The sequence below is a fragment of the Euleptes europaea genome, chromosome 4 (assembly GCF_029931775.1).
Source record: "Euleptes europaea isolate rEulEur1 chromosome 4, rEulEur1.hap1, whole genome shotgun sequence".
NCBI classification, from domain to species: domain Eukaryota; kingdom Metazoa; phylum Chordata; class Lepidosauria; order Squamata; family Sphaerodactylidae; genus Euleptes; species Euleptes europaea.
Window position 1 is genome coordinate 114,094,164 of NC_079315.1, and position 67,385 is coordinate 114,161,548.

At 48.3% G+C, this 67,385-nt stretch overlaps 1 protein-coding gene across 1 annotated transcript; it reads left to right on the top strand.

Moving 5' to 3' along the window:
- The first annotated feature begins 25,267 nt into the window (after positions 1 to 25,267).
- ZBTB7C (zinc finger and BTB domain containing 7C) lies at positions 25,268 to 40,796 on the top strand. Its single transcript, XM_056848630.1, has 2 exons — positions 25,268 to 26,433; positions 40,160 to 40,796. The coding sequence occupies exons 1-2, from the start codon at positions 25,280 to 25,282 to the stop codon at positions 40,794 to 40,796; spliced, it is 1,791 nt and encodes a 596-aa protein (XP_056704608.1). The 5' UTR covers positions 25,268 to 25,279.
- The last annotated feature ends 26,589 nt before the right edge of the window (positions 40,797 to 67,385 follow it).

The following is a 67,385-nucleotide window of genomic DNA, read 5'->3' on the forward strand; positions in this document are numbered from 1 at the left end:
GGCAACCTCTGATGGGGGTGACTGCGGGGAAACGTGTCTGCATAAAAGGCCTTGATGTTGTTCGATTTTGTTTTACTCCTCTTGGTCAGGCAGTACAGTTTGTCACTTCAGCCATTTTGCCGTCCCTCCCAAGCGTCCGTCTGACACCACTGACGTTGGTGCTGGTTGACAAGAGACAGGGAGACACTCCCAGGTGTGTGTCTCAGGCAGGGACCTTGGGCTCAGGCGAGGCACTCGTTCTGGTTTTTATAGAGCTTAGCAATTGCCACAGTCAGGTGGGAGCAGAGCTGAGGACGTTGGCTCAGGGAGGTGCAGAACTCTCCCTGGGAAAAGTTCACTAGCTTTGTCAAGACCAAACTGGCCTGCTTTGTAATTCCTTGAATAGGGGTCTCCTGAGCAGGAATCTCCAAAAACACTGTGAAATTTTGCTGATGGAGAAATTCAGTGGCAGCCCCCAGCTCTCGATAGGATACCTGCTACCTGGGCGAGAAGCAGTGTAGCTCCACAGAACAGCTCAACTAATATGTGGCATTCATGTAAATATTAATGCAGAAGTACTGTGGCTCAGTGGCAGAATCATAGAATCATAGAGTTGGAAGGAACCACCAGGTTAGACTGTTGGAGTGGGTTGCCAACCTCCAGGTACTAGCTGGAGATGTCCCGCTATTACAACTGATTTCCAGTCGCCAGAGACCAGTTCACCTGGAGAAAATGGCCGCTTTGGCAATTGGACACTATGGCATTGAAGTCCCTCCCCTCCCTAAACCCCACCCTCCTCAGGCTCTGCCCTAAAAACCTCCCGCCGGTGGCAAAGAGGGAACTGGCAACTCTGCAGAGGACGGACCATTTGTAATGCAAATGAGCATTCCTGGCCTATGTTGCTTTAACATTCACATAATCACCTGACTGAAACAAGCACTGCTTTTAACCTAGTGCGCATGAACACATGAAGCTGCCTTCTACTGAGTCAGACCCTTGGTCCATCGAAGTCAGTGCTGTCTACTCAGACCAGCAGCGGCTCTCCAGGGTCTCAGGCAGGGGTCTTTCACATCACCTACTTGCCTAGTCCCTTTAACTGGAGATGCCGGGGACTGAGCCTGGGACCTTCTGCATGCCAAGCAGATGCTCTACCACTGAGCCACACCCCTTCCCATAACTTTAATAGTCAACCATAAGGAAAAGTTACCACAAGAAGTATGATACAGTGATTCCCCAACTGTCTGCCCGCTGATCCTGACACCCTGCTCCTTTCCTTCCAAAGCAGATTTACAACCTATAGCTATACCACTAAACCAGGGGTCCCTAACCTTTATGAGCCTGTAGGTAGATTTGGAATTCTGACACAGCATGGTGGGCGCAGCGACAATATGGAGCGACATAGGAGGTGGAGCGAGCTGTAAAATTATTGCCAGCTTAACTTCAGTAACACAGTGTAAGATCCTTGTGCTGTGGTGGCAGCTGCTGCCAAAGAAACATTTTTTAAAATCTGCACAGCCCATCACATCTCCAATCGTCAACCAGAGAAGCCTTGCTGGGCAAAACATCCTCCGCCTGTGTCCGGGAGGACAGTGTTTTAGAAGAGCACAGGCTAGGAGTAATAATAATAATAAAAAAAACACCAGTGTGTGTGGGGGGAGGTAGTTGTAAATTTCCTGCGTTGTGCAGGGGGTTGGACTAGATGACCCTGGTGGTCCCTTCCAACTCTATGACTCTATGGGAACAGTCCAGGCCGGCCCACCGGATCTGAAGGCACAGAGTGGTACATAAAGGGGGGTGGCGTACTGAGAGAGGGAGTGCAGGAGGAAAGGGGGGCGGGACCTCTGGAAACTTCTCGCCCATGGTATGGGCAATAAAAAGTTCCCTTTCAAGGGAAGTGCTATGTTCACTGCAGCTGGCCTGGATCAACCCATCCTTGGAAAAACATTGGGGAAATAAGATCCGTGGGGAACGGTTCTCCGCAGAGGATGTGTTAAGAGGCCTGTTTAAATAATTTTCCTCTTTTTTTTTCTTTTTGCATCATTCAAAATCCCATAATTAAAGAACCCACTTTTGCTCTCTCGCCCGGCCGGGGCTTGCCCGCGCCTGCTTTCCATCCAGCCGCAAACCTGCTCAGACACTCCGTGGCTTTGCTGTTTGCATTGTTTTCTGCGCCCCACGCCCAGCGCCGATCGAAAGATAACTCCCCCCACACACACACATACACACGCGTGCAAGGATACACACCCCACCTTCCTCTGGGTGACTCAGTCGGGCAGACCGGGAACAGCAGCTGACCGCGTGGGCACATCTGCTTCTGATTTAATTCTGCCAGCCCTTCTCGCTCCCCGAGGGTTTTTGTGTAGTGATTTTTTCCCCTGTTTATATTTTTGGGGGGTTTGGAAAACACGCCGACACGCCCCTCCCCGCCCGCTTTCTCTCCACCTCTCCCCCCTATCCCACCCCCGTTTTCCTGTGGTGAGCGGCTTATTTTAGACTTTTCTTGACAAATCCTGACAGATTCTAAAACCGGAACGCTGTCCTGATACCTCCAGCCGGGTGCACTCTGGGCTGAGTTGAGCCAAACCAGCTTTCCATGGTTAAGGCAAGCGCATCTTACACAGCGCTTTCGATCAGGAAGGAAATCCACCCATTCAGACTGCTCTCAAATAGGATCTTAAAAGAAATATTTTCCTGCTCTGAACAAGGAAAAGAGAGAGAACTCTCTCGATAGGTAAGTTAAAACTGGACCTGGGCACAATTCCCTCGGGATCCTGGTCCACATAAACTAGCAAATGTCAAATATGTTCTTGCACAACAGTCCTGTGAGGTAGGTTCCACACAATGTTTTACAGGCAGGGCCAATGAGGGCAGCTCATAGGATGGGCTACTTCCCTATTCATATGCATAGGGTTGTCAGCCTCCAGGTACTAGCTGGAGATCTCCCGCTATTACAACTGACCTCCAGCCTATAGAGATCCATTCACCTGGAGAAAATGGGCGCTTTGGCAATTGGACTCTATGGCATTGAAGTCCCTCCCCTCCCCAAAGCCCACCCTCCTCAGGCTCCGCCCCCAAACCTCCCACCGGTTGCAAAGAGGGTCCTGGCAACCCTATCTGCTTCCCTATTCATATGCAGAAGGGCCTAATAGCGGCTGGAATTTTCTGAGGACCCCAATTTAGATATCTCTAATTCATGCCTCCTCCAGGCCTCCAGAAGTTAGGAGGCACACACATATCTTTTAGGGGGTCCCCATATCAGGCCAACTTGGTGGGCTTCAGGAATGTATGCAGGTGATGGTCTTCATGTATGGCTTGTGAACTTCCCAGAAAATCACCTGGATGCTGGACTAGATAGACCTGTGGTCTAATCCAGCATGTCTCTTCTTATGTTCTTACTTCCTGGATGGAACCAGGATCCATTCTGGACTTGCCAGCAAGCATGGAGTTTGCTGGCAGCTGTATTACTAGGGTTACCAGGTCCCTCTTCGCCAACAGCAGGAGGTTTTTGGGGTGGATCCTGAGGAGGGCGGGGTTTGGGGAGGGACTTCAGTGACATAGAGTCCAATTGCCAAAGTGGCCATTTTCTCCAGGTGAACTGACCTCTTTTGGCTGGAGATCAGTTGTAATAGCAGGAGATCTCCAGCTTGTACCTGGAGGTTACACAATCACAATAGAACTACTGGCAATCAACTCCCAACACTCATGCAATATATGCCAAGTGAGTATATTTCAATGGTAACAACAAAAGCATTCCATTAGTTATCACACAAGTGCAAATTACAATATATCATGACAAAGTCAGTTCCTATGTATCATTTGATAGCAAAAAGTGCAAAGTTCATAGTTGCCAATGTAATGGGCTTCCGGTATGTTCTCCCATTTCACAGCAGCTTCTTCAATATAGGCAATTCTATGACAATATTTCATGGAACATATGTTCCACTCAAAGGTGTATAACCTCCTATGTAATGGCTTGCTTGCTGAGTCACCTGGTGTTGTTCCATGAAATATTGTCATAGAATTGCCTATATTGAAGAAGCTGCTGTGAAATGGGAGAACATACCGGAAGCCCATTACATTGGCAACTATGAACTTTGCACTTTTTGCTATCAAATGATACATAGGAACTGACTTTGTCATGATATATTGTAATTTGCACTTGTGTGACAACTAATGGAATGCTTTTGTTGTTACCATTGAAATATACTCACTTGGCATATATTGCATGAGTGTTGGGAGTTGATTGGCAGTAGTGCTATTGTGATTGTGTAACTAAATATTGAGCACTCGATAATTGTTTGATTGCTGTACCTGGAGGTTGGCAACCCTATCTATTACTTCTGGCTGGTATATGGTTTCCTCTGATGTAATGACCTGCTAAGGGGAAATTGGGGAAATTGAGGTTGGACGCCCTTTTCCAAGCCTAGCCCTTGAGCTTCGAAACTGTATCACTGGAAAGCAAATCCTCTCGTGCATCTCCTCCCAGTTTTATTCCCAGTGTTTCGACCTGAATGTCAGCTTCCTACTGTTCAGCTTTAAGGTTAATGCTGCTTTCCAAAGGCCCTTGGCATCCCGAAGCCACCGGGACCAGGTTTTTTCCACTGAGGTCTTCCTTCCATCCTCGGATTTCACCTGGAAAACATGTCCTCGGCACCGTTTTCCAGTTTTCATAGACTCAGCGCGGTGCGTGGGAGTCGAACTGCCCGTTTCCACCTTCCTGGCTGTGACTCCCGGGAATCCGGCTGCGGCTCTCTCTGGCGTGGCGAACTGCCCAGTGTCTCCCCTTTTGGCAAACTAAGACCACAGCTGGGATTTCAGGCTCTTTTTGGACGGGAGGATGCCAGGGTCCTGCGTTTTTGTGGCTCTCTGGGTTTCCCAAGCTAACTGCTCTACCCATGGCAGGATGCGGGAAGGAAAGGTTACAAAATGCGAGGCCTGTTCCATTCATTACGTGGCAGCAAACCTAGGTTAAATGCCGCACATACACTCAACAGAAGAAGAACACCCTTTGAGGTAGGTGGGGCTGAGAGAGCTCTAAGAGAACTGTGACTATCCCAAGTTTCCCACTGGTTTAATGTGTAGGAGTGGGGAAACCAAACCCAGTTCTCCAGATTAGCGTCTGCCGCTCCAAACCACCGCTCTTAACCACTATACCACACTGGCAGGTAGCTGCAACCTGTCCTGCCTCTCTAGTAAATGAACTGTATGATATATTTATCTTGTAATTTAGGTGAGTACTTTTTAAAATCTTAGGAATTGGATACCACCTAAACGGCGTCCCCGACCTTTTTGAGCCTGCAGTCACCCTTGGAATTCTGACACAGCGTGGTGGGTGCAACCACAAAATGCTTTTTTTATGCAGCAGTTGGGTTGGGGGGGGGGGACTTTTCTCTCACAGTAAGCACTACAAGTAAGCCAGTTTCAAAGCAGCATTTCAAAGGGCGGGGACTTGATTTGAGCTTGGAGGCTGCTGGTGCAGAGATTCCCAACAGGAAGGCGTGGGTCCAGCCACTGACGAACCTCAGATAAAACTCCCATGCATAAATGACCTTTCTTTGTTTTTTCAGTGCCTGCCCGCACCAATCCTTTTTAGTTCTCACGGATGGAGCCTAGAAATGGGCTTTGCCTCCTCACAGGAATACATGGAACTGCCTTAAACTGAATCAGACCATCAGTCCATCATGGTCAATATTATCTACCCAAACTAGCAGCAAGCGGCTCTCCAGGGTCTCTGGCAGAGGAAGAGGCAGCTGTCTCTAGGTTTCTCAGATAGCCTGGAGCACAGTTGTGAAGAGAGGTGCTTGATTGATGCCTTCTTGAGCTGCTTTTGTTCTGAAGCCACCTTGTTCTGAGTAGGAATTACCCTTACCTGTCAGGATGAGGTTCCAGCTACGTTTGGATGGGAAGAATATTTTTTGTAACCGGAGCTGTTTTTCCAAAGGACTCAACCAGTATTATCATAAGAACATAAGAAAAGCCATGCTAGATCAGACCAAGGTCCATCAAGTCCAGCAGTCTGTTCACACAATGGCCAACCAGGTGCCTCTAGGAAGCCACTAACAAGACGACCGCAGCAGCATTATCCTGCCTGTGTTCCACAGGACCTAATATAATAGGCCTGATCCTGGAGAGAATAGGCATGCATCATGACTAGTATACATTTTAACTAGTAGCCATGAATACCCCTCTCCTCCATGAACATGTCCACCCCCCTCTTAAAGCCTTCTAAGTTGTCAGCCATCACCACATCCTGGGGCAGGGAGTTCCACAATTTAACTATGCGTTGTGTGAAGAAATACTTCCTTTTATCAGTTTTGAATCTCTCACCCTCCAGCTTCAGCAGATGACTCCATGTTCTAGTAGGGACGCTGGCTCAGGGGAAGAGTGTGCAGAAAGCTGAACACATGAAGCTGCCTTATACTGAATCAGACCCTTGGCTGGCAGCGGCTCTCCAGGGTTTCAGGAGCTAAGGAACGAGCTCTCAGAAGCTAAGCAGGGTCAGCCCTGGTTAGTACACATGAACACATGAATCTGCCTTCTACTGAATCAGACCCTGGGTCCATCAAAGTCAGTATTGTCTACTCTGATCAGCAGCGACTCTCCAGGGTCTCAGGTACAGGTCTTTCACATCACCTACTTGCCTGGTCCCTTTAACTGGAGATGCCAGGGATTGAACCTGGGACCTTCTGCATGCCAAGCAGATACTCTACCACTGAGCCACAGCCCCTGCCCAACTTGGGATAGGTTTGTTGCAAATATAGCTGCCTCGTGTGCTTCCTTCCGTGCATCCTTCTTGCCTGCTTAATTTGTACACTTGTCAATAACTAGATTATTAGAAACACACCCTGTGTTTCTGCTTCTCCCTGCTCTGGAGGAAACAAATCCTGTACAGGAAACAGGGAGCATGAATCAATATATGAGACATGGGTGCAACCTGGTCCTTAAACATTTGAAGCAATTCGTGTATGCAAAGCGTAACCGGGGCTGGGTGGAGGGGGGGATATACTGAAACATTCTAGTAGCGCTCCCAGTTTCACCAGCGTGGTGTAGTGGTTAAGAGCAGCGGACTCTAGTTTGGAGGACTGGGTTGGTTTTCCCACTCCTCCACATGAAGCCTGTAGGGTGACCTTGGACTAGTCACAGTTCTCTTCGAGCTCTCTCAGCCTCACCTACCTCACAAGGTGTCAGTTGTGGGGAGAGGAAGGGAGGAAGATTGTAAGCCAGTTTGATTCTCCTTAAAAAGGTACAGAAAGTCGGCATATGAAACCCAACTCTTCTCCTCCTCCTCCTCCTCCTCCTCCTTCTTGAGAGCCAGCGTGGTGTAGTGGTTAAGAGCAGTGGTTTGGAGCGGTGGACTCTGATCTGGAGAACCGGGTTTGATTCCCCACTCCTCCACATGAGCAGCGGAGGCTAATCTGGTGAACTGGATTTGTTTCCCTGCTCCTCCACATGAAGCCAGCTGAGTGACCTTGGGCTAGTCACACTCTCTCAGCCCCACCTACCTCACAGGGTGTCTGTTGTGGGGAGGGGGAAGGTGATTGTAAGCCGGTTTGTTTCTTCCTTAAGTGGTAGAGAAAGCCAGCATATAAAAACCAACTCTCCTCCTCCTCCTCCTCCTTCTACCTGGCTGAGAGACACACCCTTCCAAAGTCGGGATTAAATCCATGTTCCTTTTCCACGTTCTTGCAATAATTTCTGTTTATTTGCACGCTGGGCAATCAGATTGAGCTGCTCAGGCTCTTTCTTGTTGAGTACATCTTGGACTTCGGCCACCGAACAGGAAAGGGGAATTTAGAGTCACTGAAATTTCGAAAGCAGGGAATTGTATGTGTGGTATAATTAAAGGAAACCAGAGACCGGGGGTGGGGGGGGGGGAGAGAGAATACAGGCCTTCAATTATGGAAGGCCGCTGAGCTCTGCCAGCGTAACGCCGCATTTCCGGTCTGCATTTATGTGGCATTTGTGTTCTTGTATTAGAATTTGGGGATATAATTCCCGCAGCCGAGGGTCTGAAGCCCCAATCCTGGTAGCTCAGGGTTCCGCCGTATTTATTGCTTTGTGCATTTGAATCGTTTTTTGCCCTGCCTGCTTATATGCCGTGTTTCGAATCCAATAAGCAAGCTATTAAAAAACATTACAATCTCATCAATCAACAACTGCCATCAATAATTATTTTAAAGACAACTCCCACAGTAAAAAGCAGCCGATGGAAGAAAGGGAAGACTTCCTTGCGATTCCCAGATGCCTGTTTAAACAGGCGGCCCTTAGAGGGTTGGCTGCCCTCCAGCAAGGGAGCGGGGTCTCTTACTGTGATCTTTTCAGACAGCAGGATCACACCTTGGGGGGTACTGTTAGATCGGTGCCAGTAGATGCAAACATAGGTCTCACCTGGGGCACGTAGCCAAACTTAACCTTCTTTGGTTGGCACGCCAGTTCTGCCTGTCCTCGGGGAAGCAACACCTGGCCACAGTTTTCCATGCTGTGATCCCGTCCCAGTTAGATTGCTGCAATGTGTCTTCTATGGGGCAGGCCTGGAAGACTGTTCAAAACTGTCTGTTGGTCCAGAATACTAGAACGCAGGGTCATCTGCTGAAGCTGGAGGGTGAGAGATTCAAAACTGATAAAAGGGAGTATTTCTTCACGCAACGCATAGTTAAATTGTGGAACTCCCTGCCCCAGGATGTGGTGATGGCTGCCAACTTGGAAGGCTTGAAGAGGGGAGTGGACATGTTCAGGGAGGAGAGGGCTATTCGTGGCTACTAGTCAGAATGGATACTAGTCATGATGCATACTACTTATTCTCTCTAGGATCAGAGGAGCATGCCTAATAGATTAGGTGCTGTGGAACACAGGCGGGATGGTGCTGCTGCAGTCGTCTTGTTTGTGGGCTTCCTAGAGGCACCTGGTTGGCCACTGTATGAACAGATTGCTGGACTTGATTGTCCTTGGTCTGATCCAGCATGGCTTTTCTTATGTTCTTATGTTCTTATATTAATACAGTGGTGAGGCTGGGAATGGGAGTAAGATTTGAAGAGTAGTATCTCGCCAGTTCTGAAAAAGCCGTTCTGGCATCCAGGTTATTTTAGACACATTTGAAAGGGCTGCTTCTTACAGCCCCAAGTGGTCTGGGAATTGAGTATCTAAAGGACTGTTGGCTCCCCCGTGCACCTGGCCCAGCTGTTAATGGAGACTATGCTCTGTTTTTCCATCGGGGTACTTCACCTGTCGAACTCCCTCCTTCCATGGGCTCACCTGTGGCTTACACTTAAAAGGGCTCTGTGAACACATAAAGCTGCCTTATACTGAATCAGCCCCTTGGTCCATCAAAGTCAGTCTTGTCTACTCAGACTGACAGTAGCTCTCCAGGGTCTCAGGCGGGGGTCTTTCACATCACCTACTTGCCTAGTCCCTTTAACTGGAGAGGCCAGGGATTGAACCTGGGACCTTCTGCATGCCAAGCAGATGCTCTACCACTGAGCCACAGCCCCTCCCCTCCCCCTTTAACTGCCAGGTGAAGGAATTCCCCCCTCTCATGCTTTTGGGAAAAGGCAAGCTGCTTTGGCTGTTTTTGTAGCTTATTTTGTTGTACTCTTTTAATGCTGCATACTGCTGCTTTTACTAATTTTACATTGTGGGTTTTGGTGAATGCTTTTGAAGTTGTTTGATTTTGTTATATGATGCTTCTCAGTCAGAAATTTCCATGGCAGCATAGAGCGAAAGAGGTCAGTCAATATTATATCCCCATATAATACAGCCAGTGTGCTGTAGTGTTGGACTAGGATCTGGGAGACCCATGTTCAAATCTAGGGTTGCCATGTCCCCCTTTGTCACCGGTGGGAGAGAAAATCGGGGTATAAAAACCAACTCCTCTTCTTCCTCTTTTTCTTCTTCTTCTTCCTCTTTTTCTCCTCCTTCTCCTTCTCCTCCTCCTCCTCCTTCTTCCTCTCCTTCTCCTCCTTTAGTATAGCCCAAGCTTATCCAAAGACAACCCCCCCCCTCCCATACTGTTCTGGCCGAAGGAGAGCCTCTTTCTCTCTGTGATGTGACCGGCTGCAGGATTGCTTCCCCGACCACATACAGTTGTTTTCTGCAACAGCTTTCCCTTTTGCTGACACAGCATTTCTGATCGCAGCTGTTGGCCGAGCGAAGTGGTTTGCGGTGAAGGGGAGTGACTCAGCAGGGAAGACACAGGGAGCATTGTCTCAGCTGGAGAGAGTTTTTCCCTCCGCTCTTTTCAATGAGAGGGTAAAAGGGAATCTAATAACCGGCAAAGAGTAGGATGGGTGCTTTGGTTAGGGCCAGATAAAATTACTATTTTCACCAGCATGGAAAAGGCCAGAGCCTAGATTATAAATGTACTTTTAAAAAAATGAACTCAATTTCACATAGATCAAAGATTTATTATTAATGTTTTTTTTTGCAGAGGGTGAATGAATGTTCTTCATTTCATTTCTTGTTTTTTTTTTTTTTACTCATTTATGTTTTTCTCAGTGCATTTAGTTTTCTGCTTTTTGCTTCAGATGCTGTTGATTTCTTGCTAGATGCTTGTTGGACAGTTTTTATACACAATTAAGGCATTTATATGCACTAACCTGGATGGCCCAGGCTAGCCTGATCTCATCAGATCTTGGAAGCTAAGCAGGGTCAGCCCTGGTTAGCACTTGGATGGGAGACCACCAAGGAATTCCAGTGTAGCTATACAAAGGCAGCCAATGGCAAACCCCCTCTGTTAGCCTCTTGCCTTGGAAAACCCTACAGGGTCACTATAACTTAACTGCAACTTGACAGCACTTTCCACCACCACATGTCACCTCTATGTATAACAGAGAACCAGTTTGCTTAGAGCAGGGGAGTCGAACTCAATTGGTACAAGGGCCAGATATGACATAAATGTCACTTTTTCAGGTCAGGCCATGCCTCGCCAGCCCAGGTCGGGAGCGGAGGGTGGGGCGGCTGCCTTGGCTGGCTCACAGGTCAAATTGAAGCTCTCAAGCAGCCGGATCCAGCCTTATGTTTGACGCCCCTGGGTTAGAGTCTCAGGTTAGAATTGAGAATACTCAGGTGATTGTAAGCCGGTTTGATTCTTCCTTAAGTGGTAGAGAAAGTCAGCATATAAAAACCAACTCTTCTTCTTCTCCTCCTCCTCCTCCTCCTCCTCCTCCTCTCTGTTCCATTTCCCCCCCTCACAATCAGCCTGTGAAATAGGGTGAAATTAGAGAGTGACTAGCCCAAGATCACCCGGCACACTTTGTGGCCAAGTGGAGATTTGAACTCGGGCCCGCCGGCTCCTAGTCCAGAGCTCCAACCACCACACCGCACTACCTCTCATATCCTGCTCCAGCTGAGACCGCTGCTGCCCCCTCAAACCTATCAGGTGTTCTTTTTTACTCCATCGATGCTGTGGCTGTGTGGAACAAGCCCGCCAGCATGGCAGGATTGTGTGCTTTTTAAATTTTCGTCTAGCATTCTTTGTCCACGACTGAAGCTTTCTGGAGGTGGGAAGAAAGATATTAATCACACCATAATGGCTGTTATTAACTGGCAAGATTCCCATCATCGTTCTGAAGGGTGGGATCTGTATGCTTTAGTGAAACCGATGAGTGCTTTTTACGTGCATCCTTATTCTTGGATTTCTTTCCCCTTTGACATCTGTGCGCGTGTAAGCCAACTCCAACGAAAAGCTTTCTGCACAATGGAAGATTCCTATTGTTGGTGTTAAAGATCGCAGCCCTCCTGGGTCACGTCTAGTTTGGACAGTTCTCTTGCACACTTCTGTTTGTTTGCTTTAAATAAAAAAATCTATCCTACTTTTTTGCCCCCGTCACAAAAATTACAGTATGAGAAAACAAACATGTACATAAAACGCTACTGGCCAAACCCCAGATGAAAATCAAGGCTGAGCCAAATCAAGGAAACATCTTCTGAAACACAGAGGAGACACCAAAAACAACTGAAGGCAGCCAGGCAGAGATAAAATCCAAAGGTGCCGAAAGCCAGCCAAGAAAGGATTTAATTCCAGAGGTCCAGAGTCGAGGCACTGTTCCAGAGAATGCCTTCTTCTGTGCATTCCCCATTATTCCTCCAATGGTGGGAGAACATACAGCAGTGTATCTGCAGATCTTAATGTATGGGTAGGACATTGATGGGAGGGAAGGCAGCATGGTATAGCCCGATCTGTTCAGGTCTCAGAAGCGAAGCAAGGTCAGTACTTGGAAGGGAGACCGGCAAGGAAGGCTCTGCAGAGGAAGGCAATGGCAGACCACCTCTGCTTTCTCACTTGCCTTGAAAGCCCCTTGCTGGGGTCACCATAAGTCAGTTGTGATGTGACAGCACAAAGGTAGGTAGTTGATCTCCCTGCCGTGACCTGGACACCCCAGGCTCACCTGATCTCATCAGCTCTTGGAAGCTGAGCACATAGATGGAAGACCACCAAGGAAGGCTTTGCAGAGGAAGGCAATGGCAAACCACCCTCTGCTTCTCACTTGCCTTGAAAGCCCCTTGCCGGGGTCATCAGAAGTCAGCTGTGACTTGACAGAACTTTACACACACTCACACAGTACGTTGACAGGGAGGGAAAGCGACATGGTATAGCCCGATCTCATCAGATCTCAGAAGGTAAGCAGGCTTGGTACTTGCAAGGGAGACCACCAAGGAACACTCTGCAGAGGAAGGCAATGGCAAACCACCACCTGCCTTGAAAGCCCCATGCTAGGGCCATCGTAAGTCAGCTGCAACTTGACTTCACTTTACACACGCTGACATAGGAGCAGGGAGTCGTCGGAGAACCCAGTCCCCGCTCATTAAGGACCTCAGAGGCCAAGATCAGCACCTTGAATAGGGCCTAGAAGGTAGCCAGTACAGTTCTTTGAAAATCGTTGCAACGTAATTGTGAGGTTGTTCCAAAGGTGAGTATTTTGAGGTTACAAGAGTAAAGCATGCCTTCGGTTTTAACACAGTTCTGACTCGGCCTTCAGAAGTTTGCAAAACTTGGCCTTAGGCTGTTCAACAGAGCCGGCATAGCGTAGTGGATAAGAGCGGTGGTTAGGAGTGGTGGACTCTCATCTGGAGAACCGGGTTTGATTCCCCACTCCTCCACATGAGCAGCGAACGCTTATTTGGAGAACCAGGTTTGATTCCCCACTCCTCCACATGAGCGGCGGAGGCTAATCTGGAGAACCGGGTTTGATTCCCCACTCCTCCATACGAGCGGCGGAGGCTAATCTGCTGAACTGGATTTGTTTCCCCACTCCTATACAAGAAACCAGCTGGGTGACATTGGGCTAGTCACAGTTCTCTTAGAACTCTCTCAGCCCCACCTACCTCACAGGGTGTCTGTTGTGGGGAGGGGAAGGGAAGGCGATTGTAAGCTGGTTTGATTCTTCCTTAAGTGGTAGAGAAAGTCAGCATATAAAAACAAACTCTTCTTCTTCTTCTTCTTCTTCTTCTTCTTCTTCTTCTGAAATTGGCAATGAGCTTTGGGGAATTCAACAAAGGCAGGCAAGAAGTACTGTGGAGCATTAACTGGTTGGCCTTTTCACTTTAGAGGGAGAAATGTGTTCTGTCCCAGTAGGCCTCTTGGAAGGGGTCGGGGAGAAGGCCCTGTCCCCACCCGCGAAAATGGCCCCCACTGATTTGTATTTAATTGCCCAGAACGCAGCGCCCAGAACGCAGCAGATGCTAGCACTCAGCAAAAACACAAGAGTGAAAATTATGGGCGAGGAGAAAGGCCAGGATGTATAAATATGGAAGAGGGATGACTTGGACAAATTTCTGCGCAAATGAAACCTGCTTGTTTTGATCATGCTATGACATGGAAGCGTGCAATTAAGTCCGAAAATTGCATGCTTCTGCTGGAGGATCAGGCGGTTACCGTTTTACTCATTTCCTGCTTAAAGGGTAGTAGGGGAAGCTCCAGATGCTGCCTGTTGCGGGGAGGCTGAACCCTGCTTCCAATCAGCTTTGACGCTCTGTCGCAGCCAGGATTGTGGATTCCCAGCCTCCAGGTTGCCCAGGCGCCTATCATTTTTACTCTTGCATGGGGCTTGTGCAGCTCCTTCCTGGCCTCCTGAGGACTTTCATCCTCAGAAGTCAGGAATGCGCTGTTAGTATGCCTGTTTGTTAATATTAAACTTCTCTCTCTCTCATCATTTGCCTTTTTTAAAAAAGTGGTTTTCCAAGTTTTTGACCTGGAAGGAAGCTTTGTATCATGAGTATGTTTCTTCCAGGGAATCCATGTGTCTTGCAGAGGACCCTGGGGCTTATTTTCCCATGCACGATTAGTTGAAACAGTCCAGACCTGAAACCACCTCACACTGGCACTGTGGAAATTGCAAAAATATGGTTTGGAGCGAGTGAACAGAGAGAACGTTTTCTCCCTCCCCCATTACTCTCAAACACGAAAGGACCTATGGAAGTTGACTCAGGGCCGTAGATGTAGAACAGACAACAGGAAATACTTCTGCGTTATGGAACTGAAGTCCATAAGATATAGTGAGAGCCAGCGTGGTGTAGTGGCTAAGAGTGGTGGACTCTAATCTGGTGAACTGGATTTGTTTCCCCACTCCTCCACATGAAGCCAGCTGGGTGACCTTGGGCTAGTCACAGTTCTCTCAGAACTCTCTCGGCCTCACCTACCTCGCAGGGTGTCTGTTGTGGGGAGGGGAAGGGAAGGCGATTGTAAGCCGCTTTGAGACTCCTTAAAGGTAGAGAAAAGTGGGGTATAAAAACCAACTACTATTACTATTACTATTACTATTACTATTTCTTCTTCTTCTTCTTCTTCTTCTTCTTCTTCTTCTTCTTCTTCTTCTTCTTTGTTTTATCATTTTAGCTTCTAGGGAGAGTTGAGGCTTGATCTGATCTACAACAGGGGTGTCGAAGTCATTTGTTACGAGGGCCGAATATGACACAAATGTCCCTTTGTTGGGCCAGGCCATGTGTGCCGTAAAATTTAATTCCAGGTATCGGAGATACAAACTTTATAGAAGACACAGGCAAAGCCAATTAATGATATTATTTTTTACTTTATTTTGTACTTAAAATACAAACATGCTTAAAACAATAATGCTCTTACAGTATTTTCTTTTATTTAACAGTCATTGATTATTGACACCCGGGATTGGAGGGGGGGGGCTGGCTCGGGGGCGGGATAAGACCTCTCAAAAGGCTAAATCCAGCCCCCAGGCTGCATGTTTGACACCCCTGATCTAGAACCCACTGATCGATCTTTTGCGCAGTCCGCGGTACCATAAAACTCTCCTCCAACACCGCGTTTCAAATGAATCAATAGTTTAAATACCTAATGAAAATCCTTTCGGAAAAGAAGCATCCCAAAATACTTTTTCTCCCTTTCTCTTGGGCCTTAAAAAAAAACAACCTGCTGGCTTAAAGCATTGTTTGTACTCGGTGTCTAATTTTTCACAGCGGGAGAAGCCAGAAGTTGAAAGGAGGAGTGGGTGGGAACAAAATCAACCCTGAGATAAATCTCAAAAACTGCAGATTGCAAAGCCGAAGTGGGCCCGGGGTGGATTTGGCTGTGGTTTTTGCAAATATAGCCTCTCGGGTGTGTCCGGAGAAGGTTTCAATAACAAGCTGGGCCTGAATGCCACATGCTGAAAGAAGAGACAAAGGCCAGCTCCCTCTCCCTGTTTCCCCCACCCACCCATCTTGTGGTGCGGCGTGTTGTGTGTGTGTGTGTGTGTTGACTTCTGGAGCTCACAAGGTGGTGCGAGAGATTTATGAGCCAAAGCCCGCCTCGGCTGGAATGCTTTGCGACTCGGGGGAGTGGGCCTCTCGGAGGATTAATGGATTCTGGGCTTTACCTCTGCGAGCTTGAATTGCAAACCAAGCCCTGTTTGCAAGGCTGGCCTGGAGTTATTTTCAGCGTGCGACGGCTGTGGATTTGCAAGCAGACCAGATACTCTCCCCGCACACACACACACACACACACCCAAAGCCACTGAGATCATATACTCCATGCATTTTGACTTCTGCCCGCAAACCACTGCAGACACCGCTTCTCATTCTTGGGCTCTGCCCATGCAGGGGGTTTCCTCAAGCCCCGTGTGGGCAGATGAGTCCTCCGAGTCCCCTGTCTGGGTCGGGCAGCAGGTGCATCCTGGATTTGGGCAGGGCTAAAATTCCCCGTTTCGTTTCCTTTTCTGTTCGTTTCTGGTAGGGCCGGGTGCTTTGGATGCCCACTTTTCGCTGCTGGGTTTTGTTGATTCCCTTATGTCGCGTACACGCAGTGTATGGATTTATTTATGCCACCGTGTCCTCCTTTAATGACTCGGGTGGGGTCGCCGTTTTGGTCTGCAATGGGAGAGCCTGATTCGAGTCCAGCAGCAGCTTAGGCCATTTATGCATGGGAGGTTTTGCCTTGGATTTGCCTCTCTTTAGATGCACATTTCCCCCATCCCAATGCTCAAAACTCTGCATAGGGGCTTACAGAATCATAGAATCATAGACTTGGAAGGGACCACCAGGGTCCTCTAGTCCAACCCCTGCCCAATGCACGAAATTCACAACTACCTCCCCTCCACACCCCCAGTGACCAGAAGATGGCCAAGATGCCCTCCCTCTCATCATCTACCTAAGGTCACAGAATCAGCATTGCTGACAGATGGCCATCTAACCTCTTCTTAAAAACCTCCATGGAAGGAGAGCTTACCACCTCTGGAGGATGCCTGTTCCACTGAGGAACTGCTCTAACATTTAGATAGTTCTTCCTAATGCCTAGATGGAAACTCTTTTGATTTAATTTCAACCCGTTGGTTCTGGTCCGACCTTCAAGTACTTGAAGATGGTTATCATATCCCCTCTCATAATCCCTTATTTTTGAGTTTTGAGAATTGGGATGGGGGAAATGTGCATCTAGAGAGAGGCAAATCCAAGGCAAAACCTCCCATGCATAAACGGCTGTAAGAGGCCCTTACCAAGATAGTCCAGGCTAGCCTAATCTTGTCATATCTCAGAAGTTGAGCATGGTTGGCCCCCTTCCTACTTGTATCTGACAAAGGGAGCTTTGGCTCTCAAAGCCTGCACTCTGGAAATGATTGGTCTTTAAGGTGCTACTGGGTTCAGCTGACTTGTGTCTTGCTCTTTTATGTGTATTGTATATACACAGTGTATAATCCCAATTTATTGACAGCCAAATAAAGCGGAGGAAGAATGTGGTGCAGTGAAAGAGAAAAAATAAAGAATCCCCAGTTTGATTTGTATAAGGAGGAAAGGAAACAGAAACGGGGCTTTTCAGGAAGACGCAGCAGGGATTAGAATTTCAAAATCATTTGTAGTTTGGAGAGGCTAAGACTAAAATCACACATACATTGTAAAGGAAGAGGATCATAACTTAACCTTCATGTGTGGTCTTCGCTCAAGTCAGAAATTTGGAATAATCACATTTTAAAAAGCAGACATGTTTTTTGCACATGAGAAACCTGACAGGGAGGGGCCATGGCTTATAGACAGAGCGTCTGCTTGGCATGCAGAAGGTCCCAGGTTCAATCCCCAGCATCTCCAGTTAAAGGGACTGGGCAAGTAGGTGATGTGAAAGACCCCTGCCTGGGACCCTGGAGAGCTGCTGCCGGTCTGATCAGACAATACTGACTTTAATGGACCAAGGGTCTGATTCAGTATAAGGCAGCTTCATGTGTTCATGTGTGATACTTGCATGTTTCGAACAGCCTTTTTGTTTACACCAGGAGTGTCAAACATCTGGCCAACTGAACTGGCCCCTTGAGAGCTCTTATCTGATCTGCAAGCCACCACTCCCAGTTCCCAATTTGAGCTGGCAAGCCTGCTGTGGACTCGCCAGTCGAGGCAGCCACCCCCCCCCCATTGGGCTGGCGATAGGGTTGCCAGGTCCCCCTTCACCACCGGTGGGAGATTTTGGGGGCAGAGCCTGAGGTGGGCAGGGTTTGGGGAGGGGAGGGACTTCAATGCCATAGAGTCCAATTGCCAAAGCGGCCATTTTCTCCAGGCGAACTAATCTCTATCGGCTGGAGATCAGTCATAATAGCAGGAGATCTCCAGCCAGTACCTGGTGGTTGGCAACCCTAGCCGGCGAGGTATGTCCTGGCCCGACCAAGTGACATTTATGTCATATCCGGCCCTCGTAACAAATGAGTTCGACACCCCTGGTTTACACGCATGCCGACCAACAGCAGGAGAAGGGCCGAAAGCCCATGTGCGTGTGAATTCAGCATAAGCTCACAGCCCCAGAAAAATCAAACCAAGTCGAAACCCAGAACTTGTAGCCGTGGGTTGCATCTGGTCTTGAATCTCTTCCAGTTTGGGAGTGGGGTAATGAGTGTAATTTAGCATAAGCGCTGTATCCTTTGGGGCCTATTTTTGGGATTTGTTATCATTGGGAACAGAAACGACCCTGCCCTCTGATGGGACAGGGTGGGTGTCGAAGGAGGGGGTAGAAAGGGAAGCGTTTGCCCGGCTGTGCTGCGTCACCTTCCGATCTCTCTCAGCTGTGCCAGCTCCCTCCACCCCTTCTGCAGGGCATGAGACTTTGAAGGTCGTTGTAGAGTCGGCTGCTGCCTCTCATTCAGCACCACAGGCTGGAAAAGAACACAGACACACAAACACCACCACCAAATGCCCCTTTCTATACACGTTATGGTTGCCAACCTCCAGGAGGGGGCTGGAGATCCCTTGGGATTACAGCTGATCTCCAGATGACAGAGATCAGTTCCTCTGAAGAAAGTGGCTGCTGTGGAGGTTGGGCACTTTGTCATTATACTTGGCTGACTCCTTAAAGGTAGAGAAAGTCTGGGTATAAAAACTTCTTCTTCTTCTTCTTCTTCTCCTTCTCCTTCTCCTTCTCTCAGATCTGGAGAACAGAGTTTGATTCCCAACTCCTCCACAGTTTCCCCAGTCCTACACACGAAGCCAGCTGGATGACCTTGGGCAAGTCTCTTAGAGCTCTCTCAGCCTCACCTACCTCACAGGGTGTCTGTTGTGGGGAAGGGAAGAGAGGGTGATTGTAAGCCAGTTTGATTCTGCCTTAAGTGGTAGAGAAAGTCGGCATATAAAAACCAGCTCTTCTTCTTCTTCTTCTTCTTCTTCTTCTTCTTCTTCTTCTTCTTCTTCTTCTTCTTCTTCTTCTTCTTCTACCTCACTGAGAACAGAACCTTATGAGTGAGCAAGGACTTGAGGGGGGGAGATCCTTAAAATAGGTTGGTGCCCATAAACAATGTTGGTTTGCAAATGCAGCTGTTCCCAGTGCCATCTGCCTGCTGTTTCCCAGGGCCTTGGCGGCCGGCTCCCACATAATGAGCATCAGGCAAAGGCTACTTGGTCGTGGGGGTGGGCCAGAGATAACTCCAAGGCCTCGGCTGCTCCTTGATCTCCCATGGGTGGGGGAGAGCGAGGAGTGGCCTCTTCCCACGCTGCCAAGCTCCCTTCCCTTCTTCCCTCCATTTCCTTAAATAATTCCCAAGCCTGGAGCCTAACTTCCCTTTACATAAGAACATATGAAAAGCCCTGCTGGATCAGACCAAGGCCCATCAAGTCCAGCAGTCTGTTCACACAGTGGCCAACCAGGTGCCTCTAGGAAGCCACAAGCAAGACGACTGCAGCAGCATTTATCCTGCCTGTGTTCCACAGCACCTAATATATTCGGCATGCTCCTCTGATTCTGGAGATAATAGGTATGCATCATGACTAGTATCCATTTTTACTCATAGCCGTGAATATTCCTCTCCTCCATGGACATGTCCACTCCCCTCTTAAAACCTTCCAAGTTGGCAGCCATCACCACATCCTGGGGCAGGGAGTTCCACATTTTAACTATGTGTTGCGTGAAGAAATACTTCCTTTTATCAGTTTTGAATCTCTCACCCTCCAGCTTCAGCAGATGACCCTGCCTTCTAGCATTCTAGTATTTCTGGAGCTTGGGGAGGACAAGGACCTCAGTGGGGTACAATGTCATAGAGTGGGGTACAATGTCAACCTCGAGGCAACCCATTTCCTCCAGGGGAACTGATGTATGTAGTCTGAAGATGAGCTGTAATTCCAGGGGATTTCCAGGTGCCACTTGGAGGCTGGCCTCCCTAAATAATACAATTAAAACCATCTCCAGTTAAAGGGACTAGGCAGGTAGGGGATGTGAAAGACATCTGAGACCCTGGAGAGCCGCTGCCGGACTGATGGACTAACGACCTGGTTCAGGATAAAGCAGCTTCATGTGTTCATGTGAGATCTGTTGGCAGCAGAGGATAGGACTTGCAATAATGGGTTTAAATTGTAGGCGGAGAGGTACTGGCTGGATATTAGGAAAAGGTTTTTTACAGATTGAACCTGGGACCTTCTGCATGTCAAGCAGATGCTCTACCACTGAGCCACGGCCCTTCTCCAGATCCCACCTAAAGATTGGCAACCCTAGTTCTGACCGTGCCTAATTTCCCTCTTTCTCCAGCTTCAGAAACTATGGAAATCTCCTCTAAAGTAGATAAACTGTATTTGTTAAATGTATATTTTGCAGCGCACTTTCTCAGGGACTAAATGTGCATCCACGTGCATCCTTCTGTCCAATAAATTGATGCAATTAAAGTGATTTTATTATCGTTCTGAAAGAGAGGCCGGGACCCAGCCTGAGACTGAAATATTGTAGGCGAAGTCGCTGGAAGGAAATGTCTTTCTTTCTCTGGACTGTCTCAAGCATGGACTCAGCTGGAACGTTTTTAACAGCTCAGCGATAAAAGTCAGAGGAACTGGCCTCTATCAGGCATCCCTTTGGGGCGGAGGCCCGTAACCCGTTTTCAACTCTCCCCCCATTCTCCCACACGTTATCGAGAGGTGAGGCCTTTCCAGTGTTTATTTAACAAGGCTTTGGGAAAAACTATAGAGCCCTTGCAAGAGAGGAAACCCCTACTCTCAAAATTCTGAGCTTCTAAAAAGGTTTTCACGCCAATTTGTTTTAAAGTTGAGTGCTAACTCTGACAAGCTGCAAAAACTCTCCTTTACCTAGGTAAAAGGTAAAGGTAGTCCCCTGTGCAAGCACTGACCCATGGGGTGACGTCACATCCCGACGTTTACTAGGCAGACTATGTTTACGGGGTGGTTTGCCAATGCCTTCCCCAGTCGTCTACACTTTACCCCCAGCAAGCTGGGTACGCCTTTTACCGACCTTGGAAGGATCCATAGCAAGGCCAGGTTTCCCACTATCAAACTCCATCTTTCACACCCCTGCATAGTAATGGGACCTACTATGGCATGAATTAACTTGATCTTGGTAGTAAGCAACACATCCTTAAGGATCTTTTCTAGCTCCTTCGTGGCTGCCCTTCCCATTCTCAATCTCCTTCTGATTTCTCGTTTGCAGTCTCCCTTTTGGTTGGCGATGGAGCCGAGGAATAGAAAGTCTTTAAAGCTGAGCTATTACACCTCCAAAATTACCTGGGGAAAGGAGGTATTTTTCCCTGGGATACAGACAGCAAAGCATACACGGTTCCCAACATGTGGCACAACATGATTTTTGGTTGGTACATTGAACTAGTTGAATTGTGGAACTCCCTGCCCCAGGATGTGGTGATGGCTGCCAACTTGGAAGGCTTTAAGAGGGGACATGTTCATGGAGGAGTGGGCTATTCATGGCTACTAGTAAAAATGGATGCTCGTCAGGATCAGAGGAGCATGCCTATTATATTAGGTGCTTTGGAACGCAGGCAGGACAATGCTGCTGCAGTCGTCTTGTTTGTGGGCTTCCTAGAGGCCCCTGGTTGGCCACTGTGTGAACAGACTGCTGGACTTGATGGACCTTGGTCTGATCCAGCAGGGCTTTTCTTATGTTCTTATGAACTGTCCCTACTTGACTTTCTGTGCCAGGGTTTAGGGCTGCCATCTCAAGAGCTTTGCTTCCAGCCCCATAATGGCAGCCTGGCAGGTGTCTCCTGCAAAGCCACAGTGCCTGGACTAGAAATATGGGCACTACAAAGAAGTATTGCAGGGGATGTCAAACAAAAAGATGGAGGAGAGAGCGTGAGTGAGCAAGGTGGACCCCAGCAGGAGGGATAATTAAACGAAGGTGGGGATTGAAAGCCTATCTAGAAGAATGGGAGGTGGCTCCATTTGTCAGGACAGAGAGCACAGACAGAGAAGGCAAAGGGAGGAGTGGGTGGTGCAGGGGCAGGGCGTGGAGTGAAATCGCCCCAGGCTGTGAAAAGCAGGATGAAGGAGTTCAGTATCTGGCAGTGTGGTAGCGATTGCTGAGACTTGATGCTCCTGAGGCATCTGGAAACTGCCAGTGATGTTAATCATGTTGGGGAGGGGCCGTGGTTCAGTGGTAGAGCATCTGCTTGGCATGCAGAAGGTCCCAGGTTCAATCCCCGGCATCTCCAGTTAAAGGGACCAGGCAAGTAGGTGATGGGAAATACCTCAGCCTGAGACCCTGGAGAGCCGCTGCCCGTCTGAGTAGACAATCCTGACTTTGATGGACCGAGGGTCTGGTTCAGTATAAGGCAGCTTCATGTGTTCATGTTTTTCTTGGGAAGGAGCAAAGATAGGGCAGCGATAGGGGGCCGTGAGAGAGTGTCAGGAGCACAGGGACGTACCTGTAATGTTTGAGGGCGTGGGGACAGGGTAAAGCAGAGAAGCTCAAGAAGCTTACAGGAAACACAAGGTTGCCAACCTCCAGGCACGGCCTGGAGTTCTCCTGGAATTACAAATTATCTGCAGACTACAAAAATCAGTTCTCCTTGGGGCTGCCAGCTCCAGGTAGGGAATTAGCTGGAGATTTTGGGGGTGGAACCTGAGGAGGGCACGGTTTGGGAGGGGAGGGACTTCAATGCCATAGAGTCCAATTGCCAAAGTGGCTATTTTCTCCAGGGGAACTGGAGATCAGTTGTAATAGCGGGAGATTTCCAGCCACCACCTGGAGCTTGGCAACCCTAGTTCCCCTGGGGAAAATGACAGCTTTGCAAGGTGGACTGTATGAACTATCTCCCCTTCCCAAACTCCCTCTTTCCCAGGCTCTACCCCAAATTTCCAGGAACGTTTAATTTACACTGTAATCCTAATCGATATACAGTGTATTGTTTAGAGTGTCAGGCTCGGCTCTGGGAGACCCAGGTTCGAATCCCCCCTCTGCTTTAGGAGTTTGCTGGGTGTCCCTGGACCAGTCACACATTCTCAGCCTAACCTACCTCACAGGGCTGTTGTGAGGATAAAATGGAGGAGAGGAGGAAGGCAGGGTATGTGTGTGTGTGTTAAGTGCCGTCAAGTCACTTCCGACTCATGGCGACCCTATGAATGAAAGTCCTCCAAAATGTCCTATCTTTGACAGCCTTGCTCAGATCTTGCAAATTGAAGGCCGTGGCTTCCTTTATTGAGTCAATCCATCTCTTGTTGGGTCTTCCTCTTTTCCTGCTGCCCTCAACTTTTCCTAGCATGACTGTCTTTTCCAGTGACTCTTGTCGTCTCATGACGTCACCAAAATACGATAGCCAGGCCGGGTATAAACGAAGTTAAATAAATACATAAATAAAGTTACAGTATTCTAACGCCACTGAAGCCTATGAACTTTGAAGGTTATAACTGCTTAGAATTGCACTATAAGGAATTTATACTATTAAATTTCATAAACAAGCCAGAGACTGCAGTTTTATATACTAACTTATGCAAGTTTGTGCTGTTAAAGTAGTAAAATACGTTCAGGGTCAAAATAAGTAATACATATATTTTAATTTTTCCCATTTTTCTTGGAAAATTTTCAGAAATTTTACATCTTTACACTGAACTCACTGGAAACATACTTTGATTTACCTGTGTGAGGTTTATTCCCATCCAGGGTTGTTATACATGACTACATGCCAACTTCGCAATGATTGTCTATGGAGGAGGGGGTGACCCCTTCCAAACCCCATAAAATTGGACCTTTTGACCCAATCTTCACCAAACCTTGGGATTTGTGCAAGGACAGTCCCTTCAAGCTACGCTGTGAATTTGGGGGCTCTACCTCAAAAAATGACTCACACCCCAGGGCCACATTTTTTCAGGAAACCCAAAAATAAGCCAAATGCCCATATTTACCAGTATGGGAATTCAGCTTATTTCAGGTTTCCCTGAAAAAAATCGGGCCCAATAAACCCGAAATTTACTGAAATTTTGTTTTTGCACAGCTGTATGCATGGTGCATCCACCATGGGATTGCAGCCCATAAATAGGTTACGGCGCTGGCATTGTGGAACGGTCTGCCCAAGGAAACGTTGGAGGGCACTATCACTCACTATCTTTTCTAGGGCATGCAAAAGGGTCCTGTTCCAGAGACTCTTTTTGGAGGCCAGTGGCATTGGTGTATTTTGTGATGTACGGTTTAAGAACATAAGAAGAGGCCTGCTGGATCAGACCAGTGGTCCATCTTATCTACCATCCCTTCTAGCGTGGTGGCCAACTAGTTACTCTAGAAATCCAACCACAGGGCACAGAGGCCGAGGCCTTCATAAGAGCATGAGAAAAGCCCTGCTGGATCAGACCAGTGGTCCCAGTCCAGCATCCTGTCTCACACAGTGGCCAAGCAGTTCCTCTGGAGGTCCAACACGAGGGCAGAGAGGCCAAGGCCTTCATTAGAACATAAGAAAAGCCCTGCTGGATCAGACCAGTGGTCCATCCAGTCCAGCATCCTGTCTCATGCAGTGGCCAACCAGTTCCTCTGGAAGGCCAACAACAGGGTATAGAGGCCAAGACTTTCATAAGAACTTCAGAAGAGTCCTGCTGGATCAGATCAGTGGTCCATATAATCCAGCATCCTGTCTCACACAGTGGCCACCCAGTTCCTCTGGAGGTCCAACAACAGGTCATAGAGGCCAAGGCCTTCATAAGAACATAAGAAGAGCCCTGCTGGATCAGACCAGTGGTCCATCCAGTCCAGCATCCTGTCTCACATAGTGGCCAACCAATGACTCTCAAAAGCCAACAACAGCAGAGATGCTGAGGCCTTCCCCTGATGTTGCCTCCTGGCACTGGGATTCAGAGGAGGGGAGTGTATCCTAGGCTGGTTAGGCTCTCTCTCTCAGTCTCTCTCTCTCTCTCTCTCTCTTTGTTGTTGGGATTACTTGTACTGATGTTATCGTTCTATAAAGATCTGACATTGCATCTGTAGGCCCCTTGAGTCTCTGGAGAAAGGCAGGGTATAATGACTAAAATAAATAAATGTGTACAAAGATTCCCCCCCCCCCCCCGGCAAAGTGTCTCAACATTATGCATAGCTTCTGTCTTTGTGAATAAATATGGACATGCTAATTCATTATGGGTTTTTGTGTGTGTGTCTTCTCCCAGGGCTCTAAATGAGAATATGGCCAATGGCGTTGAAGACCTGATTGGGATCCCATTCCCGAACCACAGCAGTGAAGTCCTTTGTGGCTTAAATGAACAACGGCACAATGGTCTCCTCTGCGATGTCATCCTCATTGTCCAGGACCAAGAGTACAGGACCCACAAGTCCGTACTGGCTGCCTGCAGCCAATACTTTAAGAAACTCTTTACTACCGGCACTTTAGCGGACCAGCCCTATGTTTACGAGATTGACTTTGTCAAGCCTGAAGCACTTTCGGCAATCCTAGAGTTTGCCTATACCTCGACCCTCACCATCACGACTTCCAACCTCAAGCACATCCTCAACGCGGCCAAGATGTTGGAGATCCAGTGCGTCATCAATGTTTGCCTCGAAATCATGGAGCCCATTGAGGAGGAGGAGGAGGACAAAGAGGAGGAAGAGGAAGAAGAGGAGGAGGAGGATGAAGAGGAGGAGGAGGATGAAGTAGAAGACTGTGCAAATCAGAACTTAGCAGATGTCCAGGACGTAAGCTGCCACCAAAGTCCTTCCAAATCTGACCTTAGCGAAGAAGCGTACACAGAAAGTCCAAGTGGGTTCACCAACCACTTCCCAACCAACAGCACTAATGGCTCCCTGGGAGTGATAAGAGACTTCTCTATCGAATCTCTGCTGAGGGAGAACCTGTACCCTAAAGTTAGCATTCCAGAACGGAGACCAGCTCTGTCTCCATTTGCACCTGACCTCTTCCCTCACCTATGGAATGGAGAATTCAGCCCCTTTTCCCAAATGGAAGAACAGCAAATGGACAATGGTCCCTTAGACCTAGTGATCAGGAAGAGGAAAATCAAGGAAGAAGAGAAAGAGGATCCCCCGCCGGCACCGTTCCCCAACGACATCTTCAAGGACATCTTTGCCAACAATCCAGTGGGTCACATGGGACACATAAAGGCCGAAACCGATTACAGCGCTTATCTCAACTTCCTCAGTGCTGCCCACTTTGGGGGAGTCTTCCCTCGGTGGCCAGAAGAAAGGAAGATGAAGCCCAAGGCTTCGCAACAGTGCCCCATTTGCAACAAGATCATCATGGGGGCGGGGAAGCTTCCACGGCACATGAGGACCCATACGGGAGAGAAGCCATATATGTGCAATATCTGTGAAGTCCGATTTACCAGGTCTGTATGGGTTAAAAATCTGAGCAAGGCTGTTAAGATCTGAGCAAGGCTGTTAAGGATAGGACGTTTTGGAGGACATTGATTCATAGGGTCACCATGAGTTGGAAGCGACTTGACGGCACTTAACACGCACATTCACACGCACACATGGGTTAAAAAAGCACTCAGTGCTACAGCAAACGCGATGCCCCCTCTGTTTATGTACAAAATCTATAAACTGTATTGAAATTTCCATCATTATAAGGGAAATAGGGAGGGACAAAAGAAGGGCCCATGTAGTGAGTTCCATTCCCCCACTGGGGAGTGGGGTATTCCCCACTCCAAGCTCCCTCCCCTTATCACCATTCAGCTGGCAGGTGGGGTGGGGGCTTACTGACTGTAAATAAAGGCCAATGTTGATGCATCAATGTCATTTCCTGACATGGCATTGATGTCACTTCCAGATGTGACATCGTTACGTTGCCAACAATCACGAGGACACTCTGGTATTTGGGCAAAACTGTATGGTAAAAGTGGCTTCTACCATAGAATTTTTTCCCAAATACCAGAGTGTCCTCGGGGTTGTTGGCGACATGATGTCACTTCTGGAAGTGATATCGACACTGGCCTCCGTTTACAGCTAGTAAATCCCCCCCATCCCCAGCAGTTGCCAGGGGGTAACTGGCAACCCTTCAGGGACCCGCTTGTGTAGACAGTTTGCCCAGAGGCATGGGGGCAGGTTTTCCCTCACACCCAGAGCAGGACTATTCCTTTCCCCTGTAAAAATCTATGTCGGCCATTGCTGGACACAGGAAAGACAGGAAATCAGGAAGAGAGGAAGTGGTACCATTGAGGATGTTGTCATTGTGAGAAATCAGTTCACCCATCAAAATAAATGCCACCTTTAAAGGGGAAAACGCCAAAAGGAGTAGAGCTAGTGTAGAGCCCATTTCAGTTTCTTGTCATGTGGCCAAATGGCACTTCTCCTTCAGCTAACTGGTGGTCATGGAAAGGGTCTCCAAGTCACAGCTGACTTATGGTTACCCTGTAGGGTTTTCAAGGCAAGAGACGTTCAGAGGTGGTTTGATGTATCCTGCCTTTGCGTAGCAACCCTGGACTTCATTGGTGGCCTCCCATCCAAGTGTTATCAAGGGCCGAACCTGCTTAGCTTCCAAGATCTGATGATATCAGGCTAGCCTGGGCCATCCAGGGCTAACTAATAGGGGGCATAATCTAGCGGGGCATTTGGCAGGTGAGCTTCAATTAAACAAATGGGAGATTGCACATCTCCCATTTGTTTCATTGAAGCTAGCCAAGCAGGACATCCCACGGAGTTATGCCTTGTGGATCTGTCCACCGCCTTTCCTTCTGCTTTTAATGGCTCCTGAAAATCTGCCTCCTGAAACAGCCCTCTCACACCATCCCAGGGCAGGTCACCTGTACCTTCCTAGCTTTCAAAAATGAGCAGTCTGAGACCTCTGCAGTGCTTTTAATAGTAGCAGATGCTGCAGTGTGGTGTAGCAGTTAAGGTGTCGGACTAGGATCTGGGAAACCCAGGATCGAATCCCCACCCTGCCATGGAAACTTGCTGGCTGACCTTGTGCCAGTCACACACTTTCGGCCTCCACCCTGGCAAGTGTTCGGATGGGAAGAAGAAGAAGAGTTGGTCTTTATATGCCAACTTTACCACTTAAGGGAGAATCAAACCGGCTTACAATCCCCTCCCCCTCCCCACAACAGACACCCTGTGAGGTAGGTGGGGCGGAGAGAGCTTGAGGAGAACTGTGACTAGCCCAAGGTCACCCAGCTGGTTTCATGTGTAGGAGTGGGGAAACAAATCCAGTTCACCAGATTAGCCTCCGCCACTCATGTGGAGGAGTGAGGAATCAAACCCGGTTCTCCAGATTAGAGTCTACCACTCCAAACCACCACTCTTAACCACTACACCACAATGGCAGGAGAAGGAAACCACCAATTCATTTATATTCCCATGCATCCTGAGTATTTTATCTTACAAAGTAAAACTGTGATTAGCTCGCAGCAAATACTTCAATGATATTTATCCTCTGCTATTTGGAGGGGCTACGCCCCCATGCTTGGATAGACCAGGCTAGCCTGCTCTCGTCAAATCTCAGAAGCTAAGCAGGGCCGACCATGGCAAGCATTTGGATGGGAGATCTCCAAGGAAGACCAGGGTCGTGACGTGGAGGCAGGCAAGGGCAAACCACCTCTGAACGTCTCTTGCCTTGAAAACCCTACTGGGTCGCCATAAGTCAGCTGTGACTTGATGGTAAAAAAAAATGTTCCTTGCACGATGCGGGTCTTGTTAAAGGCTGAATCCTCTTCAGCTGTGGAGTGATTTTCAGTTTGCACACGGTCGCAAAGAACGGGGAAGCAGAGGCACCCGGGGAAACTGCCTGTTTTCAGGCTTTGCGAGAATTCGTATGATTCTCTTGCGACAGTGTTGGGAATTAGCCCCCACATCTATCAGCTTCAATATCACGTTCTTGCTGGAGGATATTATTCTGCTTAAAGGCCTTGCTCATTAGCCATTAATTATCCTCAGCGAGACCAGACCCGGGAATTTATTTGCCTCTGTAGTCCAGTTGAATTCACAGAGACATTTAGAAGGGCTTCCGCTGTGGAACGGCAAGCCTGCGGAACCTGCCAAGAGCCGAAAAAAGAGCCAGTCTGACTCTCCCTCGGGGGCCTAAGATAGAATCATAGGGATGGAAGGGGCCATAAAGGCCATCTAGTCCAACCCCCTGCTCAATGCAGGATCAGCCTAGAGCATCCCTGACAAGTGCTTGTCCAGCCACTGCTTGAAGCTGAGATCCAACAAGAAGAGGAGGGAATCGATTTCTTCCAAGGGATGCACCGAACCAGTGCCAAACACAATTTCATCCAAAGGTGCTGCAGGTCCTCAGTGGAACAGGCTTCCTCAGGTGGTGGTGGGCTCTTCTTCTTTAAGGTTTTTAAGCAGAGGCTAGATGGCCATCTGTCAGCAATTCTGATTCTGGGAACTGAGGCAGATCGTGAGAGAGGGCAGGAAGGGTTGCATCAGTGCTTGGCTCTTGTGGCCCTTTCTTACATGCTCAGGGAAATGCAAATCGCCACTTTGGAGTCAGGAAGCAATTTCCTCCCAGGCCAAATTGGCCAGGGATCCTCGAGGTTTTTTTTTTTTTTGCCATCTTCAGGGCATGGAGTAGGGGTCACTGGGGGTGTGGGGGGTAGTTGTGAATTTCCTGCATTGTGCAGGGGGTTGGGCTAGATGACCCTGGAGGTCCCTTCCAACTCTATGATTCTAGGAAGTCACTTTTAAGCTTTTAAAGGATTGAGAAGTTATACACACATATACTTGTGCCTCCTCCTGAGTCGGGTTGTTGGTCTCTGTAGACAGTATTCTGTGCTTTGATTGGCAGCAGCTCTTCAGGATCTCAAGCCAGGATCCTCCTTAGCAGAAAGTCCTCCTTATGGGGAGGGGCCATGACTCAGTGGTAGAGCATCTGCTTGGCATGCAGAAGGTCCCAGGTTCAATCCCTTGCATCTCCAGTTAAAGGGACTAGGCAGGTAGGTGATGTAAAAGACCCCTGACTGAGACCCTGGAGAGCCGCTGACGATCTGAGTAGATAATACTGACTTTGATGGACCAAGGGTCTGATTCAGGATAAGGCATCTTCTTGTGTTCATGTGTTCATGACACATCAGGGAAAATTGGCCACTAGGATCAGTACCTTTAGGGGAGGGGCCGTGACTGTGGTAGAGCATCTGCTTGGCATGCAGAAGGTCCCAGGTTCAATCCTTGGCATCTCCAGTTAAAGGGACTGGGGAACTAGGTGATGTGGAAGACCCCTGCCTGAGACCCTGGAGAGCCGCTGCCAGCCTGAGTAGACAATGCTGACTTTGATGGACCAAGGGTCCGATTCAGTATAAGGCAGCTTCATGTGTTTGTGTGTTCACTGTCCCCAGAGTTAGCTGGAGATACCGAGGGACTGAACTTGTGACCTTCCATATTCCAGCCATGTGTTTTATCAGTGAACCACAGCCCCACCCCTTTCGCTCAGAGCTTATTCATGCTGGCTGAATAATGCTCGCGCTTGGCCTTGAATGTATTTAATGGCCTTACCAGCAGTTCACGTCAGCAACCAAGGCTTGTGCATACAAGCATCGGGTATAAGGTCACACGGGGGGCGGCGGGGGCGGGAAGGTGTCAGAAAAGCCTGTGCATGTTCCGTCAGCTCTGTGGCAAGCTGGCTGTGCATGCGAGGTGCTGTCACTGGCTCTCAAAACATCTGGGGTTGGTATGCTGAACGGAGCCCTCCATGACCCAGAATTCGGCACTGCTCAGGCTTTCCCTGTGGCTTCCATGTGCCCAGTTGATTGTGTGACTAGGATCCAGTGCTTGCAGAGTCCGTTTGACCATAACATAAAGACGGCCAGCTTCTGGATTCTCAGGATAGTTTTAGAGGGTAGCCGCGTTGGTCTGCAGTAGAACCGCTAGATTTGAGTCCAGGAGCTTCTTAGAGACCAAGGTCGTTTATGCAGGGGTACTTCCAGTGACGTTTGCCCCTGGTCTGTCTCGGTTGTTCCTTGGAGTTATGCATGAGTTTTCCGCCCATTAGAGATGACCTCGCTGCCAGCCCTCACAAATCTCGGGACTTCCCGTTCCTCTATTAACCTGATTTTTCCCTCTCCCCTGAGCTCAGCCTGGGTGAAATGCCCGTGCATAAGGCAAAGTGTGGGACACGCAAACTTGGTTTCTCTCACAGCCAATTACAAAGCAGCATGTAAAGAAGCGGAGATTCAAATGCTTTCTGCTTCCTCAGAGCTCTTTCTGAGCAAAATAAAGTTTTTAAAAAAACCGAGGCTTGGATTCCTCCCCCCCTTTCAGATTGCTCCATTTTTTGTGTTTTTTGTTCTTAAAATGCTTTTTTATGCAGCAATTGGGAGAACTTTTCTCTCACAGTAAGCTCAACAAAGAAAGCCAATTACAAAGCAGCATTTCAAGGGGCGGGGACTTGATTTGTGCATGGGGACTGCTGGTGCACAGATTCCCACCAGGAAAGTGTGGGTCCAGCGAGCAACGAACCTCAGGTCAAACTCCCATGCATAAACGACCCAACAAGGTTTTCGGGGTTTGAGTTTTCGAGAACCAACGCTCCCTTCCAGGGCCGGTTCCAGATTTTCAGGAGCCCTGGGCAGAGAGTTCCCAGAGGCCCCCCTTCCCACTCACTCGCCCATGTATCTCACCACCTGCCTGTGCAACCCCTGAGCCCCCTCGCTGCCCATGTTCTCAGCCGCCTGCAGTGCCCGCAGCTGTTTCTCTGATGGCACTGGGCAGTGTGTGTAGCCGGACGCATGGGTAATGACAAAGTCAGATATGAGCAAGCAGGGAAATGCCATGTTGCGGGGTATCACAACCCCCCCCCCTCGGTTGCTGAGGGAGAGAGGGAGAGACTGCTTGTTTGCCAGAATGTTTATTTGGAGTTTTAATTTTTCTCCTTAGTCCCCTTTACTTATTTTACTTCAGAAGAAATTAAACACCAGAGGCTTTTTCGAGTTAACAACCAAATAACAGAGATTTATGAAACACTGTACAAGAGAGGGACTTAAAGGGAAAACGGTAGGTAGGGAAGGTATAGAATCAGATCTACTTTATGAGTTTTTCTACAGAGAAGGCATAGATCTTAGATGGCTTAGTTGGTACAGAATTACAGTTCTTAGATTCAGTTCACAAATTCTGTTCAGTTCCCAGAAGATCTATAAAAAATTTCTATTCAGACTCTGCTGCCTAGCTATGAGGGAAGTTGGAGACCATGCAATCTCTCTTCCCCAGAGAAACCCAGAAGTACGGAGATTTCTCCTCAAATCTCTCTTCCGGTTCTCACTATAGATCTACCCCACTTCTGTGGCAGTAATCCCTTAACAAAACCTTGTGTCTGGAATATCTCCTTCCCAGAGCCTATTCCCTTTCAGTGACCTGAGAAAGGATCCCTTTCCTTCCAGTCTCTGCCTGTCACTTCACAGGAGTTGTTTCGCACCAGCTTAGGCAAATCTGAACTTTCAGGTTCCCAGAGTCAAACACAGCTATTGAACACGCAGGTTACAAAATCAGAATACCAATTCCTTTCTTCAGAACAGAGAGTCCATTTATGCTTGGTAATTAGCAGCACGTTCCAGGCTGAAGTGCCCCACATATTTTTTTGAGTTTTTCACACTGAATCTTCATTCAGGAAGTGACTGCGAAGCCGACGCATACCTGCTTTGCATTTCTTAAGAGCCCCTTTAACGCGACCTTTTGTGTTTGCTCCATCTCCGCCTCGAAGAATCCCCTCAAGGAAGCATGCAAAATCACAGCCAGCTGTTAGCTATGCAAACAACGGTTGTTAATGGAAGGAACGAAGGAGCAGGCAAGGGGTGTGTGTGGAATTTCTCCTTTTGCATCAGGACCGTGAATAGGCATTTTAAAGGTTGCATTTTTAAAAAGAGCTTTGAGCGAGCATCAAAATTGACCCTGCATAAATGGCCAGAGAGTGAGCTCCTTAGCTTCCCCCGTTCCCTTTCTCTGAGCTTCTCTCAAAGATTAGCTCTTTGTTTCTCACATGGGGGTTGGCCACAGTGGGCCCTGCCAGAAGCCCTGGGGCCACCTGAAGGTATGCCCTGCTCCCTTTGCCAGATTCTCAGGAGTGACTTTAGAATAGAATAGAAATATTATTTATACCCCAACCTCCCCTGGTGAACCGGGCTCACGGCAGCTAACAGCATCGGTTCACATACATAAAAACAATTTTTAAAGACATTGTAAAACAATGCTGAAATTAATACATTTATTTATAAATGGCACGATATCTATTATTTCCCTACAAGGAGAGATGTTACTACGGTGGCTGTAACCCAACCGTTCAGTTTAGTGTTATGCCTCGAGGAGGGCGGGGAGATGGATGACAAAGAGCACAAGGAAAGGGAATGGAATGGGGGGAAGGGGAGGGAAGTAAAGGGAAGGGTTGTGGTCAAAGAGCCAGGAAAGATCGTATTCTTCATAAATGAAGTCTTATCGATTGGTTGCATCAAGCAAGGCTAGCACAACCTCATCAGATCTCAGAAACTAAGTAGGGTTGGTCTTGATTAGCACTGGGATGGGAGACCACCAAGGAAGTCCAGGATTGCTACATGGAGCATAGTTAAATTGTGGAACTCCCTGCCCCAGGATGTGGTGATGGCTGCCAACTTGGAAGGCTTTAAGAGGGGAGTGGACATGCTCATGGAGGAGAAGGCTATCCATGGCTACTAGTCCAAATGGATACTAGTCATGATGCATACCTGTTCTCTCCTGGATCAGAGGAGCATGCCTCTTATATTAGGTGCTGTGGAACACAGGCAGGACAATGCTGCCGCAGTCGTCTTGTTTGTGGGCTTCCTGGATGCACCTGGTTGGGCACTGTGAACAGACTGCTGGACTTGATGGGCCTTGGTCTGATCCAGCAGGGCCTTTCTTATGTTCTTATAATGGCAAACCACCTCTGAAGGTCTCTTGCCTTGAAAACTCTACAGGATCGCCATATGTCAGCTGCAACTTGGCGGCACTTTTCCACCACTGCCGCGCTTCCCCATAAGACAAGCCTGTCTCCATACAGAAGCCGGCAAAACTGTTGTGTGGGTTTGTGCTGCCACCTGCTGGCCGCAGACATTCACAGTGCTTGTTTGGAAATTGGCGCCTCAATCTTTACACCTTTGGCTTGGGCCATCAAGATAGCATCTGCAAACTTTTCATTTTTAAAAAAAATATTGTGTTTGTATTTACAGTGAAAAACGTGGGTTGCTCACCTGTTTTCTCACTGAGGCACCTCTCCTCAGTATTCAGAATACCATAATCTGGTTCCCTGTGCCCTGCTGTAGTGGTGAGGGGCACAGTTCGCTATAGGGTTGCCAATCTCCAGGTACTAGTGGAGATCTCCTGCTATTACAACTGATCTCCAGGGGATAGAGATCAGTTCGCCTGGAGAAAATGGCTGTTTTGGCAATCAGACTCTACAGCATTGAAGTCCCTCCCCTCCCCAAACCCTGCCCTCCCCAGGCTCCGCCCCAAAAACCTCCCACCAGTGGTAAAGAGGGACCTGCCAACCCTAGTTCACTAATCCCAACTTTTGGCACGGACTATTGCATTGTGAATCAATATGGAGCACATATCATAAATATTATGCCAACTATAACCGAAGACTTTCCATCTAAATAATTAAAACAAATAAGGAGGTAATAAGTATAATTCACCAGTTGATTAAGTTGCTGTTGGGAGTATGTGAGGACATTTTCTCTTTGGGGTGTGGCATCTGAAAGCGGATGGTCAGCCATAAGGAGCGGTCATGCCTCAGTGGTAGAGCATCTGCTTGGCATGCAGAAGGTCCCCAGTTCAATCCCCAGCATCTCCAGCTGAAAGTACCGGGAAATAGGTGATGTGAAAGACCTCTCTCCCTGTGACCCAGGAAAGCTGCTGTCAGTCTGAGTGGACTGCCAGTGAGGGGGAGCCTCACCACCTTACATCTTCGTGGCCTCTGTGCAGTCCCACATGGGATCTGCATTTGCGCAGGCCTGTTGCGGGGAAAACTTTAGTGTAGAAAGCTTCAAACAGGATGATTCCCCTTTCCCCCGCCCCGTTCCTGCTCGGCAACAGCTCTTCCCACTGGAACAGTCACATGGTGGAAAAGGGTGTGGGGGGAATCGGTTCTGTCGTCGCTGCCGCGGAGTTCGGCTGTGTGGAGAGCTTCTGTCCTAGAGTGAGTTTCACTTTCCCTTTTCCGGCATGGCCCTTTTCAAGAAATGTTCGGTTTGTGGCTTTAAAATGTTGAAAAATGACGACCACACCGAGTGCCTCTACTGCCTGGGAGAGACGCATATTGCCAGTGCCTGCAGAATATGCCGCCGCTTCACCCCCAGGGCTCAACAGGGCAGAGATGACAAACTGAAGGGCTTCTTGTACAAAAAGGCTCTTGCCCCCGATATTTCTAAAACTCCCTTGGGGAAAGTTAAAAGCTCCCTCGCTGCTTCTTCCTCCTCAAAAAACTTGAAGAAGAAGTCACCAACTCTTGCCAAACCGGTACCAGGGGTCGCTCACCTACCAAAAAGGCCCCATCGGTACCGAAGATCTCGGATCCGAAACCTATAGGATCCCCCCGTTCACTGACTGCCAGCTCTTCACGGGAGACTGAGAAATGTTCGCCTCGTCGTCGGGGTCCTCCAAAGACCATTCACCATCGCTGGGTCTTTATGCGGAACCGAGGCACGTTCTCCCCGGCACTGTACGCCCTCTCGGGACCGTTCTCCAGTTGCCGGTTCCTTGCGAGGATCGGAGATACGCTCCCCTCGACACCGAGCACCCTCCAGAGACCGCTCTTCTCAGTTGCCTTCTCCCGCACCCAAGAGACCTACTCCGGATCGGGAGAAGAATGCACCTTCCTCGCATGGGCGCCGTACTCAATTGTTCCCCGTCGGGAGACGACTCGGTACTGATCGACTTAGATTCGTCTCCACGTTCCGACATGTCTTCTCGGCACCGTCGCTCGTGGCAGGGCTCGGATCGCCTTTTATCCCCTTGGTACCGATCTAGATCGTCCTCCCATGGTTCCAACCAGCTGCATCTGTCCTGAGACTCGCACACGAGGCATGAGAATGCTAGCGAGATTTTCACACACCAATCCGATCTCTCTGTTTGGCGCCGAGGACGTTCCCCCGCCATCTCTCATAGAGTGTCTCCAGACAGGAGGAGCAGATCTCGCCGAGACTCAGTAACGAGAGATTCCACCTGTCGGCGCCGACACTCGCCTGACACTCGGAGGCAGGGTGCAGAAACTTCTACCCAATGGTGGCGCTCACGCTCCCCTAGGTGCAGCTGGTCTCCACCTGCTAGACATCACCCCCTCTCTCCAGATCGACGTCGGAACCGTAGCACATCCTCGGGACAGAACTCCACGTCGAGGCAGGTGTTCACGCTCTCAAAAGGGGATGACTTAGATTCGTGCGAAGGGTTTGAGAGGCACTCTGATACTGCCTCCCTTCCAACCCCTGATGACCTGGTCGGTGGCCCATCACCCATATAGCCCACCGAGGACTTGAGGGACTACAACAACCAATTGATCAGGATGGCCACCACCATTGGAATGGTTGTGACCCCTGCTGAACCAGAAGAAGAAGATCCAGTTATGGACATTTTGCACTCAAAAGAGGTTGCACCTGTCCATATTCCCATGGTTAGGGGGCGGTTGTCCAACACTTGGCCCTCACTGGAATTAACATCTTCCCATATTTGGATGATTGGCTCCTAGTAGTCCTCACCTGACTCAATAATTCGTAATGTCAAAACCACCATCACCCTCCTAGGGAACCTTGGGTTGGTAATCAACCTCAAGAAGTCCAAACTCATCCCCACCCAGAGAATTGAGTTTATAGGAGCGGTCTTTGATTCCATGGCGGGTATGCTCTTCCCCCCGCTACAAAGGGTCAGGGCCATTGCATCACTGATACAAGCGTTCTCCAGAGTAAGGTATCAGAAGGCCGTCCGAGTCCAGAAGCTACTCGGTCTCATGGCATCTACAACAGCAGTAGTTCCCCTGGCCAGGTTAAATATGCTCTGTCTACAGCTTTGGTTTCCGTCTGCCTTCCGGATTAATAAAGACCCTCAATGGAAGCGGTTATCCATCCCCAGACAAATACTTTCAGTGCTCCGTTGGTGGAGCAATGACCAGAACCTGCTCCGTGGAATCCCATTCGGGGTCCCAAAACACGACTTCCAAATTTTCACTGACGCCTCTCTAGGGGGATTGGAGGCACATGGTGGTTCCCATTCAGCGAAAGGCCGCTGGACTCCAGTGGAGTCGAACATGCACATTAACTTCATAGAATTACGTGCCATAAGATACGCTCTTGTATCCTTCATAGGCATCATCCAGGGAAGTCGAGTACTCATCGCCACAGACAACACGGTGGTGAAATATTACATCGCCAAACAAGGAAGCAGTCCAAACCTGGCAGTGGGCAGTCGACCACGGGGTCCACCTGGCTGCCATCTACATCGCAGGGCTAACCAACACCACGGTGGATGCCCTAAACAGGGACTCGAATGTAGAACATGAGTGGTCCATTGTCTGGTGGTACCTGCGCCCCATTTTCGAGCTGTGGGGCACTCCCACTATTGACTTGTTCGCAACCAGGGACAACAGAAAGTGCGGGCGATTCTGCTCAAGGGCAGCCATAGGTCCCCTTTCTGTAGGAGATGCGTTTCAACTGGACTGGGGAGCAGACCTAATCTATGAGTTTTCCCCAATCCCACTCCTGTCAAGGACCATAGGGAAAATAGTGTCATACAGAGGCTTAGCCATTCTAATAGCCCCTCTATGGCCTTGGAGACCTTGGTTCCCCATACTATGAGATCTCTCCCAAGGGAACTTCGTCCTTCTTCCCCTGTGCCCGGACCGTCTATCAGTAGACTCAGTGAGGCACCATGACCTACGATCCCTACACCTGGCAGTGTGGCACATCACTCAGTGATGGGCTTCATGGAACAGGTAGCGGAAGTACTGGTGTCAGCCAGGAGGACCTCCACAAGGATAGCGTATGGCCATAAGTGGTCTATGTTCATCTCCTGGTGTCAAGATAGGTCGGTTACTCCATTTCCCTGCCCCCTAGGGTCGGTTTTTGAATACTTGCTAACCCTGAAGGAGTCCGGCCTAGCTAACTCTTCCATTAGGCTCACCTAGCCGCCCTGTCTTCCTTTCACCACGTATGGATTCATCTACCCTGTTCTCACAACCCCTATCCAAGAGGTTCCTTAAGGGTCTAAACAACCTGTTCCCTCCAGTAAAACGTCCAGTTCCCCAGTGGAATCTGTCCCTGGTGCTAAATGCTATGCTGGGTAAACCATTTGAGCCCCAAGCCACTTGTGACCTGGCTAAATTGTCCTACAAGGTCATCTTCCTGGTGGCAATTATGTCGGCCAGGAGGGTTAGTGACCTACATGCCCTAAGGTACGACCCCCCTTTCTGTCAGGTCTTCCCGGATAGAGTTGTACTCCGGACCAGTTTAGACCATCTGCCTAAGGTTGTGTCCCATTTCCACACATCCCAGGAGATTATCCTGCCCACCTTTTACCCTCTTCCACAGTTAGATAGAGAGAGACGACTACATTCTCTGGATGTTCGAAGGGCTTTATTATTCTATATGGACAGGACACGGTCCTTCAGACAAGACCCCAAACTCTTCATCTGCTTCAGTGGCCCTCACAAGGGCAAGGCCGCTTCAAGACAATCCCTTTCTAAGTGGATCATCAAGGCCATCAGACTGGAATATCAGACTGTAAAGAGAGACTGTCCTTTGGAGTTACGGGCTCACTCCAACAGGTCAGTCTCCTCATCGGTGGCTTTCTCCTTTTCGATTGATATCCAGGAGGTGTGCAGAGCAGCCACATGATCCTCTCCCATAACTTTCATTAAGCATTACGCCATCGATATCGCCTCCTCCACTGACGCCTGTGTGGGGAAGGCAGTGTTACAATGTGTTGCCTGATTTAATACACAAGTAAAATAAAGAATGTTGCAGTCCCACGCCTGCCTCCCGAGTGTTAGCTTGCTATACTCCCATGTAGGACTGCACAGAGGCCACAAAGATGTAAAACAGCTTTGCACTTACCTGTAACTGTTGTTCATCGAGTGGTCCTCTGTGCAGGCACACATCCCTCCCTCCTATCCTCACTGTGGACTGCTTCAGACACTCATCTGGAGCTCTCCGCGGCGGCAGCGGGAGAACTGAGGGATGGCCGATTCCCGCCCCCTTTTCGCCACGTGACTGTTCCAGCAGGAAGAGCTGTTGCCAGGCAGGAGCGGGGCGGGGGGGAGGCGAATCGTCCTGTTTGAAGCTTTCTGCATTAAAGTTTTCTCCGCAGCAGGCCTAGCAAGCGCAGATCCCATGTGTGCCTGCACAGAGGACCACTCAATGAACAACAGTTACAGGTAAATGCAACATTGTTTACCTAGGTAGCCGATTCCACAGCTGAACTACTCTTACTGTAAAAAAAATTGTTTCCTAATATTCAGCCGGTACCTTTCTGCCCGCAATTTAAACCCATTATTGTGAGTCCTACCCTCTGCTGCCAATAGGAAGAGCTCCCTGCCCTCCTCTAAGTGACAGCCCTTCAAATACTTACAGATTATTCTAATTTTTAAAAAAAATCTTGCTAATGGCGTGTTATATGTTGTGTCATAGAATCATAGAAGCATAGAGTTGCAAGGGGCCATACAGGCCATCTAGTCCAACCCCCTGCTCAATGCAGGATCAGCCTAGAGCATCCCTGACTAGTGTTGTCCAGCTGCTACTTGAAGACTGCCAGTGAGGGGAAGCTCACCACCTCCCTATGCAGTCAATTCCACTGCTGAACTACTCTGTAAAAATTCTTCTCCCTAAAATCCAGCTGGTTGCTTTCCACCCATAATTTAAACCCATTATTGCAAGCTCCCTGCCCTTCTTTAAGTGACAGCCCTTCAAATACTTCAAGAGAGCAATCCTGTCCCCTCCTCAACCTCCTCTTCTCCAGAACCCCCTCACCCTTTCCTCGTAGGGCTTGGTCTCCATCCTTCTTGCCTGGGGCAAGCAAGCTATTGGCCCACCAGCAAAAGTCCCAACCAGCAGCCATAATAGCCAATCCGCCCTGCGTGCTGGTAACAAGCTGGTAATTACGAGAGCCTGTTGTTTCTCCTTCCTGCAGGCAAGACAAGCTGAAGATCCACATGCGCAAGCACACCGGAGAAAGGCCCTACCTCTGCATCCACTGCAACGCCAAATTCGTCCACAACTATGACCTAAAGAACCACATGCGCATCCACACGGGCATCCGACCTTACCAGTGCAAGTTCTGCTACAAGAGCTTCACCCGCTCAGACCACCTGCACCGCCACATTAAGCGCCAGAGCTGCCGGATCTCCCGGCCCAGGAGGGGGCGCAAGCCGGCCGCCTGGAGAGCAGCGAGTTTGTTGTTTGCACCGAACGGCCAGCCTGACGAGAAAAACTTCCTAATGCCGCCAACTCTGGAAGAGATGGGCGGCCATCTTGGCAGCGCGGCGATGTGCCTTCCGGGCCCCAGCCCGAAGCATTTTATCGACGGGGCCAAGAATGCTCTGAATTTTCAAGAGCTGGAGAGCCAGTTTGAGGAGACACAAATGAAGCTCTTTGGGAGGACGCATCTCGACATGGAGCGGAACGGCGGGATCTTCGCTTTTGCACTGGGCCCCAATGACACCCTCTCGGCACGGCCATATTTCTCGCTTCCCGACCCCTGGAGTACGGGGTTTAGTGGACTGGCAGGACTCAACCACCTTGCCCCCATTTCTGAAGCTAGCAACTGAGCTGCCAGTTGCTACTCCAGTAGATTATTTGGTATGTCCCATTCCATTTTCGCCTGGGCAGGTCTCCTCCAAGACAGATTTGGGTTGCCATCAGCGGGTGGAAATGTATCAGTTAATTGATTGATTGATTAACCTATTTGCCATGGTGGGGTGTAACATTTGGATTATGTACTTCTGGCCCCAACAAGACATGAGGATGTTTCCAGTTTTACCCTGGGGACATGCTGCCATTTTAAAAAGTGACTTCTCAGCTGGGAACTCCTCTACATTCTGGTCAGGACCATCATGGCACATTGGAAGGAGGAGATCCTGCCCCCCATGCTGTTTTCCTTCTCCAAAATGGTGCCAGGTGGCATTACTTGCTTGCATACCCCCCAGTGCCATTTTTGGAAAGTTAACACATGCAAGGGAGAAACGATCCCTTTCTTCCTCCATGCTACACAGTTACCAACCAGAATCAGGCCCCCAAACTCACTTTAAAGAAATTCCCAGCTGGGAACTCACTTTATAAAATGGCAGTGCATCCCCCAGAGTGATTTCATTAGCCGACTTCCACAGGATTGCGTCTATGTAATGAAAGTTGACTAATGGAAAATTCCCATAATAGAAAACAAAGGGGATTTTTTTGCAAAGCTCCTGTAGGGGCATTTTTTTGGGGTAGAGATCCCAAACGTTCAGGGTAGCTTTCAGGGGCTCTCCTTGCATGAACCCCAAAGTTTGGTGAAGATTGGGTCAGGGGTCTGGTGTTATGGGCTCTGGAGAGGTGGCCCCTCCCTCCTCCATAGACAAACATTAGCTTATTAGCGAACAGAGAATCTCTTACCTTCCAATGCTTCTGTATGGAGGCTGGAGGGGGTGACTTCTTCCAGACCCGATAACTTCGGACCCCCCCAACCCAATCTTCACCAAACTTGGTTTTTGCATGGAGAGTCCCTGCAAGCCACCATGCAAGTTTGGAGGCTCTACCTCAAAAATGCCCCAGGCTGAATTTTTTGCAGGAAACTCGAAAATAAACTGAATTCTCATATTTACTGGTATGGGAATTCGGCTTATTTCGGCTTCCCCCCCCCCAAAATTGGTCCCAATAAACCTGAGCCCCAATTTTACCTAATTGTTTTTTGCACACCCCTACCTAATATCTTTTTTTTCCTTCCCCCACAGGCCGCAGAAGGGTGTGCAATCGTCAGAACTGCTGTGGATCCCATTTCCAGAGGATCCTAGTTCCAAAGGGACCCTTTGACCAAGGACTTTTTTTTCTAACTAGGAGACCATGTGCGAAATAATCCTGGCCCCACGAACTGCCTCGCCCTGTTCAAGGTCCACCAAAAGACATCTTTGCAGCTAATGAATTTAGGGAAGGGGAAAGAGCGACTGAACATTTCAAAAACAGTGTCAGACTTTCCCAGCCCCCCCCCCTTTTTTAATATACAGGCATCTTTCTCAGCTACTGTTTTGCAGATAATAGTTTCCTTCAGCAGGTTTTTTTTTTTCCCTTTCGGTCTACGATTCGGAGTCCTTGTAAAATATCCAAAGATTCGGAGTGCTGTATAATCTACATGTACTTGAAGCAAAAGGGACAGTTTCTTTTTTGTTACATTTCCTGTTTTGTCGGGATGGGATGTGGTGGGGAGGGTGGGAAATCCTTTGGAATTTTTTCTATTTATACCTATTTTTATGTGATTTCTTTATGTAAAGAAAAAAGAGAGGGGAAGAGAATGAGAGAGAGATTCACATAAAACAGATTTGCCTTAGTTAATCACGGGACAATCATCCTTAACTTTTGTTGAAGTTATAGGTTTTTTGTTTCAAAAGATTAGAAAAGTTACTTTTACGTATTTATTAAGCAGTATTAATTGATTTTATTAAATTATTGGCAACATGCAGGGCTTCTTTACTGCACATTGCTAAAACAGCAGGAAGATCAAGGCAATTGGACACATTATCTAGCCGAAGACTGGACTTTCCCCCTTTGTGTTCACTTGACAGGGAATCCTAGCCAATCAAAGCTGTCTGACAAGTGTACCTGTAGGATAGATACTTTTGCAAACATGCATTTGTCACACCTTACATTTTGGGAGTATGCACTTAGGAAGAATTTTCTAACAGTTAGAGCAGTTCCTCAGTGGAACAGGCTTCCTTGGGAGGTGGTAAGTGCTCCTTCCCTGGAGGTTTTCAAGCAGAGGCTAGATGGCCATCTGTCAGCAATTCTGATTCTGTGACCTTAGGCAGATCATGATGGCATCTTGGCCATCTTCTGGGCATGGAGTAGGGGTCACTGGGGGAGTGGGGGGGAGGTAGTTGTAAATTTCCTGCATTGTGCAGGGGGTTGGACTAGATGACCCTGGTGGTCCCAACTCTATGATTCTATGACTTAAAATGTTTTAATTTACACCTAATGAGCAAAGAGGCATCAAACTGTTCTGAAGTTTCAGCTTGGTGAAATCCACATGTTGTGTTGACCTTCATTGCCCTTCTTGCTGATTGCAGGGTCCTCAAACTGGACTGTTTTCAGAGGTTTTGCACCTTATTAGACTGTTGATTGTTGAAGGGAACAATGGATTACTGGTGGTTGCAACTGTTAATGAGTTAAGGTTGATTGCCCCTGAATGATCTGATTGGGGTTATAAATTGACTGGCTGATGACTGAGTTCATTTTCCAGTGGATGGAATATTGCAGACTTCTACGCTCCCGCAGTTTTTTTACCCTTAAGCAGAGGTGACTGGCTACTGGAATTGTACACTTACAGCAGCTCTGTATGGGGAGAACACCCCTTTGCGGATTGTCCTCATCCTGCCTTCTGTGATCAGACATGCACAGAATTTCCCAACGTATTTAGCATCTACATTCCTAAACAGTTCTGTTTTCATTGACTTCGTTTTGTTTTTGTAAAGCATGCTTCTAGCCCCTGTGGTTCTAGAGGTACACGGGAACACATGCAAAGTGGGCAAGCACTTATCCTGATTTGATGAACTCTTGTAGGCATGGCAGCTGTGATGTGCATATCAGCAGGGGGGCAGTTTCTTGCAAGCACATAAAAGCTTTTCGCTCCATTGAACTAAACATGGAAGCTCCTTTGTGCAGGAGCTCCATTTAAGCATCCTGTAAGGTTGTGGAGGGAGAGAAGTGGCATGGTATATATAGCCTGATCTCCTCAGTTCTTGAAAGCTAAGCAGGGTCAGTACTTGGGAAGGGAGACCACCAAGGAAGGCTCTGCAGAGGAAGGCAATGGCAAAACACCTCTGCTTCTCACTTGCATTGGAAGCCTCTTACTGGAGTCTCCATAAGTTGGCTTTGACTTGACTTGACTTGACAGCACATATCAAGATAGATGATCTCCCAGCCCTGACCTGGACGTCCCAGGCTAGCCTGATCTCAGAAGCTAAGCAGCATCGGTACTTGAAAAGACCACCAAGGAAGGCTCTACAGAGGAAGGCAACAGCAAACCACCTCTGCTTCTCACTTGCCTTGAAAGCCCCTTGCTGGGGTCGGCTGTGACTTGACAGCACTTCGCACATACACGAGGCTGAGGACCTGGCATCAGTCTCTTGGATATATGTACATGAGAGGTTGTATGAGAGTCAGATTTATATTTATTGCACCTGTGACCCTTGTAATCCACACCACTTCGATTTCAGTAACTCCCCCAGGTTTCTGCCATGCAGCTGTAGGAAATTATGGGGTAAGCACAGGCTGTTTCATCCCTGTTCTTCCTATTGTCAATTGCAGGCATAAGCAGTTGCTGCCAGAGACAACAATGATAGCAGACAATAATTTTTTAGTTTGCTTTTGACAAAGAAAAAACTATTGCTTCTGCAAAGGTGCAATTGCTGGTAATGGGCAGGATGACTGTTTTGCCGCACTGGCTTTCCTGTGGATATTGCATCTGATAAGGGACATCAGTAGGTTTAATACAGCGGTCCAGTGGGCAATGCTAGATTTAAGCCAATCAAAACGAATGCTAAAAGTATTTAGATGAATTGGCCCTTCCTCCTATGTAAGGAGAAGTTCCTACTTGGGCAACTGTTATGTTGTGACAACTGGGTCATTACAAGATTAACTCCAGAGAGAGAGATTTCATATTGAACTCATTCTATAGCTCCAGCACAACATTTTTCAATGAAGTCAGTTTACACATTCAGCTGCCAAGTGCACCATGACCAGGTCTAGAGAAACCAAACAAGGGATGTACACGTGTGAACCAGCCCTAATGGTTTTGAAGGTTCCATTTAACATCACATCCAATGATAACATTGAAGCTCCAACAACTGAAAGGTTTCTCTACACTCTTCACTGGAGGAGGCACCTTTTCTGCCCAGCACTTTGTGAATGCACAGCTGTCTCTTTCCTTGAGGCAAATTACAAAACCCTCAGATGTGTGCCCTGGAGCATATGCGGGGCTCTGGATGTGTGTGTGTGTAAAATGCCATCAAATCACTGCTGACTTATGGCAACACCGTGGGGTTTTTGAGGCAAGTGAGAAGCAGAGGTGGTTTGCCATTGCCTTCCTCTGCAGCGTCTTCCTTGGTGGTCTCCCATCTAGGGTTGCCAGGTGCCCTCTGGTGGTGGGCAAACCCTCGGCAATTTGCCCCTCTGCCCACCTACCACCTGAGGGTTGGTAGGCAAATGTGCACACGCGCGTGTTTACCGCGCGCGTGACTTCCGGTTTAGAACCAGAAGTTCCGCCTTGCGAGGGCCTTATACCTCTTAGTTTGAGTGGTAAAGGGCTGCTTTACCACTCAGACTTAGAGGTATAAGCCCCCTTGCGAGGTGGCACTTCCAGTTCTAAACTGGAAGTGATGCACGCGCATCAGCGCGCACGCACATGCGTTCACATGATCACACACTTTTAAGAAAAAGCCTCCCGCCGGAGGAAAAGAAGGACCTGGCAACCCTATTCCCATCCAAGTAACAACCCTGCTTAGCTTCCGAGATCTGGCGAGATTGGGCTATACCATACCATTCCACATCCCCACCTCTGGATGGAGAGGATCAAGAATGCTGAAGGCTTGAAGCAGATAGAAGAGAACAGAGTACTTTGCTTATAGTTGTGATGTTTAAGATGAAGCAACCTCAGGCCAGTCTCAGTAATTTTACTGTGAGAGACGGATAAAATTTGGGCAAGAATGTGTGTAAGCTGATTCCAGGGGAATGGTGGGGGGAGCACAGGATTTGGTATTGAGCACAGAATTTAGCTTCCTCAGAATCCCGGCTTTCAAAATCAAGTTTCTAGTTATTAAGGAAGGGATGAAATACTGGGATGACCATTGGGAATGCATGCTTAAATCTCAGAAGACCAAGAGTGGCTGAGTAAAGTTTCCAGTGAGCCAGGCTTCAGTGTCATTCATAGATCCTTGTCTTTCTCCATGCCAAGCAAGTCCAAAATAAATTATGCAAAACTGGGGTGTGGGTAATCTGCATAAATTATACAGGTGACACAATTCAGTTTCTTTTGGAATGGAATCCGGATGGCCTGAGAACAGAACGTAGGTACAGACAGCCCTGTTTCTAAACGTGATTCATATGTTACCCTCGCAACGTGTTTCATTTAGCGGGGTCTCAAGCAACACAAATTATACACAATATGGGATAAGATAGACAGATGACTTTGGGTTGAATTCCACCAATCATTAATGGAAGGGGGTGCAGATTTTGTTCCTGTTGCAGCCCTCGAATTTGCCCCCCATGTTGTTCCTGGGGGGGAGTCTCCTGTCCCCCTAGGAGCAAAACTTGGGGAAATTAGAGGACCACCGTCGGAGAAGGGCAGCAGGGAAGTTCTTTTCTGCTAACGGAAGTGCCTTCCATTTGTGGAAACGGTCGGCTGGACCTGAGTTCGATCCCGACGGGAGTCGGTTTCAGGTAGCCGGCTCAAGGTTGACTCAGCCTTCCATCCTTCCAAGGTCGGTAAAATGAGTACCCAGCTTGCCTGGGGGTAAAGGGAAGATGACTGGGGAAGGCAACAGCGAACCACCCCATAAACATAGTATGCCTAGTAAACATCAGGATGTGATGTCACCCCATGAGTCAGGAATGCCCCGGTGCTTGCACAGGGGAATACCTTTACCTTTACCACTAGTGTGGTACCTACCCACATCCCACTAATTCCCCATTTCAAACATTATTATTGTGATCCAAACCAGTAGTTGTGGCAGCAACCATTCCACAACTAGGGGAGGCTCAGTGGTAGAGCCTCTGCTTGGCATGCAGAAGGTCCCAGGTTCAATCCACGGCATTTCCAGTTAAAGGGACTAGGCAGGTAGGTGATGTGAAAGACCTCTGCCTGAGACCCTGGAGAGCCGCTGCTGGTCTGAGTAGACAATACTGACTTTGGTGGACCAAGGGTCTCGTTCAGTACAACGCAGCTTCATGGGTGTCCATGTGTTCACAAAGGTAACATTAAAAATCGACCCTTTGTAACACAGCTTTTCTGCATGGATTGTTAGGGCCATCACCAAGAAAATAAAGTCGGATGAGTGACTCTGGTCAGGGCAATGCTCCATACCTGTGGTCTAGAAACGAGTTGTTTTTTACATGTCGAGGAAATGTTGTACTTTGACTTGCACTAATTGCTGAAGAGCAGTAACGTTACTTAGATTCCTTTCTTTTTTTATTTTATTTTCAAGGCTTGTGGCAGGAAGGAACTTGCAAACTCCCCCATCGGTTAACAAGGCCTGTAATCATACCTGTTGCACATTTTTACAATTCATGGACAAAATAAAAAAAATATCTGAAATCAACAAGCATCCTGGAGAATGCAGATGTAACGCCTCGGAGTCCCCGGACCTCAGGGTCCCTCGACGGTCCTTCTCTTCACTAGCTTCAATTTCAGTCTTCTAAACCTTTTAAAGCTTTTGCACCCTAAGTAGGGACACATGGATCCAGAGCAATGTGAAACTTGCTGCTGGTATGTGCTGGGTAGGGGCGCTGTGGTTCCTGGCTGTGATGCTACAGCTCATGTGCATATCTTCTCCCTTTCTCTTTCCTCCATTTATTTTTAAATGCACCAGCAAAGCCTGAGATGTGGTTGTTCTCCCCTATTTATCCATTCATCTTCCAGAACTTTCGTCTGTTCTCCCCTCTTATTGAGAGCCAGCATGGTGTAGTGGTTAAGAGCGATGGTTTGGAGCGGTGGACTCTGATCTGGAGAACCAGGTTTGATTCCCCACTTCTCCACATGAGTGGCAGAGGCTAATCTCGTGAACTGGATTTGTTTCCTCACCCCTACACATGAAGCCAGCTGGGTGACCTTGGGCTAGCCACAGCTCTCTCAGCCCAACCTACCTCACAGGGTGTCTGTTGTGGCGAGGGGAAGTGAAGGCGATTGTAAGCCGGTTTGATTCTTCCTTAAGTGGTAGAGAAAGTTGGCATATAAAAATCAACTCTCCTCCTCCTCCTCCTCCTCCTCCTCCTCCTCGTCCTCCTCCTTAGAAGCAAGCAGAATCCCATGTCTGTCCTGCTGTAGTCATCTTTGGGCGAAAACGCATGGTCGCTTTAGCCTCCTTTATTCCCTGTTTGAGCCAGGATTCAGCCAGGATCGAATGCACGTTCAGCGAAACGCAGGCATTCGATCCTGGCTGAATCCTGGCTCAAGCAGGGAATAAAGGAGGCTAAAGCGACCATGCGTTTTTGCCCTTTGTCACCCTTTTGCAACTCTGTCTCCATGTCTATCCGCTGTGCTGCTCCATATGACTGGGTTAGAGTGTCAAGACTAGGATCTGGGAGACCCAGATTCGAATCTTCACTCTGCCATGGAAGCTTGCTGGGTGATCCTGGGCCAGTTACACACTTGTTGTGAGGATACAGAGAAGAAGGGGAAGATGTTGTAAGCCATTTTAGGTCCCAGTTGGGAAGAAAAGTCAGGTATAACTAAAGTAAATAAATAAACCTGCCATTGAAGCCCCTGGACCCTTAACTTTGCTCATCAGCATGGACCTATCCCACCATCTAGTGGTCACAGTATGTGGAGTGTTTTAAATTTGCTGGTGTAGTCCAATTGTACAGTGTGTAGAAGAAGCAGAGTTGGTTTTTATATGCCTTCTTTTAAGGAGAATCAAACTGGCTTACAATCTCCTTGCCCTGTTACTCATTCTCCCTCCCCGCTCCCCAAAGGAAACATTAAAAGACTCAAAAGAACTTGCTGTGTGGTGAAGCTTCCAGAAGAGGGTAGCACAGAACCAAAACTAGTCTCAAAGGCAGAGGCGGAAGAAGCCATCCTGATGTGGAACCTGGCGCTCACGTGGAGGAATGGGGATTCAAACCCTGTTCTCCAGAGCAGAGTCCACCGCTCCAAACCACCACCCTTAACCACTACACCACGTTGGCTCTTGATGGTCTCCCATCCCATATTAACTAGGACAGAGATCTGATGAGATCCAGTTACCCTGGGGCATGCAGGTCAGGGTGGCTTGTTATTAGCCCCAGGAAATAAGAATGACAGGCTCCTCCCTGTGTTCCTGTCCCACCTCAAAAGAAATAAATTGCTTCATGTATATTTTGTGAATTGCAAGTATAAGCTTGGATCCAGCGGTGTACAAACAGAAACAGATGGATTTAGGAAAGTTCCACTTGAGCAAGAACTCCTGCAATGTCTAGCACATTCTTCCTGATATTTTATAATGCCCAGAAATTGCTGGCACAGCAGCTCGCACAAGTGGGGAAACGGTTCAGGGTATGCCATGTTTAACTTAGAAGATGGTGCAATTTTCTTGCCTTATGGAAGACATTCTGGGCAAACTTTCTATTACATCTTACATGTGCCTTAGATCGGTTTTCCAGGTCCCTCTTTGCCACCGGTGGAAGGTTTTATCGGGTGGAGCCCTCCCCACAACAGACACCCAATGAGGTAGGTGGGGCTGAGAGAGCTCTAAGAGCTGTGACTAGCCCAAGGTCACCCAGATGGCTTCATGTGTAGGAGTGGGGAAACAGGTCCAGTTCACCAGATTAGCCTCCGCCGCTCATGTGGAGGAGTGGGGAATCAAACCCGGTTCTCCAGATCAGACGCCACCGCTCCAAACCACCGCTCTTAACTACTACACCACGCTGGCTCTCTCACAAGGGTCCCAGATTTGGATCAGGGCTGCAGTACAGGGAGAGAGACTATTTACCCCTTCTCTCTTCCACAGCCTTAAGTAGTACAGGACAGTTTTGAGCCCAGAACAGGAAACAAAACTAAGAGGCGTCTCTTTGCCTGTCCTTCCCCACTTTCCGAGAGAATAATGGGGAGTTAGTTTCAAGCAACAGAATTATGAGATATGAATAGTGAAACCCTACCATTCTTGCCATGGTCCCATGTAGGGTTGTACACTCTTGGCTGGGAAATTCCTGGAGATTTAAGAGGCGGAGTCTAGGGAGGGAAGTGTTTGGGGAGGGAAGGGACTTCAGCATGGTAGAATAACGTAGAGTCCATCCTTCAAGCAGCTGTTTCCTCCAATGGAACTGATCTTTGTAGCCTGGACCAGCTGTAATTCTGGGAGAAATTCAGGCCCCACCTGGAGGCTGGCAACCCCACAACTGGTAGGCTTTCCAGGTCCCTCTGGCGGGAGGTTTTTGGGGCGGAGCCTGAGGAGGGCAGGGTTTGGGGACTGGAGGGACTTCAAAGCCATAGAGTCCAATGGCCAAAGCGGCCATTTTCTCCAGGCGAACTGATCTCTGTTGGCTGGAGATCAGTTGTAATAGCAGGAGATCTCCAGCTAGTACCTGAAGGTTGGCAGATCTAACAGCTGGGCTCTGTGCAACTGCTATTTCCATTTGGAAAAGGAACCTACTTTATATCTGAGTAGATCTGGCCATCAGTTCCAGCTTCTGACCCTTGTTTAGATGAGAAACTTTCCGGGCCTGGGTTCAGGTATGACTGTTAGAGTCACCATCCCCAGAATGACAACTGATCCCCAGTCCCTTGGATCAGTTCCCCTGAAGGAAATGTCTGCTGTGAAGAGGAGGAGGAGAAGAAGAGTTGGTTTTTATATGTTTTTATATGTTTTATATGTTGACTTTCTCTACCACTTAAGGAAGAATCAAACCGACTTACAATCACCTTCCTTTCCCCTCCCCACAACAGACACCCTCTGAGGTAGGTGAGGCTGAGAGAGCTGTGACTAGCCCAAGGTCGCCCAGCCGGCTTCATGTGTTGGGGAAACAAATCCAATTTCCCAGATTAGCGTCCGCCACTCATGCGCAGGAGTGGGGAATCAAACCTGGTTCTCCAGATCGGAGTCCACCACTCCAAACCACCGCTCTTAACCACTATACCATGCTGGCTTTGGAGGGTGGACTCTGTGGCATTATACCTCACTGAGGTCCCTGTCCTCCCCAAACCCTGCCCTCCCCAGGCTCCCCCCAAAAAAAGAATCTCCAGGATTTCCCCAGCCTGGAGCTGGCAACCCTAAATGTCTGTGCCAACTGGAAGCTGCCAATGTGTGTGTGGGTCTTGGTGTTGTCGGAATGCTCTTCTGCTTCAAGGGCAGTTGAGGTTCAAGTAGAAGTCAGACGTCTTCAGTGTGCCGGGAAGCAAACTTGCACTATCTCATGAAATGCCGGATGGTGCCGATGTTTTCAATTATCCGAAAAGGTAAAACATCTGGTTCATTGGAACAGAGAAAAGAGAAAAAAGAAAAGAATACTCTAAAAGCTCTTTCATATATGAAGGAAAGGAAATTATCTGTGTGCTTGGCAGGAAACGGTTGTGAAAGAGGAAGGAATCTCATCAGAAGAAAATGACAAAAATAAATGTGGCAAAACCCTCCTGAGCTATTGGTGACTAGGGATGAAATGAGTGTGGATGGGGGTTGCCTTAATCAGACCTAGCATTAGAACCTAGGGTTGCCAACCTCCAGGCAGGGCCTGGAGTTGTCCTGGAATTACAACAGGATCTCAAGACTATAGAGGTGTTCTCCAGATCAGAAAATGACTGCTTGGGGGGATGCATTATACGCCTCTGAGGTCCCGTCTGTCCCTAGGTTCCACCCCCAAATCTACAGATATTTCTCAACCTAGAGCTGGAAACCCTAGCACCTAAGAGTACATTGCTACACACACGTTTTCCCATCATGTCACAGCTAACTTGTGGCACTCTGTTCAAGGCAGGCAGGGAGAAGTTTTTTCCCTCTCCCATAATACTAGAACACGGGGTCATCTGCTAAAGCTGGAGGGTGAGAGATTCAAAATAGATAAAAGGAAGTATTTTTTCACACAACGCATAGTTAAATTGTGGAACTCCCTGCCCCAGGATGTGGTGATGGCTGCCAGCTTGGAGGGCTTTAAGAGGGGAGTGGACATATTCATGGAGGAGAGGGGTATTCATGGCTGTTAGTTAGAATGGATACTGGTCATGCTGCATACCTATTCTCTCTAGTATCAGAGGAGCATGTCTATTATTTTGGGTGCGGTGGAACACAGGCAGGATGGTGCTGCTGCACTCATCTTGTTAGTGGCTTCCTAGAGGCACCTGGTTGGCTACTGTGTGAACAGTGTGAACAGACTGCTTGGCTTGATGGGCCTTGGTCTGATCCAGCAGGGCCTTTCTTATGTTCTTATGTTCTTAAGGCAAGGGACGTTATGAGGTGGTCGGCCATTGCCTGCCTCTGCATCACGAGCATGGTATTCCTTGGAGGTCTCCCATCTAAGGTCACCCAGCAAGTTTCCGTGTCAGAGTGGGGATTCGAACCTGGGTTTCCCAGATCCTAGTCTGACACCTTAAGCACTATACCATGCTGCCTACACACATGCGGGCCCTGAAATTAGCTTAATGGGGTGTGCATGAGCCAAACTGACTTCTGGAAGGGAGAGGATCAAAAGGAGACATAGTGGCGCATGCACAGTAAAGAGAGCCAGCGTGGTGTAGTGGTTAAGAGTGGTGGTTTGGAGTGGTGGACTCTGATCTGGAGAACTGGGTTTGATTCCCCACTCATCCACATGAGCGGCGGAGGCTAATCTGGTGAACTGGGTTGGTTTCCCCCCTCCTACACACGAAGCCAGCTGGGTGACCTTGGGCTAGTCACACTCTCTCAGCCTCACCTACCTCACAGAGTGTCTGTTATAGGGAGGGGAAGGGAAGGTGATTGTAAGCTGGTGAGTCTTCCTGAAGAAGTAGAGAAAGTTGGCATATAAACCCAACTCTTCTTCTTAAAGACGGATTTTGATACATGTACAACAGGAAAACAACTGCTTTCCTTGTGTGTGTGTGTGTGTGTGTGTGTGTGTGTGTGTGTGTGTGTGTGTATGGAGGGGGGTGTTTGTGTGCTTCTTCCATTCCCTTCTTCTTATATAATTTATTCTATATAAAGATAGATAGATAGATAGATAGATAGATAGATAGATAGATAGATAGATAGATTCTGTATAATTTATTCTATATAAATTAACACATCATGATAGATCATTTGAACATTGCACCGTACAATCTTCATTTTGAGATGAATGTGTGTGAGCAAATTTTTGGGAATCTGAAAGAACGTCGTCATTTCGGTTGCTTCTAAAAGTGGGATCCTCAACTCCCTCCCATCTACACAATGTACCAAAAGCAGAGTGCTGTTGATTCTGCCGAATGCTCATTTTGGTGTTGAGGTTTGCTTCTTCTCATCCCCATGAGACACACTGACCTGGGTCAAGTCAAAGAATCCCAGATACTCGGGGGAGGAGGAGAACCAGGCCCACAGATTGAGGGCTTTCATGCCCCACCTCTCCAGGAACTGCTTGAGGCGGTTAATGAAAATTAAGCGACACTAAAAACATATATTTAAAACACAGCATAGAAAAGCTATTTTTAAAATCAGTCAGTGAAACTCAGCTATAATCTAGACGATCATCCCATAGCACAAGTTAGAACTAGCCCTTAATACAATCCAGTAGGATGGAATGATTGTGAATTTACAAGTACGCCATAAAAAAAAAAAAACATCTCAAGTGGGAAAACAGGACAAGTTAACACTCCTGATTCAGCCGTCTGTAAGCTTGGAAGACTACAACCAAACAAAACAAAACCAGAAACAATGCCTCACCCAAGGAACAGGACTTGGGGGGGGGGGAGAGATGGGGGTGTCATGTGCATTGTGACATCACTACCAGGAAAAAACAGAAATGATATCACATCACTCTAGGAAGTGTCAGTGGCCATTTTCTCGAGGTGAACTGATCTCTGTTGGCTGGAGATCACTTGTAATAGCAGGAGATCTCCAGCTAGTACCTGGAGGTTGGGAAAAATCCAGACAGCACTCACAAATTATTATATAAAGGTATAGCTTTATCAAAGTGTGAAGTGGTGCAAAAGTGCAAAATATATACAATGATAACGAAGATACACATACAAAATAAATAATAGAAATCCAATATGATGTCAAGTTCAAATATAAATGTCCAAAGGCACAAGGTAAGTAAATATCCTGAAGATCAGGTAAGTCAATGTTTATAATCCAGTATGGACTTCTGTTGTACTTATAGACAGCTGAAGGAGCAGATGTCCCAGGCGAGAGCTGCGAAGGGAAGGTGACCGGACGTGTTGTCTAGATTCAAACCTATGATTTGTTCTGGTCCTGTTAGAGACTTTAATGAAATTTTGCTGTGCATCATTTTGATACATGTTGCTGATGAAGCCATGTGCGAAACGTGATTTGAATCTGGACAACACGTCCGGTCACCTTCCCTTCGCGGCTCTCGCCTGGGACATCTGCTCCTTCAGCTGTCTATAAGTACAACAGAAGTCCATACTGGATTATAAACATTGATTTACCTGATCTTCAGGATATTTACTTACCTTGTGCCTTTGGACATTTATATTTGAACTTGACATCATATTGGACTTCTATTATTTATTTTGTATGTATATCTTCATTATCGTTGTATATATTTTGCACTTTTGCACCACTTCACACTTTGATAAAGCTATACCTTTATATAATAATTTGTGAGTGCTGTCTGGATTTTTCCCATTATCCATACAGCACTGAGCCTCTATTTTCTCCAGTACCTGGAGGATGGCAACCCTACCTTCAAACTATGGGAACTGATGTCTATAGTATGAAGGTCAATTGTAATTCCAAGAAAGCTCCAGGCTCCACTGAGGTATTGGCAACCCTAAGCGAACCACAGATCTCTCAGTAGCTCATCTGTTTTGGCTCTCAGATGACCCTGTAGGTCTTGGATCCCTTAGGACTGACAGCAGAACTTTATATACTGAGTGCCAATGACCACTCAGTCAAGTGCAGGCTCAAGAAAACACTGAGGGAGAGCATTGGTCCATAAGTAGGGTTCCCAGCTCCCTGTTGGAAAATACCTGGAGATTTGGGGGTGGAGCCTGAGTAGGGCGGAGTTTGGAGAGGGGAGGGACTTCAGTGCCATAGAGTCCAATTGCCAAAGTGGCCATTTTCTCCAGGTGAAATGGTCTCTATCAGCTGGAGATCAGTTGTAATAGCAGGAGATCTCGAGCCAGCACCTGAAGGTTCGCCACCCTATCCATAAACTTTGAGATGTTAAGCTGCAGAGTGGTTGGATGGTCTTGAAACATTTACCTAGGAGTGGCCAGCTGCTGTGGTTAGCGCTGGGACCTCTTCTTCAGGCATCTTGTGCCAGTGGAGTAAAAAAGTATTCCCTCTCTATGCTGGCTTCTTGTATTATGGTGCTTCTTGTTTACAAGTAGGGTTGTCAACCCTGGGTTGGTAAATACCTGAAGAGTTTGGAGGTGGGGCCTGAAGAAGGAAGGGCTTTGGGAGGGGAGGGACCTCAGCGGGGTACAGTGCCATACAGTCTGCCCTCCAAAGCAGCCATTTTTTGCAGGGGAACTGATCTCTGTCGCCTGGAGGTCAATTGAAATAGCGGGAGATCTCCAGCTGCCACCTGGAGGTTGGCAACCCTATTCACGAGGATCTGGCCCTCAGAGAGGACTTTCGGGACAAGCTGCTGTTTCCCAGGAGAAGGAGAGATATGATCTCTTCTGCTAACGTCTCCTGTAAACTTCTTCATGGGATCCCACCCACAAATTGCACATACCTCTTTATTATTTATGCACTTCTTTAATAGTGTGCATATATAATCTATCTATCTATCTATCTATCTATCTATCTATCTATCTATCTATCTATCTATCTATCGTGTTTTGATCCCTTCCCTCATTCGCATCTGCTTCTGATATAGCACAGATGGTGTAGGAAATGGGGGGTAAAACTCATTTAGACGTTAATCTGCGCAAACATATGCTCAATTAGCCGAGTCCATTTTGGGATGGTATAAATCGGAAGTGGACCGTCTTGTGGTAACTGACATCACAGAGTAAATTGGTTTATTCATAGTTCCCCGACCCAGGGTGCAAACTATTGCTTTATCATTCAGATGCGGTGATGAGTGTTTTAGCCTCACTGAACGAGAAAATAATAAAGATGAGATAAGGATTAATCAAACTAAGCTCCTGTCCAAGATTAGGGCATGTGCTTAATTTGGCTCATGTGACTTCGAAAGAACCTCTCCCTATCCCCCCCCCCTTAACATTATTTTTCAGATTACAGGGTTGCCACCTCCAGTTTGGGAAATACCTGGAAATTTTTGGGGTGGAGCCCAGGGAGAGTAGGGTTTGGGGTGGGGAGGGACTTCAGTAAGGTATAATGCCATAGGGTCCAAAGCAGCCATTTTCTGTAGGTGAAATGATCTCTATCACCGGGAGATAGGGCTGCCAGGTCCTTCTTCCCCATTAGCAGGAGATTTTTGGGGCGGAGCCTGAGGAGGGCAGGGTTTGGGGAGGGACTTCAATGCCATAGAGCGCAATTGCCAAAGCAACCATTTGCTCCAGGTGCTGATCTCTATCGGCTGGGGATCAGTTGTAATAGCAGATCTTCCGCTAGTACCTGGAGGTAACATTGTACAGAGACTAACATGTAATCTATGCAATAAACTATCCTAGTGAATATATACCATTTCTCAGTGGAAACAATCTCAATATGGACATGGACATGAATAGTTCAAACTTCATGTGAAGTGGTTCAAGAAAGGAGTCCACACTACATAAAGCCGGCTAGAGATTCACTAGGATAGTTTATTGCATAGATTACATGTTAGTCTCTGTACAATGTTGCTTACTATTGTTTCATGTAGCTATTAATACAAGTTTTTGCACTGTAAGTATATATTTCTTCGCCCCTGTGCTGATTTCCAAACCTAAGTGGTACAAGTACAATGGTGTCTTCTTTCTAATCAAGACCTGGAGGTTGGCAACCCTACCAGGAGATCAGTTGTAATCCCAGGAGATCTCCAGCCACCACTTGGAGGTTGGCAACCATAGATACAAAATCTATGAGCAAATGGACATACACCCAAAGTTTTAAGTTTTTAAAAATGTTTTTGGGCTTTGCTGTGACTTGCCTCTAGCTTCAGCAGATGACCCCACATTCTAGTATTATGAGAGAGGGAGCAAAGCTTTTCCCTGTCCACTCTCTCTAAACCAGGGATGGGGAACCTCAGGCCCGGGGGCCATATGCGGCCCTTGAGGACATTTTTGTGGCCCTCAGGAGGTCCGGGCCCCTGCCACGGAGGCGCGGCACAGGGCGCCCCTCCCCGAGGGTGTTCCTGGGGCCGAGACTTGCAGGGGCGCTGCGGTGCCCTTTGGACCTCCTCTCGCCAACTGTTGGCTCTTGGTCAGTGAGTGGAGGGGGAGGAACACTTGCCTCAAGGCAGCTCCCTACAGCCGCGGCGTGTCGGCTGTTGAGCAGCAAGAGGGAGGGGGGAAAGAGGCCTGCGGCTCCCGGCATCAGAGTATGCGTTCGGGAGCCGATCGGGCTTCGGGGGGCCTTTTGTGGACTCTGGGGGGGAGGGCATGGAGACTGGGGCCCGGTCGTGCGGGGCTACGTGTGCCGCCGGGTGTATGTGTGTGGGTGGGGGAGGAGGGAAGGCTGGGAGGCTGGGGCTCGGTCATGCGGGGCCGGCATGCGTGTGTGTGTGTGTGGGGGGGGGATGGAGGGCTTTTCTCTCTTCCTCTTTTTCTGTCACTCTTTCTCCTTTCTCCCCTCTCTTTCTCCTTCTTTTTCTGTCTCTTTCTTTGTCTGTCTGTATCTGTTCTTTTCTTTCTCCCCCTCTCCCTTTCTCTCTCTTTCTCCCTTCCTCCCCTTTCCTCTTTCTCTGTTTTCCTTCCTCCCTCCCTTTCCTCCCTTCCCTGCCTATCGACCGTGGGCTGCTGGCTGCGCCCCCCTGGCGCCTCGTTTGCCCGGGCCCACCGCTGGCTGCCCTCCCACCTGGGAGGGGGAGCGGGGGTGCCCTCCAGGCCTTCTCTGCGTGGCCTCCCCTGGGGTTGCCAACCTCCAGGTGGTGGCTGGAGACCTGGCAACCCTAGCCTCTCCCCCCCCCCCCCGCGCCGGGAGATCTACACCTGGTTATGGCCCCGAATGATGTTATAAATGTGCAAATGGCCCTTGGCAGGAGAAAGGTTCCCCACCCCTGCTCTAAACCATGCATAATTTTATTGACCTCTATCATATCTCCCCTTAACCACCTTCTTTCCAAGCTAAACAGCCCTAAGCGTTTTAAGCGCTCCTCATAGGGCAGCAGTTGCTCTAGCCCACTGATCCTTTTTACGGCTCTTTTCCGCACCTTCTCAAGCTCTACAAGATTCTTTTTTAGGTGTGGTGACCAGAACTGTACACAGTATTCCAAGTGTGGTCTCACCATAGATTTGTACAAGAGCAGTATGATAGCAGCAGTTTTATTCTCTATTCCTCATCTAATTATGGCCAGCATGGATGGAAGTAAATGTGGAAGTAAATGTGGCTCTTTTGGCTGATGGTAATTGTGCATGTGGCTCTCCGCAAGCCAAGGAGCAAGTAGCATTGATCTAATATATTGAAGAACAGCGCTATCGGCCACCTATTGATTTTCTGCTTGCCTGTATGATGTGCAACAAAGCGGTCAGGCTTATCCATCCTGCCTTTGTTTGTGTTTTAATATGCAATTATATCTGACATCCTTCCACCTTCACATACAACCATTCCACACGGCACAGCAGAAAGAAGAGCAGCTCTGTCTTTTGGGGGGCTGTACGAAACCGGAGTTTCTTCGCTGCTGAAACCGAAGACTGACAACAGTGGTTCTCAGAATGGACGTGGTTGCATTTCAGGGGAGACACATGGCTTGTTTTGCTTAAGGGGGTCAGCATATGCCAGCTCTTCAGTTTGCAATGCTTCTGTCACAAAAATCAAAATCACAAATCTCTATACTTGTGGAAAAAATGATCCCCTACTTCATTTCTCCCAGCCCTGACTTGGATGGTTCAGCCTAGCCTGATCTCGTTCTGATCTCGTCAGATCTCAAGCTAAGCAGGGTCAACCCTGATTAATACTTGGATGGGAGACCACCAAGGAATACCAGAGGTGCTATGCAGAGGAAGGCACTGACAAACCACCTCTGAATGTCTCTTGCCTTGAAAACCCTATGAGGTCACCATAGGTTAATTGGCCATTTATGCTTGGTAATTAGCAGAGCGTTCCAGGCTGAAGTGCTCCGCATATTATTTTTTTATTTCTTCATGCTGAGCCGTTATTCCAGAAGTCACTGCAAAGCCGGTACATACTTGCTTCACATTTCTTAAGAGCCCCTTTAATGCAACCTTTTTTATTTGCTCCATCCCTGCCTCGAAGCATCCATTCAAGGAAGCATGAAGAATCAGAGCCGAGGGTTAGCTATGCAAAGGATGATGGTTAATGGCTATGCAAATGAAGGAACGAAGGAGCAGGCAAGTGGGGGCGTGGAATTTGTTTGACTTTCTCTTGCACCAGGACCGAGAATAGGCATTTTAAAGGTTGGATTTTTAAAAAGGAGCTTTGAATGAGCATCAAAATCTACCCTGCATAAATGACCAACACACACACATTTCTCTCAGCTGTAGTTTCATGGTTCAAGAAGAAGAAGAAGATTTGGTTTTTATATGCCGACTTTCTCTACCACTTAAGGCAGAATCAAACCGGCTTACAATCACCTTTCCCTTCCCCTCCCCACAACAGACACCCTGTGAGGTAGGTGAGGCTGAGAGAACTGTGACTAGCCCAAGGTCACCTAGCTGGCTTCATGTGTACTAGCTGGGAAACAAATCCAGTTCACCAGATTAGCCTCTGTCGCTCATGTGGAGGAGTGGGGAATCAAACCAGGTTCTCCAGTTCTCCAGATCTCCACCGCTCCAACCCACCGCTCTTAACCACTAAACCACGGTGGCTCAACCAGTGTTGTCACCACTGGGTAAGACAGGTGGGATTCCTGTTATGTGCCAGGCTGCCTGCCCAGGTAAGTTTCTCCTTTGAGAGGATACGACGTCTCAGCATAGTTGTATTCCACAGTTTTCAGGTTCACTTTACCTAGACTAGTTGAATGGACATCACACTCTAAGCCCAATTAGTTGCTCTTCGAAAGTTAAGTCCTTTCTTGGTGTGTACCACTGCGGAGGTTGATCTATAAACATAGTCCATATGTCACGAAAGGCAGCTAGTTTATGTATAGTTTTATGGTCCTCTCTCTCTCTCTCTCTCTCTTTTTTTTTGCAGTCACATCTGAAGAAGGAGAAGGAGAAGGAGAAGAAGAGTTGGTTTTTATACCCAGATATTTTCTACCTTTAAGGAGTCTCAAACCGGCTTACAATTGCTTTCCCTTCTCCCCCCTCCCCCCACACACACAACAGGCACATTGTGAAATAGGTGAGGCTGAGCAAGTTCTGAGAAAACTGTGACTGGCCCAAGGTCACCCAGCAGGCTTCATGTGGAGGAATGAGGAATTGAACCCGGGTCTCCAGATTAGAGCCTGCCGCTCTTAGCCACTACACCACGCTGGCTCTCGCTGGCTCTGTAATAGCACAAAATCTCTGCAGTAGGGTTGCCAACCTCCAGGTATAAGCTGGAGATCTCCTGCTGTTACAACTGATCTCCAGCCAATAGAGATCAGTTCCCCTGGAGAAAATGGCTCCTTTGGCAATTGGACTCTATGGCATTGAAGTCCCTCCCCTCCCCAAACCCCGCCCTCCTCAGGCTCCGCCACAAAAACCTCCTGCCAATGGCGAAGAGGGACCAGGCAACCCTACTCTGCAGGTTCATTGTAGCTCTGAAATTTAGGGCGTGGTGAAGACGGCATACCCTGTTTCCTCCAGCAGTTCAGGATGTGCTTATCTCTCTGCAAGAAACAGTCATCCAAGGTATGCCTTCAGCTCCACAATGTCAAGGGTTTTCCACATTTTCACAACGCTAGGGTTTTATGCAGGGCCAGATTTAGGTTTGATGAGGCCCTAAGCTATTGAAGGTAATGGGGCCCTTTATATGTCCAGCTGTCCTTTGTCAACAATAAATTGTCGCTGTTTTTTTGTGTTGAATATATGCTATATGGTAATTTATGGACCTAATAGGTATCTAAAGCCCCTAAGCTATAACTTGTTTAGCTTATACATAAATCCGGCACTGGTTTTATGTGCCATTCTCTGAATACACGCTCAGACTCTCTTCCTTTCACAGACGATGAGTCTGAGGAGGATGGGGTTTGGTGAGGGGAGGGGCTTCAGCGCCGTAGTCCAATTTCCAAAGTGGCCATTTTCTCCAGGGGAACTGATTTCTATCTCCTGGAGATATTAGAGGGAGATCTCCAGCCACCACCTGGAGGTTGGCAACCCTAGGTACAATGCCATAGCGTCTACCCTCCAAAGCATCCGTTTTTTCCAGTGAACTGAGCTCTGTAGTCTGGAGATCTCTGTAGTCTGTAGATGAGGCGTAATTTCGGGGATCCCCAGGTCCCACCTGGAGGCTGGCATCCCTAACCCCACTGGTCAAGGTCCTTCCTCACTTTCCTGAAACACGGGGCAGGCGCCACACATTGGGGAGCAGTGCTTAGAACAGCCACAGGTGAGAATATCAGGAGCCACAGCACAGACTGAGCATCGCTGTGCTAGATGTAGCTGTCATTGCCACTTACGTTTTTGTGGCTGAAGAATCCTTTCTGGAAGAGGAGGGGTCAGGTCAGAAAAGGTGCGCATACTCATGGTAAGTCTTGGGAAACAGCTGATAGATTCTGAGATACGCTGAAGGACAGAAGACAAGACATGCTCAGGCTTAACCAGAACATCAAGTCCTGTGTACCTTATCTTGGTTACACTACACCACAAGTGCTTCAAAAAGCTTCTACGCCAATAACTGCACGCTGGTGTTTTGTTCTGTTTTTGTCCTAGGGCAGCAGTTAGAAAAACCAACACGTGGTGTGCCAGCTGTGTGAGAGATGCTCGCAGGGATCGCTGCAACAGTGAAGTGTAGTGATTGCCAGTGGGTTGGCGCAACCAAAGCCCTTGCATATCTCTCATCATGGGGAGGGGCTGTGGCTCAGCGGTAGAGCCTCTGCTTGGCATGCAGAAGGTTCCAGGTTCAATCCCTGGCATCTCCAGTTAGAGATTAGGCAAGTAGGTGATGTGAAAGACCTCTCTGCCTGAGACCCTGGAGAGCCGCTGCCGGTCTGAGTAGACAACACTGACCTTGATGGACCAAGGGCCTGACTCAGTATAAAGGTAGCTTCATGTGTTCAGAGAAGGATATGTTCTTGGGGTAGAAGAAAACCCCCAGATGCAAACAATGCTAGGTATTACCAATATTTACTATGCAGTCCTAAGCAGAGTTACAACTTTCTAAGTACATTATTATTATGTCGTTTCAGTTCTATTGTGTTAGAAATTATTTTAAAACACGGATGAATATTATTATTGTGGTTAGTTAAAGAATCTTAAGATTTTTAGATAAAAATACTGAGAGAATCATTAATTAGTGCTCTATATTGTTATATATTGCTTATATCTATGCTTACTATTGAGATATTTTTCTTTTTCCTGGGCGTATATATGTTTACAGTTTTATTTGTAAAGGAGAGCAAAGCTTGTTTCCTTCTACATAAGAAAAGCCCTGCTGGATCAGACCAAGGCCCATCAAGTCCAGCCGTCTGCTCACACAGTGGCCAACCAGGTGCCTCTAGGAAGCCCACAAACAAGACGACTGCAGCAGCACCATTGGCCTTGAATATACCCTGGAATACAATATGTGTAAGATATTTCAGATCGTGGATTGAGGGTTAAAAAATAGAAAAGCAGGGGTACAAATAAATGTTTTGGCATGGTGCAGAAATAGGGTTGCCAGGTCCCCCCTTCGACACCGGCGGGAGGCTTTTGTGGCGGAGCCTGAGGAGGGCGGGGTTTGGGGAGGGGAGGGACTTCAATGCCATAGAGTCCAATTGCCAAAGCGGCCATTTTCTTCAGGGGAACTGATCTCTGTTGGCTGGAGATGTAATAGCAGGAGATCTCCAGCCAGTACCTAGAGGTTGGCAACCCAATGCAGAAAGGGCAGTCAAGTTCTCATGCTCTGAGGGGTTTGCCTATTCTAAGATGGTACTTGTTGAGTCAACCAGGCACTTCACAATTATGTCATTTTTTAACATTTGGAAACAATTTTTTGTTCCTTTGCAACTCTGCAATGTGGTAAAAAAATGAGTTGTGTTTGATTCGGGGGCTAGTTGTATCCTTTTTAATTAGCTCACCTTGGAGTCTGATCTGGAGAACCTGGTTGATTCCCCACTCCTCCACATGAGCGGCAGATGCTAATCTGGTGAACTGGATTTGTTTCCCCACTCCTCCACACTAAGCCAGCTGGGTGACCTTGGGCTAATCACACTCTCTAAGCCCCACCTACCTCACATGTCCGTTGTGGGGAGGGGAAGGGAAGGTGATTGTAAGCCGGTTTGATTCTTCCTTAAGTGGTAGAGAAAGTCGGCATATAAAAACCAACTCTTCTTCTACTTGACAAATGTCCTCCCACCTGCTAATGGCTGGCAGCCCTACAAAAAGCCCTGCCTCTGGTTGCCACTTCTCACCTCTTCATATAGGGGCTAGGGATTCCCAGCTGCCACTTGGCATCCCTGGGAAGATTTGGCAGGTGAAAACAAGGAGTGGGTTGAACCACAGAGTGTTTTTTTTAGCAAATTAGAGATTCCACCTCCAGGTTGGGAAACCCCCGGAGATTTGAGGGCTGAGATTGGGGAGGGCAGAGTTCAGGTAGGGAGCTCAGCATGAAAATGATGCCATGGAGGTAGGGTTGCCACCACCTAGTTGGGAAATACCTGGAGATTTTGGGGGCGGAGCCTAAGCAGGGCAAGGTTTGGAGAGGGACTTCAATGCCATAGAGTCCAAGTGCCAAAGTAGCCATTTTCCTCCAGGGGAACTGATTTCTGTTGTCTGGAGATCAGTGGTAATATCGGGAGATCTCCAGCCACCACCTGGAGGTTGGCAACCCTACATGGAGGCCACCCTCTGAATCTGCCACTTTCCCCAGGGGAACTGATCTTTGTTAGGGTTGTCAGCCCTCCCCCCCAGGCCACAGGCAGGGGATGGGAGAGATAGGGTGGCCACAACCTTGTTGGGAAACTCCTGGAGATTTGGGGGTGGAGCCTAGGGAGGACAGGGAGATCAGTGGTGTTCAATGCCATAGAGTCCAATGGCCAAAGGAGCCATTTTCTCCAGGTGAACTGATCTCTATCGGCTGGAGATCAGTTGTAATAGCAGGAGATCTCCAGCTAGTACCTGGAGGTTATAAAAAATAGCAGCACGAAGGCTCTCAATCAACGTGAATGTACTAATTCAAAATTGTATTCAAATTATTGTAACATAAAACATAAAAGCATTGCCTCATGCATTAATACAATCCAGAGTATGCAAACTGAAAACAAACTCAAATTGAGTACAAGGTAAGTTCATCCACCAAAACGTATTCAACATAAGGCAGAACCCAAAATAAGTTCATACATAAGTCCACCACTGTCTGTTGAATACGTTTTGGTGGATGAACTTACCTTATGTTGAATACGTTTTGGTGGATGAACTTACCTTGCACTCAATTTGAGTTTGTTTTACAATTTGCATACTTTGGATTGTATTAATGCATGAGGCAATGCTTTTATGTTTTATGTTACAATAATTTGAATACAACTTTGAATTAGTGCATTCACGTTGATTGAGAGCCTTCGTGCTGCTATTTTTTATAACTACGTTAGACTCAGCATAGGTATTGTGTTTGTTGAGATTGTCCAAACTATGGCTCAAAAGTACCTGGAGGTTGGCAACCCTAATTTACCTGCTATTGATATTTACCTGCTACAGCCATCGGGTGTGTGAATTCGCTCTTCTCTACTTAAGGATAGATGGACTCCGTAGCTGAAGAAGTGAGCTGTGGCTCACGAAAGCTCACACCCTGCCAGAAATGTTGTTAGTCTTCAAGGTGCGACCGGACTCTTGCTCTTTTCTACCGCTGCAGACAGACTACCACGGATGCCCATCGTAACCTGACGGCAGTCAATCCGAGTAACAGTATGGATTAAAAAGATGTAGGCCCTTTATGCACGGGAGGTTTTGCCTTGGATTCGCCGCTCTCTAGATGCACATTTTTCTCAACTGAATTCTCGAAACGCACGGGGGGCTTATTTCTGGGTTTTGAGAATTTAGGTGGGGGAAATGTGCATCTAGGGAGCGGCGAATATAAGGCAAATCCTCCCGTGCATAAAGGGCCATATTTCCTTTCACTCGGGAGGGGATGCTTCTTACAGAACGGCATCTGTGGAGTCAAAGGGGCAGCCTCAGTTTGAAAACAAACGTCCTCCTTTTTTTGGGGGGAAACCTTTTTTCTTCGTATGCAAAAAGACTGTTTATTTATTACTAAAACCACCACACCGTTGGACTGTATGTAGGATCCAGACGTCATAAAAATATATGTCCTTCAGGGTAGCTGAAGAAATACTGAAACAGGCAACGATACCGGAATCCTGTTCTACCCAACTGGACTCAAGGACATTTATGGACAATATATATATAACTCAAGAAAGAAAGACACCCCAAGTCAATTGCTAATTTCTGTTGAGTTTTATTTCTTATGAATTTTGCCTTGTGTATATATAATATTGTACATTTAATTTTGTTGTTTGAAAAGGCACTATGAAGCAATAGTGCAATCTGAGGAAATTATATTTATAAACATTGATATAAGTGAATTGTTAGCCTGCATCTGTGATTTTTGAACACTACCAATTTACAGTTGAATTTACATTTTTTTTGAATAGTACCTGGAGGATGGCAACCCTAGCGATGAGGATTTATTGTTCATAAATGTATTGATTCTGTTTTTGAGAGTTTATTATTATTATATATGCAACGTTGGGAGATGAGGGTTTATTATTTATAAGCGTATTATTTGTTTTTAAAGTTTTTTATTATTCTATATGCAACGTTCAGTCAACAAGTGGAGGTTTGCGTGGAGGCCTAGTTTAATGTTTTTTATTTTTATTTATTTTTTAAAGGTTGGGGTAAAGGAAGTTGGTAACGAGAAAAAAAAGTCTTGATTCTCCTAAGGGAAACTTTTTTTCTTTTCTTTTCACCCCGTTTCAAAAAGTAGTGGCGGTTGGAACTATTTCCACTCTGCTGCGCGGAAGGAGACTACTGACCTGGCGGAGGAATCTCCAAAAGCCCCTTCCTTCTAATACGCGGTTTGCGGCTCAACCAAATTTTGCCCCGCCTCCCCCCCGTTGTGTTGAAGGAGATCCTGTGGGGGGGGGCGGCCCGACGCCTTGACGAAACCCGACATGACGCCCCCGTCGACCAATCCGGCGGCTTGCCCGCGCGCCCCGCGTCACCGCCCCTCCCCTCTACAGCGCCACCATTGGCCGCCGCCGCCGCCTCGAAAGCTAGCCGGAGGGGGCGGAGAAGCCGGAGAGGGCTCAACCCCGCCCTCCTCCCCACTCGAGCCAATCCGCGGCGCCGGTGCCTCTTGACCGACCAGAGCGGCGTCCAAGCGGAGAAGCGGGAGGGCGGGACGGGGCCGCGCCTCGTCAGCCAATGGCGGCCGCGAGGCGCTGAGGGGAGGCGGCGCAGGCAGCGAGAAAGAGAGCGAGGGTGGCAGAGGTGCAGCTCGGGGGCGAGGAGGAGGAGGTGGGTCTCCGGGGGCCCCGGGGAGGAGAGCCGCGGGGGCGGCCGGCGAGAGGGGCGGCGGAGGGCCTAGGCCCGGCTCCGCGCGTGGGGGAGGGGAGGGGAGGCCCCCTCGCTTTGTTGTGGTGGGAGAAGGCGGTGCTGCTCCTCCCGGAGGGGGAGGCCTGGTCCTGCGCCCTCTCCTCGGGTGGGGGAGGGGAAGGTGGATTGCGGCGGGATCGGGGCCTCCGGAGTGGCTCCTGGTGGAGAAAGGGGGGGGGGCTTCGGAGTGACTCCTGCTCGAGGAGGAGGAGGAGGAGGAGGAGGAGGAGGAGGAGGGGGGGGGAGGGAAGCCTGATTTGCATTTGAGGGAGGAGGGGGGCGTCGGTTGATGCATCTCCCTCCTCTTCCCCCCCCCCCCCAGCCTCTGGTCGCATCTCTTTCCTGTAATCCTTTGCACGCCTTGCTTTGGAGGGGTGGGTGGGCTTTACGGCGTTGCACCCCTCTCGGCAGCCAGCACCCGCTTTCCGCTCTCCAGCGGGGGAGGAGGGAGGCTGGTGGGGGCGGGTGGCCTCTCCTCTCCTCTCTTCCTCCCCAGCCCCGGTTCCACGTTTGTTTTCAAAAGTCGGCGTGCATTTAGCAGTTCGGGTTTCGGTCTGCGCTCTGATCTGCA

Bases quoted from the DNA above. Each gene is read 5' to 3' on its own strand.
- ZBTB7C (XM_056848630.1), top strand. From the start codon at position 25,280: ATGGCCAATGGCGTTGAAGACCTGATTGGGATCCCATTCCCGAACCAC. The intron at 26,434-40,159 runs GTCTGTATGGGT...TCCTTCCTGCAG, and splicing joins TGTGAAGTCCGATTTACCAG to GCAAGACAAGCTGAAGATCC.